This window comes from Plectropomus leopardus, chromosome 18 (genome assembly GCF_026936395.1).
Source record: "Plectropomus leopardus strain MGB_pleo_1.0 chromosome 18, ASM2693639v1, whole genome shotgun sequence".
NCBI lineage: Eukaryota > Metazoa > Chordata > Actinopteri > Perciformes > Serranidae > Plectropomus > Plectropomus leopardus.
Window position 1 is genome coordinate 13,969,174 of NC_142193.1, and position 72,089 is coordinate 14,041,262.

A 72,089-nucleotide genomic window follows, 5' to 3' on the forward strand; every position below is an offset into this window, starting at 1 on the left:
TTTCTTGGCTTTCATTCCCACTTTGCATACCATGACACGTCTCTACAAGCTATTCTATGTGGTTTTCAGCCATTTTTAGGAGCGGTCAAATTTTGAATTTTTTTCGCCATACTATACTATTGCCTTTTGTCCGATTTTGGATACACCAAAATATGAAGTTTTTTGGCTTTTTTTGGCTCTCATTCCTACTTTGCATACCATGACGTGTTTCTACAAGCTATTCTATGTGGTTTTCAGCCATTTTTAGGAGCGGTGAAATTTTGACTTTTTTCGCCATACTATACTATTGCCTTTTTGGCCAATTTTTTGACATGCTAAAATATGAGGTTTTTGGGCTTTTTTTGGCACTCATTCCTACATTGCATACCATGACGTGTTTCTACAAGCTATTCTATGTCGTTTTCAGCCATTTTTAGGAGCGGTGAAATTTTGACTTTTTTCGCCATACTATACTATTGCCTTTTTGGCCATTTTTTTGTCATGCTAAAATATGAGGTTTATTGTTTTTTTTGGCCTTTATTCTCACTTCGCATACCATGATGCGTTTCTACAAGTTATTCTTTATCGTTTTCAGCCATTTTTAGGAGCGGTCAAATTTTGATTTTTTTCGCCATACTATACTATTGCCTTTTTGGCCAAGTTTTGGACATGCTAAAATATGAGGTTTATTTGTTTTCTTGGCCTTTATTCCCACTTTGCATACCATGACGTGTTTCTACAAGCTATTCTATGTCATTTTCAGCCATTTTTAGGAGCGGTCAAATTTTGACTTTTTTCGCCATACTATACTATTGCCTTTTTGGCCAATTTTTGGACATGCTACAATATGAGATTTTTGGGCTTGTTTTGGCCCTCATTCCCACTTTGCATACCATGACGCATTTCTACAAGTTATTCTATGTCGTTTTCAGCCATTTTTAGGAGCGGTCAAATTTTGACTTTTTTCGCCATACTATACTATTGCCTTTTTGGCCATTTTTTTGTCATGCTAAAATATGAGGTTTATTTGTTTTTTTGGCCTTTATTCCCACTACGCATACCATGACGCGTCTCTACAAGCTATTCTATGTCGTTTTCAGCCATTTTTGGGAGCGGTGAAGTTTTGACTTTTTTCGCCATACTATACTATTGCCTTTTTGGCCAATTTTTGGACATGCTAAAATATGAGGTTTATTGATTTTCTTGGCTTTCATTCCCACTTTGCATACCATGACACGTCTCTACAAGCTATTCTATGTGGTTTTCAGCCATTTTCAGGAGCAGTCAAATTTTGAATTTTTTCGCCATACTATACTATTGCCTTTTTGTCCGATTTTTTGACATGCTAAAATATGAGGTTTTTGGGCTTTATTTGACCCTCATTCCTACATTGCATACGATGACGTGTTTCTACAAGCTATTCTATGTGGTTTTCAGCCATTTTTAGGAGCGGTCAAATTTTGACTTTTTTCGCCATACTATACTATTGCCTTTTTGTCCGATTTTTGGATACACTAAAATATGAAGTTTTTGGGCTTTTTTTGGCTCTCATTCCTACTTTGCATACCATGACGTGTTTCTACAAGCTATTCTATGTCGTTTTCAGCCATTTTTAGGAGCGGTCAAATTTTGACTTTTTTCGCCATACTATACTATTGCCTTTTTGGCCAATTTTTTGACATGCTAAAATATGAGGTTTTGGGGCTTTTTTTGACCCTCATTCCTACTTTGCATACCATGACGTGTTTCTACAAGCTATTCTATGTCGTTTTCAGCCATTTTTAGGAGCGGTGAAATTTTGACTTTTTTCGCCATACTATACTATTGCCTTTTTGGCCATTTTTTTGTCATGCTAAAATATGAGGTTTATTGTTTTTTTTTTACCTTTATTCTCACTTTGCATACCATGACGCGTTTCTACAAGTTATTCTATATCGTTTTCAGCCATTTTTAGGAGCGGTCAAATTTTGATTTTTTTCGCCATACTATACTATTGCCTTTTTGGCCAAGTTTTGGACATGCTAAAATATGAGGTTTATTTGTTTTCTTGGCCTTAATTCCCACTTTGCATACCATGACGCGTTTCTACAAGCTATTCTATGTCATTTTCAGCCATTTTTAGGAGCGGTCAAATTTTGACTTTTTTCGCCATACTATACTATTGCCTTTTTGGCCAATTTTTGGACATGCTAAAATATGAGGTTTATTGATTTTCTTGGCTTTCATTCCCACTTTGCATACCATGACACGTCTCTACAAGCTATTCTATGTGGTTTTCAGCCATTTTCAGGAGCAGTCAAATTTTGAATTTTTTCGCCATACTATACTATTGCCTTTTTGTCCGATTTTTGGATACACCAAAATATGAAGTTTTTGGGCTTTTTTTGGCTCTCATTCCTACTTTGCATACCATGACGTGTTTCTACAAGCTATTCTATGTGGTTTTCAGCCATTTTTAGGAGCGGTGAAATTTTGACTTTTTTCGCCATACTATACTATTGCCTTTTTGGCCATTTTTTTGTCATGCTAAAATATGAGGTTTATTGTTTTTTTTGGCCTTTATTCTCACTTTGCATACCATGATGCGTTTCTACAAATTATTCTTTATCGTTTTCAGCCATTTTTAGGAGCGGTCAAATTTTGATTTTTTTCACCATACTATACTATTGCCTTTTTGGCCAATTTTTTGACATGCTAAAATATGAGGTTTTTGGGCTTTATTTGACCCTCATTCCTACTTTGCATACCATGACGTGTTTCTACAAGCTATTCTATGTCGTTTTCAGCCATTTTTAGGAGCGGTGAAATTTTGACTTTTTTCGCCATACTATACTATTGCCTTTTTGGCCATTTTTTTGTCATGCTAAAATATGAGGTTTATTTGTTTTCTTGGCCTTTATTCCCACTTTGCATACCATGACGTGTTTCTACAAGCTATTCTATGTCATTTTCAGCCATTTTTAGGAGCGGTCAAATTTTGACTTTTTTCGCCATACTATACTATTGCCTTTTTGGCCAATTTTTGGACATGCTACAATATGAGATTTTTGGGCTTGTTTTGGCCCTCATTCCCACTTTGCATACCATGACGCATTTCTACAAGTTATTCTATGTCGTTTTCAGCCATTTTTAGGAGCGGTCAAATTTTGATTTTTTTCGCCATACTATACTATTGCCTTTTTGGCCATTTTTTTGTCATGCTAAAATATGAGGTTTATTTGTTTTTTTGGCCTTTATTCCCACTACGCATACCATGACGCGTCTCTACAAGCTATTCTATGTCGTTTTCAGCCATTTTTGGGAGCGGTGAAATTTTGACTTTTTTCGCCATACTATACTATTGCCTTTTTGGCCAATTTTTGGACATGCTAAAATATGAGGTTTTTTGATTTTCTTGGCTTTCATTCCCACTTTGCATACCATGACACGTCTCTACAAGCTATTCTATGTGGTTTTCAGCCATTTTCAGGAGCAGTCAAATTTTGAATTTTTTCGCCATACTATACTATTGCCTTTTTGTCCGATTTTTGGATACACCAAAATATGAAGTTTTTGGGCTTTTTTTGGCTCTCATTCCTACTTTGCATACCATGACGTGTTTCTACAAGCTATTCTATGTCGTTTTCAGCCATTTTTAGGAGCGGTGAAATTTTGACTTTTTTCGCCATACTATACTATTGCCTTTTTGGCCAATTTTTTTTGTCATGCTAAAATATGAGGTTTTGGGGGTTTTTTTGGCCTTTATTCCTACTTTGCATACCATGATGCGTCTCTACAAGCTATTCTATGTTATTTTCAGCCATTTTAGGAGCGGTCAAATTTTGACTTTTTCGCCATACTATACTATTGCCTTTTTGGCCAAGTTTTGGACATGCTACAATATGAGGTTAATTTGTTTTTTTGGCCTTTGTTCCTACTTTGCATACCATGACGCGTGTCTACAAGCTATTCTATGTCGTTTTCAGCCATTTTTAGGAGCGGTCAAATTTTGACTTTTTTCGCCATACTATACTATTGCCTTTTTAGCCAATTTTTTGACATGGTAAAATATGAGGTTTTTGGGCTTTTTTGGCTGTCATTTCCACTTTGCATACCATGATGCATCTCTACAAGCTATTCTATGTTGTTTTCAGCCATTTTTAGGAGCAGTCAAATTTTGACTTTTTTCGCCATACTATACTATTGCCTTTTTGTCCGATTTTTTTTGTCATGCTAAAATATGAGGTTTTGGGGCTTTTTTTGGCCCTCATTCCTACTTTGCATACCATGACGTGTTTCTACAAACTATTCTATGTCATTTTCAGCCATTTTTAGGAGCAGTGAAAGTTTGACTTTTTTCGCCATACTATACTATTGCCTTTTTGGCCAATTTTTGGACATGCTAAAATATGAGGTTTTTGGGCTTTTTTGGCCTTTATTCCCACTTTGCATACCATGACACGTCTCTACAAGCTATTCTATGTGGTTTTCAGCCATTTTTAGGAGCAGTCAAATTTTGAAATTTTTCGCCATACTATACTATTGCCTTTTGTCCGATTTTTGGACATGGTAAAATATGAGGTCTTTGGGCTTTTTTTGGTCTTTATTCCTACTTTGCACACCATGACGCGTGTCTACAAGCTATTCTATGTCGTTTTCAGCCATTTTTATGAGTGGTCAAATTTTGACTTTTTTCGCCATACTATACTATTGCCTTTTTGTCCGATTTTTTTTGTCATGCTAAAATATGAGGTTTTGGGGTTTTTTTGGCCTTTATTCCCACTTTGCACACCATGACGTGTTTCTACAAACTATTCTATGTCATTTTCAGCCATTTTTAGGAGCAGTGAAAGTTTGACTTTTTTCGCCATACTATACTATTGCCTTTTTGTCCGATTTTTGGATACGCTAAAATATGAAGTTTTGGGGCTTTTTTTGGCCTTTAGTTCTACTTTGCATTCCATGACCTGTTTCTACAAGCTTTTCTATGTCATTTTCAGCCTTTTTTTTTGGAGCATTTCAATTTTGACTTTTTTTGGCCATACTATAGTATTGCCCTTTTGGCTATTTTTCTGACATGCTACAAAATAAAGTTTTTGGCCTTTTTTGGCCTTCATTCCCACTTTGCATACCACGACGCTTCTTTATAAGCTATTCTATGTAATTTTTAGCCATTTTTAGGAGCGGTCAAATTTTGACTTGTCGCAATACTATACTATTGCCTTTTTGGCCAATTTTTGGACATGCTAAAATATGAGGTTTTGGGGCTTTTTTTGGCCCTCATTCCTACTTTGCATACCATGATGCGTCTCTACAAGCTATTCTATGTCATTTTCAGCCATTTTTAGGAGTGGTCAAATTTTGACTTTTTTCGCCATACTATACTATTGCCTTTTTGGCCAATTTTTGGACATGCTAAAATATGAGGTTTTGGGGCTTTTTTTGGCCTTTATTCCTACTTTGCATACCATGACGCGTCTCTACAAGCTATTCTATGTCGTTTTCAGCCATTTTTAGGAGCGGTGAAATTTTGACTTTTTTCGCCATACTATACTATTGCCTTTTTGTCCGATTTTTGGATATGCTAAAATATGAGGTTTTGGGGCTTTTTTTGGCCCTCATTCCTACTTTGCATACCATGACGTGTTTCTACAAGCTATTCTATGTCGTTTTCAGCCATTTTTAGGAGCGGTGAAATTTTGACTTTTTTCGCCATACTATACTATTGCCTTTTTGGCCATTTTTTTGTCATGCTAAAATATGAGGTTTATTTGTTTTTTTGGCCTTTATTCCCACTTTGCACACCATGACGTGTTTCTACAAGCTATTCTATGTCGTTTTCAGCCATTTTTAGGAGCGGTCAAATTTTGACTTTTTTCGCCATACTATACTATTGCCTTTTTGGCCAATTTTTGGACATGCTAAAATATGAGGTTTTGGGGCTTTTTTTGGCCCTCATTCCTACTTTGCATACCATGACGTGTTTCTACAAGCTATTCTATGTCATTTTCAGCCATTTTTAGGAGCGGTGAAATTTTGACTTTTTTCGCCATACTATACTATTGCCTTTTTGGCCAATTTTTGGACATGCTAAAATATGAGGTTTATTGTTTTTTTTGGCCCTCATTCCTACTTTGCATACCATGACGTGTTTCTACAAGCTATTCTATGTGGTTTTCAGCCATTTTTAGGAGCGGTGAAATTTTGACTTTTTTCGCCATACTATACTATTGCCTTTTTAGCCAATTTTTTGACATGCTAAAATATGAGGTTTATTTGTTTTTTTTGGCCTTTATTCCCACTTTGCACACCATGACGTGTCTCTACAAGCTGTTCTATGTGGTTTCCAGCCATTTTTAGGAGCGGTGAAATTTTGACTTTTTTCACCATACTATACTATTGCCTTTTTGGCCAATTTTTTGACATGCTAAAATATGAGGTTTATTGGTTTTCTTGGCCTTAATTCCCACTTTGCATACCATGACGTGTTTCTACAAGCTATTCTATGTCGTTTTCAGCCATTTTTAGGAGCGGTCAAATTTTGACTTTTTTCGCCATACTATACTATTGCCTTTTTGGCCAATTTTTGGACATGCTAAAATATGAGGTTTATTGGTTTTTTTGGCCTTTATTCCTACTTTGCATACCATGACGTGTTTCTACAAGCTATTCTATGTGGTTTTCAGCCATTTTTAGGAGCGGTGAAATTTTGACTTTTTTCGCCATACTATACTATTGCCTTTTTGTCCGATTTTTGGATATGCTAAAATATGAGGTTTTGGGGCTTTTTTTGGCCCTCATTCCTACTTTGCATACCATGACGCATCTCTACAAGCTATTCTGTGTTATTTCCAGCCATTTTTAGGAGCGGTCAAATTTTGACTTTTTTCGCCATACTATACTATTGCCTTTTTGGCCAAGTTTTGGACATGCTAAAATATGAGGTTTATTGGTTTTCTTGGCCTTAATTCCCACTTTGCATACCATAACGCGTTTCTACAAGTTATTCTATGTCGTTTTCAGCCATTTTTATGAGTGGTCAAATTTTGACTTTTTTCGCCATACTATACTATTGCCTTTTTGGCCAATTTTTGGACATGCTAAAATATGAGATTTTTGGGCTTGTTTTGGCCCTCATTCCCACTTTGCATACCATGACGTGTTTCTACAAGCTATTCTATGTCATTTTCAGCCATTTTTAGGAGTGGTCAAATTTTGACTTTTTTCGCCATACTATACTATTGCCTTTTTGTCCGATTTTTTTTGTCATGCTAAAATATGAGGTTTTGGGGTTTTTTTTGGCCTTTATTCCCACTTTGCACACCATGACGTGTTTCTACAAACTATTCTATGTCATTTTCAGCCATTTTTAGGAGCAGTGAAAGTTTGACTTTTTTCGCCATACTATACTATTGCCTTTTTGGCCAATTTTTGGACATGCTAAAATATGAGGTTTTGGGACTTTTTTTGGCCTTTATTCCTACTTTGCATACCATGACGCGTCTCTACAAGCTATTCTATGTCGTTTTCAGCCATTTTTAGGAGCGGTCAAGTTTTTAATTTTTTCACCATACTATACTTTTGCCGTTTTGTCAGATTTTTGGATATGCTAAAATATGAGGTTTTGGGGCTTTTTTTGGCCCTCATTCCTACTTTGCATACCATGACGTGTTTCTACAAGCTATTCTATGTCGTTTTCAGCCATTTTTAGGAGCGGTGAAATTTTGACTTTTTTCGCCATACTATACTATTGCCTTTTTGGCCATTTTTTTGTCATGCTAAAATATGAGGTTTATTTGTTTTTTTGGCCTTTATTCCTACTTTGCATACCATGACGCATCTCTACAAGCTATTCTATGTTATTTTCAGCCATTTTTAGGAGCGGTCAAATTTTGACTTTTTTCGCCATACTATACTATTGCCTTTTTGGCCAATTTTTGGACATGCTAAAATATGAGATTTTTGGGCTTGTTTTGGCCCTCATTCCCACTTTGCATACCATGACGTGTTTCTACAAGCTATTCTATGTCATTTTCAGCCATTTTTAGGAGTGGTCAAATTTTGACTTTTTTCGCCATACTATACTATTGCCTTTTTGGCCAATTTTTGGACATGCTAAAATATGAGGTTTATTGGTTTTTTTGGCCTTTATTCCTACTTTGCATACCATGACGCGTCTCTACAAGCTATTCTATGTCGTTTTCAGCCATTTTTAGGAGCGGTGAAATTTTGACTTTTTTCGCCATACTATACTATTGCCTTTTTGGCCGATTTTTGGATATGCTAAAATATGAGGTTTTGGGGCTTTTTTTGGCCCTCATTCCTACTTTGCATACCATGACGTGTTTCTACAAGCTATTCTATGTCGTTTTCAGCCATTTTTAGGAGCGGTGAAATTTTGACTTTTTTCGCCATACTATACTATTGCCTTTTTGGCCATTTTTTTGTCATGCTAAAATATGAGGTTTATTTGTTTTTTTGGCCTTTATTCCTACTTTGCATACCATGACGCATCTCTACAAGCTATTCTATGTTATTTTCAGCCATTTTTAGGAGCGGTCAAATTTTGACTTTTTTCGCCATACTATACTATTGCCTTTTTGGCCAATTTTTGGACATGCTAAAATATGAGATTTTTGGGCTTGTTTTGGCCCTCATTCCCACTTTGCATACCATGACGTGTTTCTACAAGCTATTCTATGTCATTTTCAGCCATTTTTAGGAGCGGTGAAATTTTGACTTTTTTCGCCATACTATACTATTGCCTTTTTGGCCAATTTTTGGACATGCTAAAATATGAGGTTTATTGATTTTCTTGGCTTTCATTCCCACTTTGCATACCATGACGTGTCTCTACAAGCTACTCTAAGTGGTTTTCAGCCATTTTTAGGAGTGGTCAAATTTTGACTTTTTTCGCCATACTATACTATTGCCTTTTTGGCCAATTTTTGGACATGCTATAATATGAGGTTTATTGATTGTCTTGGCCTTCATTCCCACTTTGCATACAATGACACGTCTCCTTAAGCTATGCTATGTGGTTTTCAGCCATTTTTAGGAGCGACCAAATTTTGACTTTTTTTGCAATACCATAGTCTTGTCTTTTTGGCCATTTTTTTGACATGCTAAACTATGAGGTTTTTGCGCCTTGTTGGCCTTCATTCCCACTTTGCATACCATGACGCGTCTCAACAAGTTATTCTATGTCGTTTTCAGCCATTTTTAGGAGCGGTGAAATTTTGACTTTTTTCACCATACTATACTATTGCCTTTTTTGCCAATTTTTGGACATGCTAAAATATGAGGTTTATTGATTTTCTTGGCTTTCATTCCCACTTTGCATACCATGACAGGTCTCTACAAGCTATTCTATGTGGTTTTCAGCCATTTTTAGGAGCGGTGAAATTTTGAATTTTTTCGCCATACTATACTATTGCCTTTTTGTCCAATTTTTGGACATGCTAAAATATGAGGTTTTGGGGCTTTTTTTGGCCCTCATTCCTACTTTGCATACCATGACGTGTTTCTACAAGCTATTCTATGTCGTTTTCAGCCATTTTTAGGAGCGGTGCAATTTTGACTTTTTTCGCCATACTATACTATTGCCTTTTTGGCCAATTTTTGGACATGCTAAAATATGAGGTTTTGGGGCTTTTTTGGCCTTTATTCCTACTTTGCATATCATGACGTGTCTCTACAAGGAATTCTATGTGGTTTTCAGCCATTTTTAGGAGCGGTCAAATTTTGACTTTTTTCGCCATACTATACTATTGCCTTTTTGGCCAAGTTTTGGACATGCTAAAATATGAGGTTTTTGGGCTTTTTTTGGCCTTTATTCCTACTTTGCATACCATGACGTGTTTCTACAAGCTATTCTATGTCGTTTTCAGCCATTTTTAGGAGCAGTGAAAGCTTGACTTTTTTCGCCATACTATACTATTGCCTTTTTGGCCATTTTTTTGTCATGCTAAAATCTGTGGTTTTGGGGCTGTTTTGGCCCTCATTCCTACTTTGCATACCATGACGCGTCTCTACAAGCTATCCTATGTCATTTTCAGCCATTTTTGGGAACGGTCAAATTTTGAATTTTTTTCGCCATACTATACTATTGCCTTTTTGTTTAAATTTTGAACATGCTAAAATATGAGGTTTTTGGGATTTTTTTTGGCCTTTATTCCTACTTTGCATACCATGACGCATCTCTACAAGCTATTCTATGTGGTTTTTAGCTATTTTTAGTAGCGGTCAAATTTTGAATTTTTTCGCCATACAATACTATTGCCTTTTTGTCCGATTTTTGGACATGCTAAAATATGAGATTTTTGGGCTTTTTTTGGCTCTCATTCCTACTTTACATACCATGACGTGTTTCTACAAGCTATTCTATGTTGTTTTCAGCCATTTTTAGGAGCGGTGAAATTTTGAATTTTTTCGCCATACTATACTATTGCCTTTTTGTCCAATTTTTGGATATGCTAAAATATGAGGTTTTGGGGCTTTTTTTGGCTCTCATTCCTACTCTGCATACCATGACGTGTTTCTACAAGCTATTCTATGTTGTTTTCAGTCATTTTCAGGAGCGGTGCAATTTTGACTTTTTTTTCGCCATACTATACTATTGCCTTTTTGGCCAAGTTTTGGACATGTTAAAATATGAGGTTTATTGGTTTTCTTGGCCTTAATTCCCACTTTACATACCATGACACATTTCTACAAGTTATTCTATGTAGTTTTCAGCCATTCTGAGGAACGGTCAAATTTTGACTTTTTTCGCCATACTATACTATTGCCTTTTTGGCCAATTTTGGACATGGTAAAATATGAGGTTTATTTGTTTTTTTGGCCTTTATTCCCACTTTGCATACCATGAAGCGTTTCTACAAGCTATTCTATGTTGTTTTCAGCCATTTTGAGGAACGGTCAAATTTTGACTTTTTTCGCCATACTATACTATTGCCTTTTTGGCCAATTTTGGACATGGTAAAATATGAGGTCTTTGGGCTTTTTTTGGTCTTTATTCCTACTTTGCATACCATGACGCGTCTCTACAAGCTATTCTGTGTCATCTTCAGCCATTTTTAGGAGCGGTCAAATTTTGACTTTTTTCGCCATACTATACTATTGCCTTTTTAGCCAATTTTTTGACATGGTAAAATATGAGGTTTATTTGTTTTTTTGGCCTTTATTCCCACTTTGCACACCATGACGCGTCTCTACAAGCTATTCTATGTGGTTTTCAGCCATTTTTAGGAGTGGTCAAATTTTGAATTTTTTCGCCATTCTATACTATTGCCTTTTTGTCCGATTTTTGGACATGCTAAAATATGAGGTTTTGGGGCTTTTTTTGGCCCTCATTCCTACTTTGCATACCATGACGTGTTTCTACAAGCTATTCTATGTGGTTTTCAGCCATTTTTAGGAGCGGTGAAATTTTGACTTTTTTCGCCATACTATACTATTGCCTTTTTGTCCAATTTTTGGACATGCTAAAATATGAGGTTTTTGGGCTTTTTTTTGGCCTTTATTCCTACTTTGCATACCATGACGCGTCTCTACAAGCTATTCTATGTGGTTTTCAGTCATTTTTCGAAGCGGTCAAATTTTGAATTTTTTTGCCATACTATACTATTGCCTTTTTTTTTCCTGATTTTTGGATATACTAAAATATGAGGTTTGGGGGCTTTTTTTGGCTCTAATTCCTACTTTGCATACCATGACTTGTTTCTACAAGCTATTCTATGTCGTTTTCAGCCATTTTTAGGAGCGGTCAAATTTTGACTTTTTTCGCCATACTATACTATTGCCTTTTTGGCCAAGTTTTGGACATGCTAAAATATGAGGTTTATTGGTTTTCTTGGCCTTAATTCCCATTTTGCATACCAGGACGCGTTTCTACAAGTTATTTTATGTGGGTTTCAGCCATTTTTAGGAGCGGTGAAATTTTGACTTTTTTCGCCATACTATACTATTGCCTTTTTGTCCGATTTTTGGATATGCTAAAATATGAGGTTTTGGGGCTTTTTTTGGCCCTCATTCCTACTTTGCATACCATGACGTGTTTCTACAAGCTATTCTATGTGGTTTTCAGCCATTTTTAGGAGCGGTCAAATTTTGACTTTTTTCGCCATACTATACTATTGCCTTTTTGGCCAATTTTTTGACATGGTAAAATATGAGGTTTTTGGGATTTTTTGTCCTTCATTTCCACTTTGCATACCATGACGCATCTCTACAAGCTATTCTATGTTATTTTCAGCCATTTTTAGGAGCAGTCAAATTTTGACTTTTTTCGCCATACTATACTATTGCCTTTTTTTCCCGATTTTTGGATATGCTAAAATATGAGGTTTTGGGGCTTTTTTTGGCCTTTATTCCCACTTTGCACACCATGACGTGTCTCTACAAGCTGTTCTATGTGGTTTTCAGTCATTTTTAGGAGCGGTCAAATTTTGAATTTTTTCGCCATACTATACTATTGCCTTTTTTTTTCCTGATTTTTGGATATACTAAAATATGAGGTTTGGGGGCTTTTTTTGGCTCTAATTCCTACTTTGCATACCATGACGTGTTTCTACAAGCTATTCTATGTGGTTTTCAGCCATTTTTAGGAGCGGTGAAATTTTGACTTTTTTCGCCATACTATACTATTGCCTTTTTGGCCAATTTTTGGACATGCTAAAATATGAGGTTTTTGGGCTTTTTTTGACCTTTGTTCCTACTTTGCATACCATGACGCGTGTCTACAAGCTATTCTGTGTCATTTTCAGCCATTTTTGGGAACGGTCAAATCTTGAATTTTTTTCGCCATACTATACTATTGCCTTTTTGGTCATTTTTTTGTGATGCTAAAATATGAGGTTTTTGGGATGTTTTGGCCTTCATTTCTACTTTGCATACCATGACGCGTCTCTACAAGCTATTCTATGTGGTTTTCAGCCATTTTTGGGAGCGGTCAAATGTTGAATTTTTTCGCCATGCTGTAGTATTGCCTTTTTGGCCAATTTTTGGACATGCTAAAATATGAGATTTTTGGGCGTTTTTTGGCCCTCATTCCTACTTTGCATACCAATGACGTGTTTCTACAAGCTATTCTATGTCGTTTTCAGCCATTTTTGGGAGCGGTCAAATTTTTAATTTTTTCGCCATACTATACTATTGCCTTTTTGGCCAATTTTTGGACATGCTAAAATATGAGGTTTATTGGTTTTCTTGGCCTTAATTCCCACTTTGCATACCAGGACGCGTTTCTACAAGTTATTCTATGTGGCTTTCAGCCATTTTTAGGACCGGTCAAATTTTGAATTTTTTCGCCATACTATACTATTGCCTTTTTGTCCGATTTTTGGACATGCTAAAATATGAGATTTTTGGGCTTTTTTTGGCCCTCATTCCTACTTTGCATACCATGACGTGTTTCTACAAGCTATTCTATGTGGTTTTCAGCCATTTTTAGGAGTGGTCAAATTTTGACTTTTTTCGCCATAGTATACTATTGCCTTTTTGGCCAATTTTTTGACATGGTAAAACATTGGGTTTTTGGGATTTTTTGTCCTTCATTTCCACTTTGCATACCATGACGCGTCTCTACAAGCTATTCTGTTTCATTTTCAGCCATTTTTGGGAACGGTCAAATCTTGAATTTTTTTCGCCATACTATACTATTGCCTTTTTGGTCAATTTTTTGTGATGCTAAAATATGAGGTTTTTGGGATGTTTTGGCCTTCATTTCCACTTTGCATACCATGACGCGTCTCTACAAGCTATTCTATGTGGTTTTCAGCCATTTTTAGGAGCGGTCAAATTTTGAATTTTTTCGCCATACTATACTATTGCCTTTTTGGCCAATTTTTGGACATGCTAAAATATGAGGTTTTTGGGATTTTTTTGGCCTTTATTTCTACTTTGCATACCAATGACGTGTTTCTACAAGCTATTCTATGTCGTTTTCAGTCATTTTCAGGAGCGGTGAAAGCTTGACTTTTTTCGCCATACTATACTATTGCCTTTTTGGCCATTTTTTTGTCATGCTAAAATATGAGGTTTATTTGTTTTTTTGGCCTTTATTCCCACTTTGCACACCATGACGCGTCTCTACAGGCTATTCTATGTGGTTTCCAGCCATTTTTAGGAGCGGTCAAATTTTGAATTTTTTCGCCATACTATACTATTGCCTTTTTGTTCAATTTTTTGACATGGTAAAATATGAGGCTTTTGGGCTTTTTGGGCCTTCATTCCCACTTTGCATACCATGACGCGTCTCTACAGGCAATTCTCCATCATTTTCAGTCATTTTAGGGGCAGTCAAATTTTGACTTTTTTCCAACATACTATACTATTGCCTTTTTTGTCCATATTTGACATGCTAAAATATGAGGTTTATTTGTTTTTTGGCCTTTTATTCCTACTTTGCATACCATGACGTGTTCTCTACAAGCTATTCTATGTGGTTTTCAGCCATTTTTAAAAGCAGTCAAAATTTGACTTTTTTCGACATACTATACTGTTGCCTTTTTGGCCATTTTTTGATATGCTAATATATGAGGTTTTAGGCCTTTTTTGGCCTTCATTCCAGCTTTGCATACCATGACGCGTCTCTACAAGGTATTGTATGTCATTTTCAGCCATTTGTAGGACCAGTCAAATTTTGACTTTTTTCGCCATACTATACTTTTGTTTTTTTGGCCACTTTTGGTTTTTTGGCCAACATGCTAAAATATGAGGCTTTTGGCCTTTTTTGGCCTTTAGTCCCACTTTGCATACCATGACGCGTCTCTACAAGTTATTCTATGTTGTTGTCAGTCATTTTTAGGAGCTATAGCTTCTATATTATTGCTCATTTTTTTGACATGCTAAATTATGAGGTTATTGGCCCTTTTTGACCTTATTTCCCACATTGTGTACTATGACGCACCTCTACAAGCTATTCTGAACCATTTTGAGCCATTTTTAGGAGCAGTTAAAATTCAACTTTTGTCATCATACTATACTATTGCCTTTTGTCCAATTTTGGACATGCTAAAATATGAGGTTTTGGGGTTTTTTGGCCCTTCATTCTACTTTGCATACCATGACGCGTCTCTACAAGCTATTCTACATTGTTTTTGAGCAGTTTTTAGGTGCAGTCAAAATGTGACTTTTTTCAACATACTATAGCATTGACCCGTCAGCCATTTTTTGACATGCTAAATTATGAGGTTTTTGGCCTGTTTTGGCCTTCATTCCCACTTTGTATAGTATAACACATCGCTGCAATGTATTTTATATCGTTTTTTGCCATTTTTAGGATTAGTCAAAATTTGACTTTTTTTGACATACCATACTACTGCCTTGTTGGCCATTTTTTTGACATGCTAAATTACAAAGTTTTTGGCCTAAATTCTCACTCTGTATACTATGATACATCTCTACAGGCTAATCGACATCGTTTTCAGCCATTTTTAGGAGCAGTCAAATATTGACTTTTTTCGATATACTATATTATAATCTTGTTGGACATTGTTTTGACATGCTAAATTATGAGATTTTTGGTCTTTTTTTTACCTTAATTCCCACTTTGAATACTATAACGCATTTCTACTATAACGTGTTACGTTTCCTAAAAACAGCTGCAAACCACATAGTTTAGCAAGTGGAGACATCATAGTATAGCATGTCAAAAAATGGACCAAAAAAGTCGTAGCATAGTATGTCCAAAATATGACATTTCCCAAAAACAGCTGAAAACTGCCTAAAATAGCATGCTGAAGCATGCCATAGCATAGAATGTTGCAAAAACGGCTCAACACATGATTATATAGCATGTCGAAAAAACTAACCTAAAATGGCGAAAAATGGCATGCCAAGACACGCCATCACATAGAAAGTTGCAAAAATGGCCAAAAACACCGTAACATAGCATGTTGGAAAAATGACCAAAAATGCCATACTATAGTATGGCAAAAAATGTCAAAATACGACATGTCCCAAAAACAGCCTGAGAACTGCCCAAAATAGCGTGCTGAGACATGCCATAGCATAGAATGTTGCAAGAACGTCCAAAAACATCATAATATAGCATACTGAAAAAAACAAAGAAAAACATCATAGTATAATATGTCGAAAAAATGTCAAAATAAGACATGTTGAAAAAACAGCTGAAAATCACAAAGCATGTGGAAAAAACGGCCAACAACATAATTTTGCATGTCGAAAAAAACACAGAAGACGTCATGGCATAGTATGTCCAAAAATGTCAAAATATGACATGTCCAACAAAACAGCTGAAAACCACATAAGGTAGCGTGCTGAGACACGTCATAGCATAGAATGTCGCAACAATGTCCCAACACACACACATTATAGCATTGCGAAAAAATGAACAATAATGCCATACTACAGCTGAAAAGTGCCAAAAGTGGACAGTGGCATGACATTAAGATGATCAAGTAATCTCAGATTTGTACTTATGGACAGTATTTGAATAAATGTACTTAATTACAGTTCAGCTGTTGTCACAGAGGGACGCACAGTAACAGTAATTTGTGGACTGTGAAAATTAGATGTTTTTCCCTCTCAAATTGTTTAGAGTGCTCCTGTCCACTCCTAAAAGTTTTGCTTACTTTACAGAAAAGCAAAAATAAGAGAAAATTTGTTCATATATTATTTCTTACATGAGGCCCAATGACTCTTACATTTTTATTAAAAATCTTTATAAAAAAAAATGACAAAAAAAAAAACAACTTCCATTCCATCTAAATTAAAAGTTAAAAAATAAAAGTCATTACAATCCTGCATCTGCAGAAAACAAGATGGAGCTTAATATTTTGTCCTTGAAAAACATTTTTCTTATGTTAATTTGTTAGGTCTGATGCATGTATTTATAAACATTTAAATTCAGATCTTATTAGAGAAAAGTAGATGGAGTACTATAAAATAATTTACTTTTATTTAATAATTTCATAACTATCTATCATCTTAAATCTACTCTAAATGAATAAAAATTATTACAGATGGAACTAGTGGTATATTCTGTCAGGACTTACAACAACTACAACTTATTTGTTTTTCAAACAGGATCCTGTGTTTCCCAATACTAGAAAAAAATCCAAAATAGCTTTTTTCATTAGTCACTTAGAAAAACCCCATAGATGAACAGGGTCCAGAAGAACTTATAATAGTAATGATAGTTCCGTTTCTTCTTTATACGACTGCAGTAGGAGTCAAGTGGGGAAGTTTCTCTTATTTAAGCATCACACTGCACAGCATAAATACGGGATGCGCGAATACAAGTCTGTTTCGAAAGTCATAAATCATCATATCTCCAAGTCAGAAGCCTGACATCAAGTAGAATCCGCTGTTTACTACTGTGAGGTAGTTTTTCCAACAATCACCTTAATGCTGGACACACACGACGGGAGCAGGTCATCCTGCTTCCAGCGTCCTGTCCTGTGGCACCTTCACAAACAGCTCAGCATTCAGGCCAGCATCAGCTGTAGGTCCTCCACCTCCAACTTCCACATCCGTCTGTGAAGAGCGGCGAGCTCGGAGAGGTCTGCCATCTTCACTGCACGGATGACTGGCTCTGGGGAGAAGGCCTGGATGACACCCATCACCATGACATATTTGCCTGTGAAAACAGCAGCAGGTGGCCAATTGTTCACTGAGAACAGATTCAAGGAAACAAAAATGGTTATATGGGGAGGTGTGGCTGTGTTTCAGACATTTATGTGTGGTCCTTTTTGGAGAGGATGACGTTCCTTCTTCAGGCACACAATTTGCAACTCAGAGAGCTGGCTGTGAAAGGCTTTCATGTAAATAAATCATATGATTTGAATGATCAAACAATAGCCATGTCCGTGGTCTTAACACTAAATAGTTATTACAAACCATACAGAATTGGCAGTAGTGGACGGTAAAAAACATTTCTTTGTATCAAACACAAAACCTTTATTTGACATGAAATGTAATACCTTTTAAATAGGTCAAGTAGTATATGTGAAAAAAATCAGGAACAAAAGTCACTGTGTATTAAGCCATACATTGCCATGGTATAGTATGTGAAAAATAAAGTTTTAAAAAAAAAGTCATGGTATAGTATTTTAAAAAATGTCATAGTTTAGTGTGTCAAAAGCATAATAAAGACACGGTATAGTATGTCGCAAAAAACACATTACAGAATGAAAGAAAGTCATTGTACACTGTCTCCAAATAAAAATAAAAAACAAAAAAGTCAGAGTATAGTATGTCATGAAAAAATTGTTTGGCACAATAAATGTCATGGTATAGTATGTAAAAAAAATCATAAAAAAGTCATAGTATAATATGTCACAAATACAGTCATATTTGGTATTTCAAGAAATGTTATATTATAGTCTGTCAAAAGAAATCATGTAAACTGTATAGTAAATTATGTCACAAGAAATGTCATTGCATAGTATGCCACAAAAAATACAGCATAGAAAAAAAAATTATGACAATGTCATTGTGTAGTAGATAAAACAAAAATGTCATGGTACATTATTAAAATAATGAACTTTATTTCTATAGTGCTTTTCTAAACGAGAGTTACAGAGTTGTCATAAAATAGTAGTATATAGTGTGTAAAAATGATTTTTATTTTTTAAAAAGTCATAGCATAGTATATAGTGTAGTGTGCCATAGTTCTGTATGTCAAAAAGAACATTATATTATAGTATGTCTGAAAAAAGTGATAGTATATTATGCCGCAAAACAAAATTAGCATAGTATAGTATATCACAAAAAAATGTCATAGTATAGTATGCTAAAAAAAGTCATAAAAAGTCATGGAATAGTATGTCACAAAAAAAGATGTCATAGTATAAAATGTCACAAAAACATATCAAAGTTTAATGTTTGTATAGTATATAGTAGTATATACAGGATGTACGTTTTTTTTTAAGAAGTAATTAGCACAGTATGTCACAAAAACTGTCATAGGATAGTAATGAATAATGCCATATTAAAGTAGGCCATAAAACGTGATAGTTTAGTATGTCACCAAAAACATATAATATTGGATGTCAAAAAATCCTGGTTGGTTGACTGCAATACGTACAATATTTCATTAATTAATTTTATCAGCGATCATCAAAATTAAACATCTATACAGATAATCCTCAAAAAGCTAGATATCGGCCTCGATAATCGCCGGGCAAATATCTGTCAACCTCTAATATACAAAATATAAACAATTAATCGTATAATATATCACAAAAAAAGGCCATAGTATGTCATTAAATCATTCAAAAGTCAGTGTTTTCTAAATCTGAGCCAGGATTGAAATCTTACAGTGATGCAAACACAACAAAGGGTGGCGCAACAGGAACTCAAATGGGACAAACTTAAACTTAGACTGTAAATATATAACAGACGTTAACTTTACCTTGAGACAAACACGGTTTCCCTTTGGGAATGTTGTTGACGCCCTGAACAACAAACGTCCCCGTCTCATCCATCAGCAGCACGGTGTTTCTGTCCAGCTGGACCTCCAGTACAGTTCCCTGCATCCACACCAGTGAGACCAGCAGAGAGCGGCCCCTGCCCAGCTTGATAACACATCCGTCCCCGCTGTCTACTGTCCCCCGGCTCTCTGCTGTCCTCAGCTGACCGGACAGCACTTTAATCGGCGGTGGACGTTTCCTCTCTGCGGCTGTTTGCACCGTTTTGTACATAACCGACCGCGATTGTCATTTATAAATGGATCAAGGCCTGAAATGTTTGTTTTGACCGCGTCCCGCCACTCACAGTACCGGAAGTTGTGAACCTATTTTGACGGAAGCAACACGTTCTGTTCCGGTCTGGAATCCTTCGAAGTAAAAGCATCACCTCAGCCTGTCAAATTCATAGTGATGTGCCCAATGTGCATTTTCTTTTTTATAATAACTCTTTGAAGCCTGGATCGACGTCAGTTTTCTTGCGCTGCGATCAGACGCCTTTCACAAGATATTTAACCGTTTAAAACCTGCGAAGTGGGATGATTTTTTTTCGAAAATGGGGGAAAAGGCAATGAGTGACTTAGCGAGAGATGTCCCACAAATTGCAAAATATTGGTAAAAGGTGACGAGAAAATGACCTAAAAAATGTATTTTATGAAAACATTATACTTGTTGAATATAATATAATATCATTTTCAAAAATGTAGGATTTTTCAGGATTTTTTTGTGAGGGGCTATTTTCTTGTTTCACTTTTCTTCTACTGCATTTTTCCCAGGTAATCTTCATGTTCATGATTAACTCATTTGTGGCTATTTTTTATGCCATGTCTTTTTAAGTTGCTCAATCCCTTCTCCAAGTTTTGAAAGAAATCAAACCAGTTTGCTCAGGTTTCAGGTTATTATTTATTTATTTAAACTCGAGAGTAATTGAGGGAGACCCTCACTTTCAATGGCACCGAGTGTACATAGCATTTCATTGACATGATAATACATGCATAATAAGTTGGGCATTTTGAATCTATCATTTAACCGTTTTACGGTACAAAGATCAGGCTTACAAACACATTTTTAAAAACTGTTAACTTCCTACTGGTTTGACCTGTCAGGTGATTTTTCCACTTTTGTTGTGTAGCCTATAACATGAAAGCTGAATGATCAGTTGTGTAATGTAACAAAGTAATAGTACTTTGTCACAGTACTTATGTTTTTTGATGGGTTTTTTTGAGTATCTGATCTCTACTTGAGTTTTTGTATTTCCGTATTCTTTCACTATTATTCCAATTCATTTCCAGAATAAAGTGTATACTTCTTCTCCACAACATTTTCCCTGAGCATTTTATTTCAGTTTATGTACTGCTACAAAACAGGGAAGGAACCGAGGAAGGGAGGAGGGGACAGATGGGCTAATGAAGAAATGGGAGGGAAGGAAAACCTGGATTTTGTTCTTTAAAACCTTTAAGTCATTAGAAAGACCCTGTTTTTCTTCAAGTGTAATGTGAGCACCATTTTTTGGTGGTGCAATTTATGGGGATGAATGACTCATTGTTAAAATATTGGTACTAAGCACAAACATCCTTTGACTTTGATGAATACTGCTTGACTGAGATAAATACTGCCCTGAAAATAACTAAATAGTCAAGTTGTGCTATTCATTAAAAAAGAAAACATTCACATTAAAATACAGGGGTGTTTATTCTTCTGTCATGCCGCCTTGAAATAATACATCAACTGACCCTGCAAATCATTAAAAATAATTGTGATTTGTCAATTTATTGTGTGAATGGTACTCATCCCAGTAATGACTGGAGAAATGCGGAGGTTTAAATTATTGGTCTAATGTGGGTTTTTCTAAAGCCAGTGTTGTTCCCTCCATTCAGATGTATTCTGCTGAATGAAACACTTTCTTGGATTGAATAAAACACTTTGTGGGGTACACTGTAACACAGTTCTATGGTCTGAGACCAAGATCAAGAATTTTGGCAATCATACTAAAAGCTGTGTTTAATAGCCAAACACCACACATCACAGCCAGGCTGTGAGGCCTTGTAAATACAGAGAAACCCTGCAGGAAAACATGCTGCATTCTGCAAGAGAACTGCAACTTGGGAGGTTAATTTTTCAGCAAGACAATAGCTCTTTAAAATGCCAACATTTAAGTCCAGACTTAAGTCTAATCTACAGTTGATAGGAGGACCTGATGCTCTTCACTCAAACAAATACAACTAGACGAGAGTTTGAGCCGTTTTGTAAAGAGTCTGGGAAAACCTGTGCTGCTCAAGTATGTAAAACTTTGGTTCCTAACAAAGTAGATCAAAAATACATGTAGTAATGTCAAGTCTGGGAGGTTACAGCGCTGAACACATAAAGGACAAACAACAATGCCGTAGTGAAATCATTTCATTAAATAAGTTTTATTTCTTTACGAATAACTGAAGAAAAGTGTTAGCAATTTCTGTACAATTGTTTCATCATTTTCCCTTGGATTTGCTGAAAACCTTGAATGATCAACAGGGCTGAGAAATTTTTATGCTGCCACATAGTGCACTTTTAACCTAAAAACAATATGATTAGTCCACAGGCATCCGTCCGTTTCGTTTTAAATGTATTCCAAGAAGTTCCTTTAAGCCTCGCTGTTGACTCCAGTTTCATTTTTCATTGGCTCCTCCTCTCAAACCCAGTTCAAAAAAAGAGGCACATTAGAAATACTGCCATTTTCCAAGGACTGTGTCTTTGATTGCATCGACAAACTGTGCAGGCACCCAGTAGACCCAATATTGAGACGCTTCTGTTGGACCCAACTGAAAAGCCTATGAAAGAAAAAATGGGAAGCAAGTTCAACCATTTAGCTGCATATCAATATGACATGTATGTATTAAATGACATTTAACAGTCTACAGTAAGTTCATCTGGAATGATTCCAGCATGTTTGCACCTTAAGGAGGCTTTTAAATGACTCGACATTTTTTTGTTTTTTTTAAGCTGCAGTAATTTTTTATACACCGTCCTAACTGCAATAATTGGTGCAATAAGTCAACTATAACAACCTTCTGTGCAAATATTTAAATGTGCAATATTTCTTCAACCCTTGACTGTAGGCTATATTTAACATGCTACACATATTTTATAGATTTTATATATTATTATATTATTTTTATTGTTCTTTTTACTTGTGTTGATATCTGCAGTACATTATAGCATCATACACATATTTTATACTTCTAACGTAACATACTGGTTTTATACATTGTGTTGTAAGATGAGGCACATAGTTTTATAATTTTCACACACTTTACACTGCACATTATACATATTTATAATTTTAAATATTCATATACTAGTGCTAATTGTTTCTTATTATTATTGTTTTATACTTGATATTTTTACAAACTCAGCATATTAGACAAATTTATAATTTTTAAGTATTCACATACAAGTGTAAATTCTTTTGTTACTGTATTTATATTTTAGATTTTTAATACTTTGTGCTGGTACTTATTACTACTTCCTATAATTTTCTATGCTTGGGATCACAGTGACTGTAACGAACCACAATTTGTCCCCGGAGATCAATAAAGTATTTCTGATTCTGCCTCAAAGACCTGATATTTATGTGTAAATGACTTCTCTTTAGCCCCATTAGTTAAAGTAAACAGGATGGATCACTTATATCAATGATTGGCTTGCTATTTTAGAGAAAAAAGAAGCTCTCTGCCTACTGACATTTAAATCCTCATCTCCTCTTCCATCTCTTCTTCATACATTATCAACTCTTCAGTGATGCAACAACATGCTTTGAGCAAGTAGCTGCCAGTTTGACTGTATCAAGACAGTTGAATTGTACAGGACTTAACTCCCACACGTTTTTACTGGCTACAAGGTACAATCTCTCCGATCTACATGTTCAGACAGTGGGCGGTGGTAGTACACCTCAACAACAAGGAAGCAAGAAAAAATAGAAATCCCCTTGAATTTTCACTCTGACAGTAGCTTAGATGTTATGATTTTATGAGCATTGCACTCAGTTTTTACTAAATGTAAATGTAACGAATGACTTTTTTTTGGTCTTGTTTACTTTCCGCTGATCAAAATATCAAGATCAAAAACACATAGGTTTTGTGGCTGAAAGATTCAACAACTGAGCATTACTGCATTCTCTTAAATTTACAATCTTTACATCAGTGCTGTTATGACACTTTATTTTGTTCTCTTAGAACAGGATCTTGATCTCCATGAGACGAACCGATTAAATTAAGTCACTTGTTCAGGGATTTCCATTTTGCAGAAAAATAGGAACACAAGAGCCTTCAGACAAAAAGGTCAATCTAGAGAAAGCGCTGACATTTCCCGCTCCACTGCAGAGCCCAAAACAGCAAACGATGACCCCCATCACTCCGATGCACACATACTACAGTGACTTCAGTGAACAGCTCAACCTGCACTGTTCACTCACAAAAACCTTTTATAGACAAAGCATAACCAAACTAAAACATGTAAAACCACAACAAACAAATCTGTTCTGTTCTTCAGCTGTTGCCTATAAATCTAATCACTGTGATGATGCGATAACAACGATCCCCTTTTTGTATACAAATGGATGTTGAATTCTATTGTAAAGACATCGGCAAACTTACAAATTTCTGTTGTAATTTTAAGCTATAACTGTAGAGTTTAAAATGCTGTAGTACAACCTATCCTTTGGCTAATGTCCGGTCGCAGGAGAATGAAGTTGATGAGATGCAACTGAGGCTCACTCAGCAATGGGAAGTCAGAGACTGCTCTGCGCACATCTTCACAGAGACATGGTTAACCCCTAACATCCTGGATCAAGCTATTGCACTGGATGGGCGGACCTTGTTCAGAGTGGAAGACTCTGATGGAAATTCGAAAAAAGTACTGCAGGAATTGTATGATGCCATCAGCAGTAACATGTCCAAGCAGCCGGGTGGAATTCTCATAGTAGCTGGTGATTTTAACCAACTCATCCTTCAACTCCAAAGATGTAGCAGGATCAAGGAAAAATTCTGATTTCTTTTTTTTCAAAACTGCTTAAAAAAATGACAAATAAATCTACCCTGTACCTATCACCTATCTGAAGTTTCTCCTGTGATTATTTTATGTACTGTCTTGCTTTGCTTGTGTCTTTGTTAAATGAAATCTACCCGGGTGGAAGCTGAACAATGTACTCCTGTGGACGGGGACCGCAGCACAAGTTTTAGCAATCTAAAAAAGGCCCCACCTCAAACAATCAATATCAGTTTAAGTGTGCGCTCTCTTAAGAATATTCTCTCAGGTTTAACTTACAAAGTAACCAATTGATGCAGCAATAGACCAGCAGCTAAAATGAAAGTTTTTCTCAACAGAGTCTGGTGTCTCTGAGATAATGGCCTGAGTTCCCTATTGAATAAGGCTGTCTGACGGCAAGGTAATGCGTGACAATATACGAAATATATCATACACTTGTACTGATTTTTTTAGGTGAGCCTATTTAAAACTTACCAATCAAGGCAGTGTTATCTCACCGCCATTTGATTTTAGGTACATGATGCAGGTTTTTTTTAAGTTATTGTAAACAAACATTGTGATTCTGCCTATACAATTACCATGAATTTCACCTACTTAATTTTGCTTTGTTCTAAGGACTAATGTGCACAGTTGCCGCAGGGCATTTTTGCATTTCAGCGTTTTGTAAGTCTGAAATGCAGGAAGCAGCAAGAACACTTACCATCATGTGATAGTCCTCATGGCCTTCGATGGGTTCAGACACTACGTTTTTAATGGAGCCCATTGGGACTTTCTCTGTTCTCTCTGTAGAGATAAACACACAAACATGAAGAGAATTTAATCATCAGCATCGTTGCGTTGTGGTGAATTTAGCAAACAATTAGGCCAGCTGTGATCTCACCCTTTGTTCCAATCCACAACTGATCCTGCTCCAGTTTGAATGTGAGTCTAACTTTTCCTCCGGATTTGTTATACATTCCGGATAAAGGCACTGTTGGTAATCGTTCCTGTTGGCAGGAAAAAGCAGTTAATTATTCGCATCTTTTATTAAACTCATATTATTAACAAACATCTGTGAAAACAGTGATTGACCTCATTCCATCTTATCTCACCTTTGTTCCTTTAATAGATGGCATTATGTCATCTGGTTTACCTTTGTCCAAAACTTTCCGGTGTTGCTGAAATAACGGTGTAGGTTTAATATCACAAAACACATATTTTACTCCATTCTGCAGAAATATCACTAATCTCACCTTTTGCCTGCATAAAGGCTCTTTCTTGTTTTCTTCAGCTTTAACTTCCTGCTGAATGACCTCTTTGGGTGTATTCACAGCTAATACATCATTTATTGTAGAGCCTACAACCATTATTTTTGCACCATTTGTAATCTTTATTTCACGTAGCGTCTTGTCCTCTGGAAGCAATCCTTTGTACATCACTTTCTGCATTGCAGGTGGAAGACCTATGAAGACATAGAAGAACATTTACTACTTGCGAATCACTCTAAATAACCACTATGACATTTAGTTAAAGTTTAAAAACTGCGTGTTTTTACCAGTAAGTGAATGGATCCTCTCTTTTAGTTTGGCTCCGGTGTTATCGACAGGAATTTTTAGATCATATTTATTCTTGTTCCAGATAATCTTCAAGTCCACCATCTCCAGCTCACCATCTGCGTCGTCCCCATTGCTAATACTAGAGTCCTGAGTTGTGGCGTCTCCTGCATCCGTGTGAGACGTACTTTCTGTTTCACCTTTTTCAGCATCCTCACCCAGTGGTTCAGCTTCTTTTGGCTTCGCCTCAGTTTCCATTATGACTTCACTTCCTGGAAGACCACGAAAACACTGATTTAGATCCATTCAATGAATTTTTATGTAGCTAGCTGCAAATTTTCAAGCTGTCAGAATAGTATAATCCACATTTTCCCACACTGATGCAAATATTCAGAAGTACACATGTGGCATGACATCCTATGTACTACAGAGATAGTCAGCATGCATGTATGTCCTGCAATAATGACATTACAACAAAGTAGAGTACATGAAGTCTATACAAGACTGATATTTGTATTTCTAGAAATCCTCTCTGTTCTTCTTTGTGTGGAGTAAACATAATGAAATTAAGCATGGTTTTCAATTTAGTTTGTGAAATTGAAACTGAATTGTATTCAGGTCTGTAATACTACAAAAATAGGCATATCAATGGAAAGGCCACTAATTACTTTACAGTAGCACAGAGGGAAAAAAAACACAACATGGTAACATAAAATACAGGCCTAAAAGGTGAAAGATCAAACTCAAGAATACTATGTCCTCTCCTCCGGCCAAGAATTTTTTTTCGTATTATATAGTTTCCTTGACTCTATCAACATACAATGTTTGGCGTAAACAGCAACAGCACACATAGTATAGTCCTATCATGGTAATGCTGAAATGTTATTTTGATCATACATTTTATATTTACAAATTATTATTTCTGTTATTTGCTAAATGTACAACAACTTTTCAGTTCCTCGCTTTCCATTAATCTGTTCCCTTACCTCTAATACAATTATTAACTAAATTGGTGCTTACAAGTGATCTCAATAGTGTTTTACCATCTACCTGAAATACCAACCTCCAATGACAGAATGAAAAATCACTACTCTTTAAAAAAAAATATATGTATGCATGTATGTATGTATATATATCAGCAGATATGCTTTTTACAAAGCAAATGCCACATATTAATGAGTCAAGCTAGAATAAATACTCAATACATCAGGAGACAAAATGTGTCTAGACCTAAATGACTTATGGGGGAAACCCAGCTCACCTTTTATTTCATTTTTACACATCACACACTAATCTCAAGTGATATAGTTGACACTGTCCATTTATAATTTTATTTTTGACTAGTAAGATTATCTGTACCAGTTTAAGAGATATTAAGTCGAATTTGAGGCATTAAATTAACTGTTGGTTTCTCATAGCTCGTTTGTTTACAATCCTAGTGGTTCTCTTTTGAAGTAAAAATAGATTAAAATAGATTTTTCACATGCATTTCCCCACACTTCCACGAAATTACTGGCTAGCTTGTGTAAATGAAACTATGAGTCGACAGTTACTAAGGTTAGTTTCGCTTTTTCTGCTCACCCCCTCTCTATCTCTCTCGTGTTTTTCTAGCTCTTTCCATTGCTCATTTTTTTCATATAGGAAGCAATTCTTACTTGTTTGTTGTGTGAGAGGATAAATAAATACAGCCTTTTCCTGAGTACAAACAGACATGGCTTTTGAAAGAAAATACGCAACGATACTCTCAAAACACTGGATTTTGTGATACGGCTGGCCTTACTGGTTACAAAATTGGTAACGTTAACGTAACAAACTTCGTCGTTACCATTCACAACCAAACCACATTTAATTAGCTCGCTAACAGCAAGAAATAACTAATTTACACCTAATACTGGTTAAATCTTCTAACAATAACTTTAGTCCTCCACAATTTCCCTAACGACAAATTTGTCTGCTGTTAGCAGTCGTAGACGTTAAGTTAGCTAACGTTAGCCACAACACTGGTGAACATTTAAAGAATATCGTAACGGAGACACGTAAATCTACACAGCATTGCATTAATAGCATCATATATTATCATGTCAATTACAATTACGGGTTACATGATTAACAGTGTTTAAGCTCAGTGTAAGGAAATGCTGCTGTATTTTCTCAATACCCACCATCCTGGGTCGCCATGATGATTGTGTACAATCTGTTGTAGGTTGAGGCAAAGAGTGTGCAGAGAGCAGGATGAAATCGGATATTCAGACAGAAAAAGTAGACTACAGCGAAAGTCGCGTTCAAGTGCACATTTACGTATGACAATAAAGCAAACAGAAGAAACTTAACCCATGTTTAAAAATGGCAAAACAAGTATAGCTTTACTTACCGTTACAACGTTAAAACACTTATTTCAAATGATCGTTGGACAGGACGACAGAGTGGAAATGCGCATGCGTTCTCAAAAATATCTGCAAACAAAGTTGTTTTTGAAGAAAGCGCTTGTAGCTGTGAATACGGCAATATTATATATGGATAGTGTGCACAAATCAATTTAGTCTGGTACAAAACAAAGACTTTCTTTTCAATTACTGAAAACACGAACTGCATGATGTAGCCACATACGGGATTTTTGGCAAACGCGGAAGTGCTCGGAAGATTTTTTTCTCGCTTTGCTAAGGTTCTTTGTTGTTGTAGCAGCCAGAGCAGACACCGAGAGGTGGCACTTTACTCAATGGCTATTGGTTAAGTTTTTCTTCTTATTCCACAATTTATGACGTGTAGGATTTAAAATTATGCATTATCGCCAACTATTGGATTCTATGAAACATGTCCAACTACGATGCCCCCCCCCCAAGCCTTGACGCAAACCTCCACCCAGTAAGAAAGTGTATGATGGACATGAAATGCCTCCAATAACTTACTACTTAACTAACTCTTTTCATTTAGGCTACTGGCTACTTAATTGTATGAATCTAAAAAATTTGCCCTGGCTATACTGCAAAATAGCTTGTGAATTTCACCAAGGCAATAATAGTATTATTTTAAATTTGTGTACAATAATACATCATAATTCATTTGCTGATTGTGTTTTGTTTTATTTAAGGGATACAATGTATAGATTTATACAGAAGTAGTCCCTCTTCATCATCACATATGACCCACCATCAGGAGATTCAGACTCTGTCTGTATTTTCTTATTTTCTGTCTTTGCGATGTTTATGGGCATGTACCTCCACAGCCCTCAGGGGTGGTCAGAGCTTTCAAAAGGTGGCAGCGGACATCACAGACACAGCACAGCAAAAAAAAAAAAAAAAAAAATATATATATATATATATATATATATATATATATATATATATATATATATATATATATATATATAGTGAGGCAAAGTGCCAAATAAACCGTGGGGCAAATATGGCTTGAGAAAGCATGGGTGGCCTGCCAACAGTTTTCACAATGAAAATGAACTGATTCTTACTAGCTATTATTTGCACTTATATATATATGCCAGGGTGCCAAGGAACAATCTCTGTGACCCCGAACAGAAATCCTGATGATCTCACTGTAAAATCTGAAAAGTTGATCTTAAAATAATCTTGGAAACCGATTGCCTTGAAAAAAAGAATATAAATGTAACTATAAATCATTTATGTATAATTTAGAATAGAATTTATGTTTAACTTGTGTTTACTATATATCAAAGTGTTTTGAAATTTAGCTGTAGCCTATTAGTTTTGTGAAGTGTTTGCATCTTAAAACAACAAGTGAAATTACGGTGTTCTTTCCAAGTGTTAACTTCAGTAAACTAAATCAATTTGACGTAATTTGTTAATGACAAAGAGGATTTTGCCAGTGATAAAGTTAGGAGATCTATCAGTTCTGTTTTCTTAACATGTTAAACAAATATACAGATATGACTATTATGCAACCAGCAGAAAACAGATCTGTAGCACACTATAGCTACGTGGTTTACTGAAGTTTCTAAAACTTAGAAAGAATGATTTAATTACATTAGTCACTTTTTAAGTTGCAACAACTTCACAAAAGTAAGTAAATATAACTAAATAGCAATCAGATATTAAGTTATTATGTAGACCTATTAGGATAAATAGTAAGGCCTATATTTAGGCTACTTACATTTTTCTAGGCAAACAGTTTCTTCGATATTTTAAAAGTAAATCAGCTTATCAGATTTTACAGTATAGAAACGCCTCTGGGTACACCTGACTTGTGACTTGTCTTTGCTGCCGCTCATTTTTATCAGATAAATATTATTGATGTTTGTTAATTAAATGCCCCCCTTGACCTCCTGTCATTTCGCAAAAATTGCCCCCTGGGAAACAAGTTGAGTTTCCCTCCACTAAAAGCTCACAAGCCTTCATTATCTCAGGGGATTTTCATGGGAGAATATTCCTCCTGGTTACCTCTGGAAGGCAGCAAAAGCTAAATGAGTGTAAATGACAGCAAATTACGCAAGAAGAAGAAGAAGAGGCAGGAGCGACTGAGGGAAAAACATGACGGAGCAGTCAAAGAACAAGGAAGACCGCAAAAACTTGCTTGTAATTAAAGTCACAAGTTGTCATGCGTACTTAGCATGATAGAAGGGAAGTGCCCTCATAACAGAGCCACAGTGTTACTGTCCGTACACTCTCCGTTAGTCCTCTGTCCCTATTCCTGCTGTTTGCGCATTAAACTGTAACTAAACAGTTAGGACGGTCAGCTTTAGTGGCGCGACTTTGTTCAAATGGATTTGTCCGAATAGTTTATAAATCCGCGTGGGAGTCTTTTCTAAAATTATAGTCCAAATGAGTCGATAGGAAAACAAACATTACCGGCGGCAATAAGTTAAAAATGTATTGTTAGGACGAGTAAAAAAACAACATCAACAAAAAAACAAAACATAACACCATGGCAGACATAAGGACCTTCAACGTTGTGATTTTGGGACTGGGTTTTTTGTTTATTTTCACCGCCTTCACCACCTGTGGGAACATTGAAGTAAGTTCAGCTCAATTACTTAGTTTTTACAAATATAAACCGCTTTGTACAGCCCACTGTGGTCCTATTCCACATTTGTTTGTCTTTTTTTTTAAATTTCGGACAGCCTGCAGATACTGCACTAATTTGTTTAGGCTATTTATTATTTATTTATTTATTTGAATGTATAAAACAGATTTCCTGTCACCATGTGGAAGTTATTTCAAACTGTAAGATAAATCATGCTGCTACTAACTTCTGTCACTGTTATGTGCAAAGGAAATATAAAACACTGGGCCTATATTATTATGTTTTTAATGTTCATTTTTTTTTTGCATTTGCATACTTTATCCCAAACAATTCCCAAGAACACAAGATGAAGTTTCTATGAAAGAATACTGAAAAAGTACATTATTTGGCTATGTGATCCATAAAATCAGAAAAACCGAAAGACCAGCTAAAATACACCCTGGCATTGGCATATAGATGATGTTGTACAACATTCCTGCAACAGTACTTTGAAATAGCCTAAAGACACCAAAGAGTGCAACTTAAAAGTCTGAATGAAAAAGTCTACAAACATTTTAAAGACAACCACTACACCCGAGCATGCAGTATATTGTGATAAGTAGGGGGCTTATATGTGAATGTACATTAATAAATAAATTAGAAATCCAGCTGCAGATATCTAATTTAGGAAACAGGCCAATCAGGGTTGTATGTCAGGCGCACCTCGTGTTCCTAATTTTCTTCAATGGTCTGTGAAAAAAAATCAAACCGAATGAGTGACTTGAGGACATACTTATGACTCTTTTTGTCTGGTCTAACCCAGTGGTTTCATTTTATTCTCAGCAAACTGTGGTGAAAAGCCTGCAGAATGATACTTTCTCTGGGAGTGGGTACCACAGGTAGGTCATGCATCCTGACATCCTCAACTCAGGATGAAGTCAACATGTTCATCTTAATAAACAAAGTGGAATAATACTTGTATTTGTCTCTGTTTTACAGTCTTGGAATCATCTATGGGGTCTTTTCATTCTCCAATTTACTTGCACCAACAGTCGTTGCAGTAATTGGACCAAAAATGACTATGTTCTTGAGTGGCATACTTTATAGGTAAACATTGCCATGGTAATTACATAGAGGATGGTAACAAAGATGATGAAACATGTTGCTCATTGCTGTTCTACACGCTTTCTGTTTAGTGGGTACATTGCTGTGTTTATCTTCCCTTCAACATGGTCCTTTTACTTGACCTCTGTACTGATCGGCATCGGAGCAGCCAGTAAGTTCCTCTACCAGATATAAAATTATTTGTATTGGGATACTATTGGGGCTGCACCTGATGATTATGTTCTTTGTCGGTTAATCTCATTATTACTTTTCAGAGTTATTGATTAGTTGTTTGGGAAGTAAAATGTGAGAAAATTGCAAGTGCCTTGTTTTGCCACAACCCAAAGATATTCAGATGATTGTCAGAGTGGTGAAGAGATGAAAAAAAATATTCACAGTTAAGAAGCTGATATCAGAGAACTTTGACTTTGATTTCTTTGTCTCCATTACACCTTTTGTACACACATTTTGTGTTCTTTATATTCTACTATATCTTTTATCATATATTATATATATATTATTCTGTTTAAAGTTACTTGTTTTATTCTTTCTCTATGTTAATTGTTTTGCGCCAAAACAGTCAAGTCCTTGTTTGTACTTGGCAATAAAGCCCGATTCTGGAAGAAAAAAAAAAAAAACTCAAACGGATTAATCGATTATTAAATTAGTAGAGTAACTATATAGTTGACAACTAATCTATTGATTGTTCCAGCTCTAGTTACAATAATGTTGAAGCTACTACTGTTTTGAAAATGTTAGCTAAGATGGTGATTTGTAAAGTTTAAAAAAGAAAAACTGGAGCAAATTATAGTCATCTAAGACAGCTTTATTTTAATTTTGGAACTGTGTTTCTGATTATTATTTATTACTGGTTAATATTTTCTTGATAAATCATTTTGTGTATAAATTGCCAGAAAATATTTAGAAAGCTTATTATTGTAATTGCCTAGAGCTATAGGTGATATCTACAACTGTCACGTTAACTCCAAACCCTGAAGACAACTAGATATGAAAAAGAAAAGCATCAAAATGTCACATTGTAGAAGCTGAAAGTGGGAAATGTTTGGCATTTTTGCTTGGAAAATTTTGAAAGCAATTAGTTAGTCGTTAAAACATGAATTTACTAATCATTTCAGCTCGAGCATACAGTTTGTTTTTTTTAAATCAGAATACACTGTTTTACTTTTTAAAAATTTGGCACACAATAAATCACATCCCATTTACAAGAAAATCACACATAAAAACTGGTAACTTGGTTCCCGTTGGTTCTTGCAGTCCATTCAAGCTCAGTTTTTGTGTTAAAATCCAAATAGTGTTTAATCATGCATACAGGGATTATCATGACTGGGATGTGCTGATGTGTATAAACAATAGATCCTAAATTAGGCCTTAAATGGGTTAGGAGTCGTCTCTGTAAATAGTGCGCAGCACTTTGAGCTTGTTCAAAGATGTCAAAGAAAACACAGAGAGTGTAGCCCTTTACAGAGCCTTTACTAGAAAAATGAAGAAAAACGATTTGAGGCTGTTTTTTTTAATGTGGCTTCAAATCATTGCAGTGTGATGAATTTTCATCTTGTCCCAGGGCTACTGTGCGGTTCGACGCATTACTTAGCAACACAGAAAGATAATTTTTCACTTTGTGTGGGCAATTAATTGACTGGTTAATTCCCCCCAACCCCCCTCAAATGACCTCTTTTCCTCATTTTTCTACAGTGCTCTGGACCGCTCAAGGACACTTTCTGGTGGAGAACTCGGAGGCTTCCACCATCAACAGGAACACAGGGATGTTCTGGGCTCTACTACAGTGCAGGTAGACATACTGACACACTGAAGTCTTTCAAGCCATTCAGTGGTAGAAAGATGCAAACCTGTGCCATTACCTCTACACATTACTTAATTTAAAACTCCAGTGTGTAGGATTTAGAGGGATATATTGGCAATAATATAATATAATATAATATACACTGATTGCGTGACATGTAGGAGAATAAATATGTTGGCAGTATTCCAAGGATGGATTTGTAAATTAAGTTATACCAATGCAAAAGTCTACATATGGATAATGATTACCAGTTGACCAGGGAGTATAAAGTGCAATAGTGAGTGAGGGGTTCACAGCAAGTTATGGATCTTAGTGCTCTGTGATAGACAGTGTCCAACATCTGAAGAGAGCTGGCAGAGGCATCCCTGTAAACAATGTCACCATAATCAAGAAGAGGTTAAGTAGCAGCAACAAACTGTTTCCTGGCGTTAAATAAAAAACACGATTTGTTCCTAAAGAAGTACCCTATTTTTAATTTCAGTTTATTTAAATTTGGCAACAAATGTCTGTTAAGACAGTTAGGTGTCTCAGATTTCTTTGATACAGGAATGGATTTGACAATTACAGTGTATAATCACCCAAAATTAAGAACTGTTGTGTTTCTGTTCTTAAGAAAAACTGATATCACAGGGAGCAAGTTCTTGTTCATGTTGCACCGCCACGTTTTTACAGTCACCTACAACGGGTTAAGCAAAGACTGTTTTTAGACAAGACCACTTGCGTTTTTTTAGCAGCCACCATAGTTAGCCCCTTTTTCGGGATGAGCAGTGTTGGAAAAACACAGATGTTTTTTTAAGGTGAAACCGCTTTATTCAGTGTTTTTAATAGTTTTAATCAACGGGTAAGAGACCTTTGTGGATAATTTTTGGTCCAGATAACAACATCCTGAATGTCTTGATTTTAGGTTATCAGGGAAAACAGGTGAGCACACTTGAGCAGAGCTCGCAGCCCATTAGAGAAACACTGTTTTGTGACGTGAAACTGCTTTATTCAGTGTTTTTACTGGTTTTAATCACTGGGTGTGTTCGTTTTGGAGAGAAAGTGACATCTAGAGATAAATTCAGCTCCCAGTGAAAACCTCCTGAACAGTGGAGAATTTCTAAATGCAAGAAGTTTCAGCTGATGCAATCCTCACCACGAGACGCCACTAAATCTCCTTTATCTTACACATTGCTCCTTTAAACCACATTGCATTTTAATACTTGGATTATTCTCTGAAAAGTAGCTACTATATCCTTGAGTTCATTAAATATTCATTTTTATTTGAGAGTCTAAAAATCCTCCTAATTTGTTTCCTAAACCAACCCGAGGTTGCTATTAAAGTGGCCTGCATTATATTATCTCTCCTCATTGCATTCAGTGCTTAAAACACATCACCATGTCTGTTTGTTTGATGCAGCTATTCCAGTTGATCAAAGATATAGTTACACTCCAGCAGCCAAAATACTGTCAGGTCTGTATTTTTAGCCTGACAGGATATTACTGTATGCTTTATTTTAGAATATATTTAATAAATCATGTTACAATTTGTCATATCTGTCAGAGTCATTAGTTTTTTTTATGCAAAAAAATAAAATAAATAAAAACAGCCTGTTAAAACAGAGTTCTGCAGGTGAGAGTTTTGGCCTTTTCATCTCTTGTATTCATCCCACTGCTCCTGCACGCTAGCTTGGACAACTAATTTGTATTTGTTAAAATATGCAAATTGAATTAGTATAATAATTACATTGGCTGTCACCTGCTCCAAAGCTCACAATAGGGCAATGCTAATCTGACTCTGCAGTGGTGATCCCTGCCACAGTAAACTTATGAATCAGTTCTTCACAGCCTGCAGACACACACACACACACACACACACACACACACACACACACACACACACACACACGTACACACACGTACACACAGAATGCAGTTACTGTTATCTTTTATGAATAACCCCTGTTATCCCTCGCTGAGGCTTTGGGACGGACTAATTGCTCATCTACATTTTTCAGTTTAGGTGATATGTAATTAAAGACGGAAATAGATCACAGCATTTTATAGGACTGCCCTGTTCACCATGGAAGGCAAATACACAGCCTAAAATAAAAATGAAAGAAGCATCCTCAAAGGCAGAAATGCAGATTATTGTTTTTAGAAAGTCAGTGTTTGATCCAAAAAAAAAAAGTCCAGTCCTTCTTGCTTGCTTTTCTGTCTGCCAGACCTGATTTATCAGGTGACATTTGAGATAGCAGTGTAATGCCAGTGATTAAAAAAAAAATAATAACACTGATTGTCCTAATGGAATCATTTTAATTAAAAAGTCAACATTTTAAGCTGTGAAAGCTGCAGAGTCCTACACCAGAGATTTGATTGACATAAAACTTGCTGCACAATTTGCTCTGATTATGACAAACTTTTGAGAGAAGATTTATCTTGTCCCTGATTTGTCCAAATGGTGAGTGCATCATTTGTGGGGAACAAAATGTACTTTGTACTTTGTAGCTTTGTCCTCAAGTTTTAAGGTAGCAGCTCTTCTGGACTTTCAATCATATTAGAAAATCTGCATTGTTAAAGGCATACTTTACTGATTTTATATATATATATTTTTTATCATAACAATGTGGGTAATATGTGTAAAGGAACTATGTAAACTTCCCTCCATCTCACCAGCACCCAGATCTCCCTGCTCATCTCACCTCAAATCTTGTTATTTAGCAGATTTTTGAGGGCTCTTGGGCTGTTGCTCAAACTATAGATTGCACTTCCACATTTTCATAGACAGAGTAAAGAACTGAATTGAGAGAGTGTTGCCCCCCCCCCCCTCAAAAGCTGACCAAACTCTGACCAAATGGTAAAACTAGGCAGTGCTGATTAAAATATAAACAAAGATTATGTTACAATATTGCCTATTTCTCACCTAAAATGTTCCCAGAAACATATTTCAGTACATTGTTTGGCTGTTATACTAGAATTTGTGAACAGGAAGTGGGTCCCATACTGCTTTCTGAATTGAAAAAAAACGGGGGCTGAAAATACTGAGATCAAATGGTAAATCTAAGCAGCTTTCATTAAATATGAACCAAGATTCTGTCTCTGCGTCGCCTATTTCTTGCTAAAATGTCTTGAAAGACACATTTCGGTGCACCGTATGACTGCTATGAGAGAATTTGTGAACAGGAAGTACACACCATACTGTTTCCTGTTTTGTAAAAACAGACGCCGAAAATACTGAGATCAAACGGTAAAACTAAGCACTGACGATCAAATATCGACCCAGATTCTGTTCTTGCGTTGCCTATTTCTCACCCTAAATTTTTTCAGAAACATATTTAATCTCACCATTTAACTGTAATTCAAGGTCATTTGTGTCCACCCGACCACCTTATTGTTTGCTGTGTCAAAACTGTGGCGCAGTGCATTCTGGTAGTTGTAGGTTGTTTTCCTCTTGAGCAAAAGTGAATGCCAAAGTCCTTTTTCTCTGTTTTCGCTGGTCGTGTAGCACCAATTTCAAAAGCATTTGTGTCTTCCTGCTGCATTGACTATTGACTGCCTGGTTTAATGAAAAGAACATCGTTCCAGCAGTAAAATACTTCTTTAAAGTTCTCAAATTAATTGGAAATCTGACTATCAGCAATTTCATGACATGGAGCACATTCTGTCTGCTGATGAAGATCATGTAATATGATATGATATGATTGACCTCTGTCATTAACTCACTTGATTTTCCCATTTTATCTTTTTTACAGCATGGTGTTTGGCAATCTTTACATTTATTTTGACTGGAATGGAAAAACAGAGATATCAGGTAAGGTTAAACCTGAATGAGTACTGTTGTGACTATAATAGCAAAATGCAGCATGATGATGAAAGCAGAATACCAAGAGGATTATATGAGCTACTGGTTATTCTGAATATGCTCCTAGCTTAATGTTGTTAATATATCTTGTGTGTTTTAATTAAGCGGTTTATTTTAATCTTCCTCTTTCAGACAGCAGCAGGAAAAACATTTTTCTGTCCCTGTTGGTCACCTCCGTAGTCGGCACACTCAGCTTTCTGGTGTTGAGAAAGAGTCATCATGAAGAGGAGATGCTCTCTGAAGAGGAAGGGCAGTCGCTGCTCTCAACTCGTATGATGTAAATGAATATCCTTTAGATAATTACACCTTTTTCACTGCAGTCAAAATCACTCAGAATGTATAAAAATGTCTGAACCACTGCCGGAAAAGGACAAAGAGGGTACGAACCTCAAGTGATGAATAAAAAGTGAATGGTAGGCTGTAATTTATACAACATATACAGATATAGTGGAGTAAATATGTTGAAATTAGTTATCCATTTATAAGCTATAAAGTAAACCACCTAAAACATATTTTTCCTCAAATTACCCACATTGAATTTTTGCAAGGGTTTTCCAAGATGACTTAGCACTACAGTTCTGCAGGGGCTGTAAATCACTCTTCTCCTTCACAAAAATGACCGACCGTTTTTCTACAGATCATTGCAATTTTGACGTCAAGCCTAATCATCGCACTTTATACAAGTAGAGTGCAATCAGGCAGATTTGGGGCAGCTGGGATGGAGAGTTTCTCTTTGAGAGTGACTCGGTTAAAGACCCCAAATTCTCCAGGCACAGCCCTTAACATTATTTCAGCTTTTATGGCTTGAATCTGGACAAAGTTTAACTCAAAATCACTAGATAGACAAAAATATGAAAAACATAGCTGGCATCAAAGACAGGTGTAAGTCACAGAAAAAGAACATGCCCAAAACAAGCCCAGATGTGAGGGTATGTGTAGTTTGTATATGTTAAGACTGAGAAAATCAGCTTTGAGAAAAACACGATGAGACTGAAATTAGTAGAAATTTAGTTAGTGTGCTAATTTTAAACAAAATGTGTTCTCTATGTCTGTCTGTGTCTGTCTTGCGGCAGCAGTTTGTGTTTAGAAGCTGTTATGATTATCTCCAGCTATTTGATCCTTGCTTATTGGCGGAGTTTGAGTGTGTGCATGATTCCAACAGCAAAACAAAGAATCCTATAGGGAGCCATCATTTATTGAGAAAAACACTTTTTTTTTGTAGTGTGTTGGAATTTTCAGAAATCCTCGTGATGTTCATGCAGCCAAAGTGTCTTTGATTTGTAAATCAGTTTCACCTGTTTGTCACTTGGAGGAAGTTTTATCATCATTTGTGTGTGCTATTTATTTCTCCTTATTCATTTCAACTTTGTCAGAGCTAAAATTCATTTACTGTATGTTGTTTAGGTATAAGCACAGAGCAAACACTGCCATGCAGGATGCCAAATCGGATTTCAGTAAGTTTTATTATTTAATTATGTATATACCTAGTGTGTATATATATATATATATATATATATAAATATATATATATATATATATATATATATATATATATACTCAACACACCTAATGTTGTAACAAGATTAACAGAGTGTGCCCCAAATCCATACTACATACTCATATTAAGCAGGAAGAATGTATCATCCTGGAAAAATGACAAATTGAAGTTTACTCCTACCAAACAGTACACATAGTAAACCAAATCGATTTTTTACTGTGCTGTTGATACACACTATCCTCCCATGATGCAATACACAGAGGACACTGAGGAGCTGCTTACAGGGAAAAATGTGAATTGTGGGAAACTGTGGGTACTCTAGACTTGGAGACAACACCAGAAAGGTCCTGGTAAACTAAAACTTCGTTTCAAATAACAGATAACAGAGCATTTTTATATCTATCTGTATTTTTGATTGTATTGTCTCCTTTTAGTATAAAATGGGAAGTATGACGATTTTCTTAAATAGGCTACTACCTGCTGAAATGATAAACTATGACAGTTAGTTTTTTATACATAACAACTACTGTTTAGAAGAGCATGTAGTATGGATTTGAGACAGTATGGATGAGTAAACATTTCACTGGATAAATGAAGACTTTTACCTGCAGGTGGCACTAAACAAAAAGTTTAAGATCACCAAAGTCAGTAGGATTCTTCCTTGGGGGACCATGAATGTCTTTTGCCTTATATGAGCAATAAATGCCAACTCGTTGCACTCCGTTTCGTTATGTGTGGCGATACTGACAAGACAAAGACTAAGGACAGCCTCAATAGTAGCATCTATCTAGCCTATAGCAGACTGTTGTTATTACTCCTTACTGGTTCCGGCATGGCTTGAAGACAGCTTGATAACAGCATTAGTCCAGTCTGTGGTGCTGATTGGCTAATCGAGTCTCCCAGTGGCGTTCATTGGAAGCTTTTTAGTTTGACTGAGAAAGTGCTGTTTCCTTGCACAATGCCAGGTGAGTCATTAAATTCAGACTTTGTGGAATCAGGTCTGGACCCAGGCAAGAATGTTTGTATAAAGACTATTGTTGAGATACAGTATTTCAGCTGCGAGCATGGCTAAAACTGTAAATGCAATAGATGTTATACTCTTTTTACTTTACTGTGTAAATCTTTATAATCTGAGATTTTTCATATTCAATATAAAATGATAGGAAATGCACTATAAGACATAACAGAAATATTATTTTCTTTTTGTGCTCCCAATAACCTTTAGTCCTCCACACTCTCTCTTTTGGTCTGAAACTAGCAGGCAGTTGTGTTTTTCTTCAAGTGAAAATTCCTTTCATATGGATAAAAATCTCTTAGCATTACAAGAGAGTATGCAGTAACTACCTGTTTCAGATTATATCGTTTTTGTCAACAGGAAACTGTGCTGCACTTGCACCTGCCTTCGGTGCAGCCTGAAGTTGTTTGGATGATGAGATTACTCTTTGTCTTTGGTGTATCTTGTGTGCATGTAGACTTGTGTACACCTGCCTCAAAGGTATCAGGGTTTATCGAAGATGCACACTGATTCATGTCAAGAGAGGGCATCCAGGCATATATAAACAAAACTAGTGGGATTTCTTCTGTTTAAAATCTGAACCGCCTGGGTGAAATTCTCTGTTGGGTGTTCCTCCACCTGCATTTATATTTAGATGTGGCTTTTTGGCTCGTTGAGACAGAATATTTTGCCGTCTTTTATCGACATTGAACTTGAATTGTTTGGGGCAATGTCTGCATTTTTTTTAAATTAGAAAAGGTATTAAAAAGGTATTTAAGTTTTATGAATATATTTATTTGCAATTCAAATCCCTACATTGTGTGTCCTCCTGTATAGAAACCATCCTGCAACTCCTTAAGACTAAAACTATACTGCTTCTGAGTCCCTGCATGGCGTACAGTGGTAAGTCACATGGAGAATGTATTAATATAATACGTATCTAAACGTCCAGAGAAGGCTCGCAGCTACAGTGTTCCCTCCTTTTTCTGCAGGCCTGGAGCTATCTTTCTACAGTGGAGTGTATGGGACATGTATTGGAGCAACTACACACTTTGGAGAAGCAGCTAAAGGCTTGATTGGGATCTCTGGGATTGTGGTAGGCATAGGAGAAATTGTGGGTAAGTTAATATTCCTCCGTTGTATCTCGTTCAGGTGTTTTGAAGTCACTGGAGGCCACTGGATTTATAAATATGTTGTTTCTCATCAGGTGGAGGCTTATTTGGATTGTTGTTTAAGAACAATCGCTTCAGACGGACGTCTGTGGTGTTTTTGGGAATGGTTGTCCATTTCGTTGCTGTCTATTTGATCTTTCTCAACATGCCTGATGATGCCCCTGTCGTCTTTAATACCACCACCCAAAGTAAACCGTATCTAACTCCAAGGTAGGTAATTATTCTTACAATTTAACAGTACAGAAGAGTGAACATGTCACAGTCCTGTTTTGTTTTAATAATCTATTTTTTCTCTCTTAGTATATCCATTGCCCTGCTGTGTAGCTTCTTACTTGGACTTGGTGACAGTTGTTTCAACACACAGCTCTACAGCATATTAGGCTGTGTTTATGCTGAACAAAGCACGCCTGCCTTTGCCATCTTTAAATTCATCCAGGTAATCCCGAGTTGCCAATTCCCAGGCATTGTTAGCAGAGCCGAGCAAAGCCGGGTTAAAATGTTTTCTTGTCAAGTATGAAATGAATTCACCTGCAGGCCTATTAAAAAGGAAAGGAACAAGACCCACATGCGCCTCTTAATCTTCCCTTTGTCTTTGCTGCAAAATTGGTCTCTAACAAGAAATAAACCCTAGAAATTGTGGTATTTTAAGTTCAACTCAAATTAAATTGCATTTTTTTTCTGTTAAAGCATACATATTTGCTCTGAAAATCCCTTGCCCCTGAGTTCTCTTAGATAATTAGAAACCAATAGGGAGAAATTTATATTTTATATTTTTTGGCCCTGTAGTTCTGCTTTTATTTGACAGAAAAATGATCAGTCTCGATGCATGAAAACCTTATTTCAGTAAAGCCGATTGAATGTTTTATAAACCAGAAACTTATTTTTTAATATATATAAATATATATACATACACACACATATATACATATACATATATATGTATATGTGTGTGTGTGTATATATATATATATATATATAACCTACTACCTATTTGTTAAAAAAAACAACATATTGATACTATTTTTGACTACAAAGAGGGATGACTAAATGTGATTTCAGTTGCACTTTAAAATATTAAACTATTACTACTATTATATACTATTATATACTATACTATTAAAACTATTTTGAACATAACAGTAATTTACATGTATGTACTATGTAATATGTAAGAAAAAAGAGTTGTTAAATAACAATAAGCATGTGGCTACATGGGTCTAATAAAAGAAGTTGCCATTTGTTGATAGTTCTTTTCTTCTTATGCATAAATCAAATTAACTGTACGAAACAAAGTTCCGTCATGAAACTTGTCCACTAACCTATGAACTTTTTAATCGACGACCGTGGCTTTTATCAGCTGAACTGTTGCTAGCAGATTTGATCTATTAAAAATCTTTTATCCTCTGTCAGTCTGTCTTTGCAGCGGTGGCATTCTTCTACAGCGGTTACCTCCTGTTGAAGTGGCAGCTCCTGCTGATGGTCATCCTGGGCTTCACTGGAACGCTGTGCTTCTTCGTGGTGGAGAGGATGCAGAACATCTCTGTGGATTTACAAGAATATTAGAAAGGAGACATGCATGATTGTTTTGGGAGAGAATCTATGACCACCTGAGAAAAAAAAAAACAATCCTGTATCTATTATTTTACGAGGGTTTATTTTAAAGGGGAACACCACCTAGATTATTAATTCCAATATTTCATTTACATGGCCTTGGCAAGTTGAGCTAGTCTCTCTCAAAGCCAGAAACCAGAGAAAAAGTTTCAACCTTGTGATGTTATAGGGTATAAGGTCTGGAGCTGCTCCATAGACAATGGATGGGAGCCTGATTTTGTGGACCCACATAATGTTTTTCTTTTTTTTTTTTCAAATATCTGAATGAGTTTCTTTGTAGTGTTCCAACTCTGAAACATAAAACGTACCCATATACTCAGAGCATTCTCCTGGGTGCTTGCAGTGTCATCTAAAAAACCCTGTGACATCACAAATTGATTTTTTACCACTCTCGTTTTTGGATTCAGGATAGAGTTGTTTGTGTAAGGCTACTTATGTTTTTGGACTGTCCTAGACTATGGTAATAACATTAATTTTGAAATAGGTGAAGTTTCCCTTTAAGATCTATTTTTCTTGAAAATGCACTGAAGGTCATATGCATTTGGATAACATTGACACTCAAAATAGTTTCAATTGTATCCACTACTGAAGTCCAGTTGCCTTAAGAAAAGATTTGAATAGCATAATATGGTTATAGATTAGCCTGGATTGTACCTTGAACATGTTCTGTTCTTATTCAAACTAAACAGTATCAATGTTAATTATTAACATAATTTCTTCACTGCACTGCTGCACTGTTGGTATGACTGTAGCATATAAAGAAAAATAACCACTCACCTTATCTCATGCTTATTTGCATTGCTTCCAGCTCAGGTTTGTTATTAAAGACTGTGTCATGTTGTTGAAAATATTTTATGTATCTAAAACTGTTACTCTTGAAGCTGTTTATAGTTTGTCATCATGATTGACAGTTTGATAAACATAGATGAGAGAAAATAATGCAACATTTTTTCCTGCCATGTTTCAGAAAAACCTTAACTAATTGATTCCTGACAATCAATCTTAATCTTTTTTTTTTGTAAATTTTGCATGTTGTTAGTGTTTTACCCCAGATTTTGTGAATCCGTTATGAATAAAGTTTTATGCTTTTTGCATTTTCTGTGATTTAATTGAATCTGTATTATGTAGTATTTGGTATTAAACACATAGTTCCAAAGTAGAACATAGTCAAGGCAACTGAAAACAACTGTTTTCAGTTGCCTTGTTTTGATCTGTAAATTAATATTAATGCAGAGAAATATTTACATATAGGTTTTGTTTACTGATAAAGTTGCCTCGACAAATTGGGGGCCCACACTTGAATGTTTCACCACTGAACTAAGTTGCAAAACAATTTAAATTTTCATTCAGAAGGGAAACACCTGAAACCGTTCCATTTTACTTCAACCTGTGTTTCGGATTTAAGTGGTTTGGGGGTTTACCCACCACAACATAGTTAATGTACATCCAGTTTATTGTACCACAAAACAAGATAAATCTACTGCTTTTAATCCTGATTTGCCAGATTTATTTGAAAATCCATGAGGCCATTAATCAAAAGACGAGCAGGAGGAGAGGTGGAAGAGGAAGGGTTATAGGCGCAGAGGTCCCACATTACTTCACTGGTAATTGAGTATTGATTACATTACACTGAGAGTAAGCAGTTTTGTGTGATCTTAAGTCAATTGTGCCACAAACTTGACAACAACGAAGCACTGATGGGCTAAGTGAAGAACACAGAGTTTACTCTCAGAATTAAACTCTGGCAGGGTTCATATTATTAGTTTAGGGAGACGGCCTCTGAAGGAAGGTAACTAGTTTTGGATAAGCCTATTACCTGAACAAGGGCATGTTAAACGCATCAGCTATTAAGTAATCCGCAATGTTTCTCAGTTGAAAATCATAACAAGCACTGTCATAGGAGCTGCTGTGATAAGTAAATCTATAATTAAAATGCATTTATGAGCACATATTTATCATATTTACAAACACTTACAGAAAACAGTGATTCCATTTTCAATCACAAAGCAACTCCTAGTCAAGTTAGACAATTTAAAGCAATACCTTGCTCCACCAAATGATCATTGGCATATCAGTTATTCATTCCATGTTATGTTGAATGCGTAAAGAAAACTCTTTAATTTGCATGCCTCCACAATGAATAAAAATGTTTAAAAAACGGATAAAATTGTTGATGAATTTAAGTCACAGGGAGGCCACATTTATCAAAAGCAAAACTATATCAAAATCTCAGTTTACAAACTTTCATGCAACCTGTGCAATATGATCCAAGTCTCATTTATTAAGTGACATGCTCAGTACTGAACCAAATGCTCAGATGAAACAAGTTTCTATTGTGGATGATGTCATTTTATGAGTACAAGAGAATCGTCTGCATAAAATGTGTCAATATCCATCATCACAATGAAGGAAAATACTCATTTCGGTAACTGTGCTCAGTCTCTTACACTTAAGATCAAAAGTTGTCTAAAGCAAAGCTCTAGGACTGTTCTGAAAATAGTTCTTTAATAATAAATGAAGCAACTTATAATCAACCAATATCAATTTCAGGCTTAAAACAACAAGTTCCGCTTAGGTCAAACCCACTCCAGGTTTACTTACTTTAATTTTAACCCTGCACCCTTGATTATGGATGCAGATACAGATTATTTTGTTTGAACAGGTACAGATAATGGCGTACTTGCTCACCCCCACTCAATACTTCCCAAACATGCATTTTCGCAAAAACGTAAAACAATTCCACACATACAGTCTCAGGCAGGGACAAGTAGTGCACTTTTGCTGTCTATGCAGGAGTGTTTTAATTATGTTGTGGAAACACTTACAGTATGACAGTATTTGAAAGTCACTATGTATGACAATAGTAATTGTATGAATGTATGATCCATCTAAGCTCATAGTTTAGGTACTTCCAAAATCCTTCACTGTCTGCATGCAGGCATTTGAGGAGGCTCCAAAGTGTCCAAAGGTTAAAATACTGTAAAATCAAGACCTTGTAGATTTTCAGACTCAGTGCCAGACACAGCTGTACGATGTGTGACATACACTTTATCAGGCTGAATCATTAGTCTGTTATTCTAAGTTTCTGGTACCATGAGTTTCTCGGATCTCATTTGTGTTGTCAATAAACCTATTCATGTAAAATCCACTGTGGCTCATTAAGTTTATTTTATTATTCATCAAAATGAAGACTGACCGAAGAGTGACCATATGTTTGGGAAGTACTGGAAGCACTGAACATACCACTGGATAAACGAGACTTGGATTATACAGCAGGGGTTGTGTGAGAATTTGTAAACGGATGTTCGATATAGTTTTGCTTTAGTTAAGTGCGGCACTCCTTTAGTTATATTCATCAAGAATGTTCGCCCTTTTTGGATTCATCATTCACCACAGAGGCTTGCGAGAAGAACACTCATCATCCCGATCTCACACACACATAAACTCGTAATCACAGTATTTGCTGGACCTGTTTTTGCCATTTCCTGCATAGTTTGAGCCTGTGTCGTACTTCTTTTTTTTTTTTTTTATAGTTTATCTGTTTTGTGTTATTGTTTTCTCAATAGTTTTTATTTTGTTGTTTGTCTGTCGTTTTTGTCTATTTATATGTTGCTGCGCTCATCTTTACATAGTCTGTTATTTAAGTATTACACAATATAAAATACAAAAAAATTCCTGAATTCAAAGAAAACACTAGAAAAGTAAATGATACACAAATTATCATATGGGTGGTTAAGTATTCCTTTAAACCTAATTTATGTTTTACACTTGCAGCAAACTGCATGCTTGTTTTAGTCACATTATCATAGTTTGTACTTTCTTTGTTCATACTCAAAATTCTCTTTTTTTTTCAAAATCAGAAAAAAATGTTATTTGATTACATTTTCTTGGATTATTATGTTCCCAAACATCTCTTCACATTTCTTCTTACAAGTATTCTGCCTTGCATAGCCTTGATTTCCCAGAACACTGCTTGAGCTGCAAATTTGGTCGAAAAGCAGATCAAATGTGTACATCAGTGCTGATGTAGTTAATTGTGTCACATCCTCACATACTTCATGGTTCTAATTAGAGGGTTCGATTGAAATGGACCTACGGGATACATGACTGGGGCTTGTCAGACGTCTGAAATGTGAGATGAAGTGCTGCTGTCTTTGTAGTCAGGTGTTGTGTTTTTGGAGCTCGACAAGATTTGTACTGTCAGCGTACTTAACCAGTGAGACAGTTTTAATTTCAAAGTCTGTCTGTTCCCAGGGGATTAATTCATTTCATTTATTAATTTTCATCTGTGACCTGCTTGATTGCCTCCGACTGTCAGTTTAACCAGAGAACCATGTTTATTACCACAACGTTGTACCTGTAGCTCACTCGGTTATTAAATTTGAAGACTTGCCTCATTTCCATGAATTATGGAAATCACACATCTGAGGATAGTTGTAGGAATAAGGTTGAGAACACAATTAAATATGCCAATTTGAAAAGAGAAACATATCCTATCAAATTAGATGACTAACAACCCTCCATAATTATATGCAGGATGAAATGAGCACAAACAGTTTTAACTGCTCATTTGCTTTGTTTTTTTTTCTAGCATAGCTTTGCACACAATAGATGTTGTTGCAATAATCAGCAGCACAATTAAACTAATCATTCAGCAGTGTGTGTTCATTGTTCATGGATCAAGGGTTTGTGTGATCAGCGTTTGTCCTAAGATTTATGAGAATTAGCCTTGGGTTAGTTAAAAACACCAAGCTGATTTCCTTACGCAGAATCAGAAAACCAAGCTAAGCTTAAATTTTACTCTACAAAAATAACTCTTTATTATGGATCTGCAGTCATGACCACCAGAAGCTGACAGAGAAGCTGAGCTCTAAGGAACGGACATAATGCCAGTGTCGAACAGGTATGAACAGCAAGTCTCCCGGCTGCAACACACATTCCAGATAGGGAGCCTTGGCAAACTCCGGGAAGCGCTCTGTGTCTGGATTCTCCACCTCCACCTGTGTGGAAGGAGTCAGAAATTGGAAATGCTGCATATATTTGCAGGCTCCACATGTACTATCTCTGAGGACTGTCAATCGTACCTGACTGGTATTGTGAAGGAGTTGTGATTGATGAGGGTACAGCTTGTCTGTGTCCTCGGGGGAATATAGGCGAATGTATTTGCTTCCCACAACCTGATGTATATACAGGGGGAAAAATCCCACGAGGTAAACAAACTGCGATCATGTGACAGGTCTTTGACACTAACTAGATTCATAAAATAGCCTTGATATCGTCACCTGAGCCAGGAAGTTCTGCTGAGGGTCTTGGTGAAGAGGAGACACTGTACCTCTGGGCCCAAACCACGCGTTCACAGTAATGTCATCTTCATCTCCTTCGCCCAGGCAGCAATAATCAGGAAGGCGGATGTCTTCCTTCAGTTCTGGTATCTAAGGTAACATCAAACAAACAAAATCACATCAGGTGGGTATTTACAGGACTACTTCACCTCCCAGACAAGCATTTGTATTGTTATTACTCATCCATGTAACACTGAATCCAGGAAGAGAACTTTGAAAACCTTTTTAAAATTATTTAGTTTTATTTTTTGCATGGCTTCACAGTGAATGAAGAATCCTAAAATGGACAAAATTCTTATAGGGGTCATGGGGGTCCATACTTAACAACAGAAAAACTCCATAAAAAAATCTGTTCACAAACACACACAACTCATGCAGTATGATCCAACACTCAGGTATCCATCTGCAGTATACTCCATACTTTCCAAACACATGCATTTTCACTAAAACCTTACTGTTTAAAAACACCTCTGCATACACGCTATTCCTGTTGTTCCTGAGACTGTGCTAAATTATACTACATCGAATTTTTCAAAGTCAGACTAACACATCTAGATAATGCGATTAGAAGTCGATTTGCCCTGTCATGTAAACACCTTCGTCGGACTGTAACTGGATTAGGCACATTGTGCGTGCTTCTAGTTGCCAGACTCCCGCGGTGGGTAGGGATATGGACTTTTCGTTATATATGAGAGGGGAATGGGTGCTGCAAAATGGGTCAGGCACTGAGAAGGAACTTGTGTTTTTAATTGTGGCTTAGGTGAGGCACAAACAACTTAAAAAGGCACTTTAAAAACTTTAAAAGGTACCCCAGCCTGGGGCTGCCAGGCTGTCATGGATGAGAGTGGAAGACAGACTGGCATGCAGCCTGATCCAGTCCATAAGAAATATCTGTGCCTTAAGAAAACCTACACACCCATATTCACAGCTAACACACACTTCTGATAGACAGCATCGTGACACCAGACATGCCTGCACGGGAAGCTTTCCATTACCATAACCTAAGACCGATGCTTTAAAGAAAACTGTAATGTACAGAGCTCTGTCAGCCTGGAATAAACTACCACGATACTTTACCCAGGTTACCAGTAGGGTAAGGTTTAAAAAGAAAATAAGTATAGCAATTATTAAACAAAGAAATCAGTTGCAATTGCATATATTACTATGTGCCTAGTTTATGGGCTTTACTGGTTTACTCTGAAGATGTGCTAATGTGGTGACACTATTAATGCAAGATAGCTGCTGCTGTCTCTTGCTTTTGTTTTATTTAATTTTGTTGATGTTATAAATTATTTATGATGTAATGATTTAATGTCTTGTCTTATTTTTGCATTTTGTGTGGGAAAAAAAATCAGTTTCTAGATACATAATATTTAACATACGTCTAGGAGATTACAGGTGATTCCTGAGGGATGAGGATGCAATCTGAAACATCTGAGTTCGGCCTCATTCTGATCTATCAAACAGCCCAAAATACCCAGCTCTTAGCCTGACAAGGTGCCCTTTTCATAAAGTCTAATCAAGACAATTTATTGACCTGTATGGTAAAATTGGGACTAGAAAGTCAATACTGTTCAAAGCAACGTGGTGTGAGGTTTACAGCTGGAAATGAGGAGAATTCAATTCTTCATGGAGCCAAAAAATAAAGCTGAATAATCAATTGGAAAGCTGACAAAATTAATAATCATTTCCATAATCATGCAGTCAGAAAAGATGATACAATACCTGATCAAAAAGCTGGTGTTGAGCAAGATAGCCCAAACCTTTTGCTCCGTCCTGGGTGATTTTGGTCCGCGGAGCAAATTAAAACCAAAATACTGCATTAGAAATCACGTATAGATTTTTCTTTGCTCATGTTAATGATGCAGCACGGCAGCAAAACTTGATGAGGATGCACTTACTTTATTAAAAATGTATCGATCAATGAATTCATTGACCGTAAGCAGTGTCTGTGACCATTCCTCATCCGTGTACCTGGATCCCACTTCAACAGGAACAGTACGACAGCCAGCAACAGACCTCAAGTACTCTATGCTTTGCGGGAGGGAGAAAATGAATGAATTAAACAGTACTGTAATACAACAGCACACAATGGTCATTCAGGATTCTAGCAATGCTCAAAAACATGTCATGTGTGCACTTCTGGATGTCCTCCTCCACCACCAGAGCTGATGCCAGGAGCCGTATGTCAGATGTCAGAGTGAATAGTCAGCTGTCAGGAGTCGGCAAAGAGAGGGAGGACAGTGAAGGATAATCTTAAAAAGGAGAGGCAGTTCTATCAGACTCTGGTGTCAGACATTAGAGTCAGGAATTGGGAGTGTTGTGACAGGTAAACCAACCCAAATTCAGTTTATGTTCTTCACACATTTTAGGGCAATTAAGACTGACATGACACATCATAGTACCAGGTCACCAACTGATTGCACGCTACATGTCAGTGGTGCTTCGGTGCCAGAGTGCTGCAGGTTTTCTGTCCTCTCAGCTCTGTAAAGTGCACTCAGCTAGCATCACAAGTGTAAATCAGTCTGATAACAATGTAGTGTTTAACCATGATGGACCAACAGGTGTATATGCTATTACTAATAATGTGGGTGGTATTCTAAATGAAAATGTACATATTTAAACTAATCTATAATTTTCTGTCAAACCTTTAATAGAGAGTTAGGCTGAATGAGTTCAACATTATGAAAATGGCTTCATAACTGGGAAAATGACTAACAGTGATGTCATCTACACACAAAAAATGGCACTCTTAAATTGAACAAGAACACACACTAAAACAAAACAAACCTCCAGGGGTGTTCGTTGAGGGCGGGCCAGTGCTCAATGACTCCCTCTAAAATCACTGGTTTGAGGGGGAGCAGGTAGTTTGTGTTGAAGCTCTCCAGTGAAGGACACTTTATCCTGGGAACTGACAACTCTTCTTTGATTGCAGGAACTTTTTGATTGCGTGGGCACTCGATCTTTATCCTCTGTTAATGATGCCAAAGCAACAAGGGTTAGTCAAGTCTTTATTTCAGTTCTAAAATAAAGAACTTGAAGGGAAAAAACAACAACAAAAACATCACTGAAGTAATTTTGTAAGCTTAAGGGCCATAGATTTTTCAGCTTTTTAAGGTTTGGCGTATTTTCTTTGTCTTATAATATCATTCAGTTTTAGACTGTAAAAAAGACTGCAAAACAAGGATCTTCATGGTGATTTCTCGTTACACTTAACTGACCAATTAATTGATTAACTAGGAAAATAACTGGCAAATTAAAGAAGCTGTTGGCTGCAGTCCCATTCTGGAGTGGAAATAGACATAATTATGTAAGGTAATTGAATATATTTGATAAATCTGGGTGAATAACAATGTAATCCAGAAAATCCTGCCAACTTTGCTCTAAACTCTCCATCTCGAGTTCGACGGCATCTAAACAAAGTGATCTGACATTTGAGCGTTTGTTGCACTTGATCTTCAGTGACATTTAATGTAGTGCCAGAAAATGAAGGGCGACAAAGGAAATACTTCCCTTAAACTTCCGAAAAGCTTATTCTAAAATGTCCTGATCGGTTACTGATTGTCACAAGCTTTAAAGCACTGAGAATCAAGGTTGTGGCTGTGCCACATAAAACCGCTTCTCTAAAGCTTAGGGAAGCACGACCTAACTATGTCATTCTCCGTGGCTAAGACAACTCAGCCTTAAGTTAGTGGTCACCTAAATGAAACCAGCAGAAAGCATTTTATTTAATGACAATCACTTATGAGTTCCTTCCTTTTTGTTTTTTTAATTAGATAGATAAGAAAATACTTTAGCTTTTGGTAAAATTTAGGCCTTTTGAATTCTAGAAAAACAATATTTTAAAGTTGTATTAAACTAAAATCTTACAGAAACATCAAAGCATTATCCCCGTTTCAAGACTTTTGATGGTGCTTCTGATGTACCTAATAACTTGCAAAAAACTAAAGTGACAACATCACATAAAATAATGTGTGTTTTAAATAAAGACCACTAACCTTGACTTGGGCATGTTCACTTTCTTCTTCTTCTTTAGAGGATTTCCTGACTTCATCCTGCAGAATCCGAACAATGACCTGAAGTATGTTATCCATGATGGCTGCACCCATGAGCAAACCCATGTCACAAGTCCTCACCGCCTGCAGGACCTCATCTGCTGAAGCATCTTTATGACACAGAGCCGCCACTTTGAAGAGGCATCCATACGAATAAACACGTCTCCATTCTTTGTCCACATGGCGCCATGTTCCTGTGTTGAGTTTCTCCCATGAATAGTCCAAAATGATCTGAGCATTAAGCATTCTGCTGGTGCTTGTAGTGTCGCTGTACAGCTGCCGCGTGGACCGTTTCAGCATTTCCACCACACTTGACTCCACTTTGTCGCTGAACTGCAGTGGAAACTGTTCCTCATTATGCGGCAGAACAGCAGAGATCTTTGACCACAGCGTGGCCATTGATGAGAGGGTCTTTATTTATTCTGTGTGGACAGACAGTGGAGGTGAGTTAGGGCAGCACTTGTTCAGACTGAATCCTTAATGATGATGCACAGCTTTATTTACATGTTCACTGTTTGGAAGTTACTTAAAAACTCACTGGAGGCAAAGGTTGTCAGTTAATCACTTGTTCTGAGCTCAGGTGGTCATGGGTCCACAATTAGCTAAAACTGCCCGACATCATTTCACACATACACGAGGGGGACACTTGCTTTTTCTGTCACTGAGAGCTTCTGTGCTGCAATGAAACAGATGTACACACCTAATTTCAAAACTGGCAACCACAAAACACAGGTGAGGACATCATGAGCCAGAATTGCGAGTATGACACATGCACGGTGATGCCGCTCTGTCACATGGTATCTGTAACCGCCAATTCTGTCTACATGCAACTCCATCCATGTTTGGATGCTCTGTGAAGCTGGAAATGAAGCCAAAGTACAAGGCAGCCAACTCTGAGCACCTGATCCATTTGAGTATAGAATGAAGCCTTGTGAACTTTGAGGCAGGCCGAGCAGTATCCAAATGAATGGTTGCATTTAATATGCCGCATACCTGAGGTAATCACCAATGACAGGACAGTTATGACCAAGCAGAGCCCTCAAACAGGAGTCACACCAGTCTGCACAGTCACATCAGCTGAAACAACTGTGCAACGTTTGACTTCATGCACATTTTGCAAATATAAAACAAGAAGAAATTCCATTTATTCAGGGGAATTACAGTCCTACTGTCAAATATTATTATGGAAGTCATTAAGGGTGATGGGCAGAGTGATCCGTCACTGAAAGTTCACCTTTAGTTCAACTGTGGGAGGAAATAACTAAGACATTGGACTCTAGTGTCATTTTTACAAAACATCATTTTTAGAATGGATAGTGTATCCACTCTGTTCATTATGTTTAGTCTTCAATCTCAGTTAAAAAAAAGAATAAAGAGATGCTCTTAAGGACCTGATGTCAGCTTTGTTGTTGCAAGGCTGAATCACATAAAGTCCATCTTCACTTTTGCACACTTATTTCCACATTTTTTCTTTTTTATTGCTCCTTTTAATCTTTTAGGCATTTTGTTTGTTTGTTTGTTTGTACTCTGTACATATGTTATTATTATTTTTTATTTTATTCTATTTAATTTTATTCTATGTTAAGTGCCTATATATATATATATATATATATATATATATATATATATATATATATATATATATACACATATGCATGATTTTGCCCTTCACTCCACTCAAAAATGACTTTTTGTATATCAGGTTTAGTCAAGCTGTGTAACCTTGAATTTGTGAAAAAAACTTTTTTTTTCTTGCATGCTTCCAAAGTAAACGGCAAATAACTTGATTTACTAACGACCAACTTCAAAAACAGCACAATTGCAACTTCATCAAAACATCTATTTAAAACTCAGCTCATGCAGTGTAATCCAAGCCTCATTTATTCAGTCGTATGCTCAGTACTTCTTGCTTTTTTGCTTAAAAACCTTCCTATTTATTCTATCCTGTCCTAGAACATATATAAATAGGACCTATTCTATTTATTTATTTATGATATGGTCCCCAGTCAATCAAAAAATCAATACAGTTCTATTCTTCGCTTTCTGTGGAGGCATGTGAGGAAAGTTTTCTTCATAAATTACAGATAATGACTAACTGACTAACAAATGGTCATTTTGTGTATTTAGTATCCCTTCAAACACCTGGAATGGGAAGATTTGGCTAAATGCATTAAGTTTGATCCTGCTTTCCTTGGCAAATACAAAAAAAAAAAAAAATAAAATAAAATAAAATAGTCATGGCTAAATATAAACCATTAAATTCTTTATGTTTATGCAAAACTATGTCATTTCTTCTCACGTTTTCTTTTTCTGACGTCTCATGGACAGACTGCTGGTAAAGCGTCTCAGAAGTAGTCGGAAATGACAACAACCACAGCTCCAATGTAACGTTATTGTGCAACCTGAGGAACATGTTAAATGTGGCATTTAGAGCCAGCAGTTGGAAACGAAGCAAAATTTGCTGAAGTTAAATAAAGTAACAGGTGCAAACGCGTGTTAATTTGCAAGGTACCTTTAGACAAATTCAAAACCAGAGAGCATGTGCAGGAAAACCGAAGCATTATTTTAAAAGTGCCAGCTAAAGCTCAGTCGAATACGGTAAATGGTTTATCTACCTGATATCACGAAATTTACACCGTTAATCCAATATTATCTCTGAATCAAAAGACTTAATTCAGCAAAAAAAATTGCCTCCACGAAAACAGCTTTAATGCCGGTGTGACAACAAAAACACACCGGATTGGAACGCCGATAGCACAGAACATTAGTTCCGCGCTACGTTCAAGTTGTCCAAAACAGGAATAAAAAGCTTCTCACATGCTGCAAAAATGCGTGAGCTCAGAGTTATTACCTTTTGAGCAATTATTAGCATGCCGACGTTTTTTTTTAAAATTTTTATTTACTTTTGTGGCATAACGTGATATGCATTCACTTTGTGCTCCAGTAGAGGGTGGTAACCTCTGCGCATACATGATGAATTATATAGAAGACCAGTGGTGGGTGAAGTAGCCTTCCTGAAAGCCATACTTGAATAAAAGTTCAATTAATGTAATTCTTGTAATTATTATTCTATACCAATTCTCTCATTAACCATTCAGACTGGTCTCTATACTTTGTACATTTTTACCTGCATTTTTATGTTTTGTTTATCACCAACTGTCTTTTGATTATCTAGTCTTGCTATGTTTTTGCTTTTGTGTTGCATTTTTATTGTGAAACACTTTGAGCTGCATCCTTGTATAAAAAAATAAAGTTTATTATTCATTATTATAAGAACACATTTCTCACCAGAAAATGACACCTATTAGAATATTACTTAAGTAAAAGTATTAAAGTGTCTGATGTTTAGGCTACTGTACTTAAGTATCAAATAATATAGGTGTGCTTAAGTAAAGTAAAAGTACAAGTAAATGCTGTCAATGAAAAAGCTAGAGGTCAGAATTTTGAGAATTTTTAAGTTTAGTTCTCAGTAGCATACACCACCACCTTAAAAATGGAGCTTACATTACTCTTACACTTTTTTTTTTTTTACAACTTAAAGGATTTTGATAACAAAATCCAGTTTGTCTTTCCCTCCCATTCCTTTTTGTCCCATTTTTCTGTCGGTCCTTTCCTTCCCTTTTTGTAGTAGGTTGCTAAGATGGGGAAATGTCGTGTAAAAGTGAATGTTGACAGAAATATAAAAATTCAAATAAAGCACAGGTATTCCCAAAAAATACTTAAGTACTGTAGCATAGTACTATTACTTTGTTGCATTGCACTACCTGTCAACACACACACACACACACACACACACACACACACACACACACACACACACACACACACAGAGTACATGCATGTGTTTGTCATATGTTGCCAGTATCATATTGTGCACGCACCCGCCTACACTCTGCTCCTACACTGTCACATCTGTCCACAACCTCTCAGCCTCATAGCTGCACTCGCATCTCTCTTTCTTTTTCAGATTATAAACCAACTGTAGTAAAATCAGTCAATTAAAATAAAACAGCGCTCCTGCAACAACACGGCCTGATTTACATACACAAAAGCCACATTAAATAAATAATAAATCTGTTTATCAACAGGTGAACAACAGACTCCAGTTATTATGCGACAACAATTTTTACATCATAATAAATAATGGTTACACAAATATTTGTTTCCCTCTTCTTTTCATTGCTCCTGCTACTCAGAATGTTTTATGTAAATACAGTTATTCCTAGAAGGCTGATTGATATGTATCTCCTCACGCGGAGCTAAAACAATAATTGGGTTTGTCTTTGATGTCACACAGAGATATTTGAGTTTTTCGTATATTCAATTGCTTTTGTGGGGGGAGTGGGGGAGAAACCTGAACAAATATGATAGGAAACCCTTAGGCTGGGGCAGGAAAATCTAGAATCTATAAACACAAGGCACCATTATCAAATGTCAAACACTCTATGAAATTCAAATAATCTCAGTGCAAACCGCCGAGCCGTCCCTGTATGTAAAGCAGATGGAGACAAGAGAGAGACAGCCCGCCTTTACGGGAATCACAGGGGATTTTCAAATGTTTCATGCATTTCTGTTCATTCTTGCTGTGTAAACAGCAGAATTCTCGTGGCTCAAGCTATTGTTCACTTACTCGCATGGAGGTGAGAAATTGCTGTAGAGGCCAAAACTGCAGAGTGTTGCTTTTTTCCTTCTCTTTTAAGCCTTTACTATTGCTTTTGGAATAAAGGGAAAGCAAGAAAAAAAGGTAATTACAAAAGGAATGTAAAGGAATAAAGGAAAGGATTGAGAGGAGACAAAATCTGTTTGATTGGCTGATCTGCACAGAAAAAATAAACATAAAAACAGAATAACAATCAATTTAAATTGAATTTGGGGCAAAATGCATCTGGGCCAACTCACGTTGCAGCTAAAAAAAAGTCTGTTAATAAACATATTGGAAGGTAGTGGGACCTGGCTTTAGCTGGTCAAACACAATGTGTTCATTATCGTGCAGGATGCTTTGGGAGACAAACTCTCACCATGATGTGAAAGCTGTGTTGTGTTTCTCTGCTTGTGTGAGCGGTGGGGGTAGTCCCAGCAGGAGAGACCGATGTATTATTCAGATGTGTCTGACTCTGTGGTTGTAAGACGGTGTGGGGCTACACTGAAGGTCAGAGGCCCAGCGATGTTATTCCTCCCAGTGCTGTCAGCGCTGACTTCATGTGCAGGTCGTCCTCCCAACTCTCCATCGGCAGGGGTCAGTGACCTTTCCAATGTTTATGGGGAAGGGGATTGCGATCGCTCTATCCGATCCTCCCAGGGCCTCGTTAGCTGGTGTCGCTCTGAAGATATTGAAAGATTTCATTTTAAAATGCTGTGTGCAATTTTTTTCTTCTTTCACATTTTTATTTATTTGGGCAACTCAAAAGTTAGCATCACTCTGGTTCCCTTGACAAAAAGCCAATGGGATTTTCCATTGGATTTTGGATTATTGCAGAATATAAGATCTTCGGTGAACAAAAGGATACTTACATGTTTTTATTTTCCAACAAGATAATGCAAAGGCTGCAAAGACTGATGACGTTCTTTATTTAGCTACTTGTAATTTGTAAGCAAGCAACTTTTTTACAGCAAAATAAAGGCGTCAGAATTTACAAGCAGGGTATTAAATAACAAATTTCATGCCGTAGTAAAGAGTGTGACAGTCTCTTGTGTTAACCACAGACCTTTTTTTCAGGCTCCAAACTAAAAACCCATTCAAAAACCCCACTGACTTCTAGACAAGGGAACCAGGAGTGCTAAAATGTTCATTTCTGGGATTTAGGACTCATTCATAGATAACTATATTTTAAGAATTTAAATTCTGATGATGCATCCTTTCCAATGGCACTATTTTGTGAAGTGTTTTGGTGATTTCAAGAATCAAGCAGAGGTTTTCTAAACACCTTTAATCTGCTCTGACAAACTGACAGTTTTTTTTTGTTTGTTTCAAGATGGTTGTTCACATCTTTCTTAAAAAAAAATCCACCTAAATGAGAGGCTTTGTATCTTAAAGAAATAGTTTGACATTTTAGGAAATATTCTGATTTGCTGTCCTACCAAGAGTTAGATAATCACAACTCTTAGACCAAGTTAGCTTAGCTTAGCATATATACTGTAAGCATATATACTGGGGTTGCCTGAATTGGTGAGGAGGATTGTAGTGATATGAAAGCTCCATGGCATTTACTGAACGGACCATGTGGTGAGACTGTTTTCGCTGACTGCTGGTCAAGAATGAACGTTAAATCCCAGCATTCAACCCACTCTGACCCTCTGAGAAAATCAGTATTTTTGTTTATTCCTAATTGGGCTGTACTTTTTTGTTCTCCCTGATGTGTTAATACTTAAATCCCCCTGAATCAGTTGACAGTTAATCTTCACTATAACCATGAGTGCTATGTGTTTGTTTTTGATCATCAGTGAATTGATTGTGTTTCCTAAAAGTCTCCTCAAAGTGAATTAAATTTACTTTGAAGTGAACAGTTTTAATTTTATGCCTATACAAATACAACTCTGTCTTGATCCATTGTTTGGAGTCTCAACTGTGCCTGAGTTTGTGCAGTAAACAATTCATTTGGTTTGTATTATCACGATTCCCTTTGAACCCAGGACGGTCTCAGCGATGCTATAACAGAACCTCCGAGCAGCAGCAGCAGCAGCAGCAGCATCAGCAGCAGCTTCTGGTTTGCCAGCAGCCAAACAGGGCAGCAGGGCAGCATGGACCGTGACTGTTAGCAACGTATTCCCAGGGGCCTGCGAAGTCTGAACCACCAGGGCACCACAGGAGGGATGTAATCACCACCATTACGCTCCAGGTGCTGCTGAAATAAAAGATGGAAACAAGCCTCCGGTGGTGTTGCCATGGATCAGAATCCAATTAAACACTGTTTAGCTCGACACAAACTGCCAGTCGTAGCCTGTTGACTCATGAAATTAATGTATTGTCGTGGCACAAAGAAACTGTTGCAACAGAGAGTGCAGCATGACCCGAGGCAGGACCCATTCAAACCACTGCAGCTTCATTCTTGGCGGATGTAAATTTCATTAGGCAATTGAAGTGTCAGAGAGACAACACTGCATCTGCAACAGTATTGGAGTTAGGCTGTATGTGGGGCAGGGGCAAAGAAATTAAAAAGGGCACCAGCTGCATGTGAAAGGGCGCTAACATATAAAGTTATAGCATGTAGGTCAACCTGTATGGCACTGAATTACATTTTCTCAATTGTAAGGCCACCGTAGAAGGCCCCTCATCTTATTTTCTCAACTGGAAGGGCACCCTAGAGGGTATTTTATCATGTTGTATCTTCCATAGGGGCATCCAAGAGAGCACCTTTGCTGCATTTCTTTGGTCATCAAGGTACCACTAGTGATCTGTAATTCCACAATCTGGTTATTTTCTTGTCACAGCTCAGTTTTCAAGGTCATCTGTTTGCTTAAGCTTGTATACAAACACGTCTGCACCTCCAAATGCAGTGTCACATTTATCCCCAAGGCAATTTATGCATACATAAAAGCTAGTGGAGGTTAAGGGTTGCTACATTCCTTGGGAACCTGGTAATGGGTATTTGGAAATGCCCTGAAGAGGTAACAAATGAGAGGTGTAAAGTTAAATGTCCTGTGAAATCATCAGGAGATCTGAAACAAGCTGCCTTTACAGCCTCAGGGAGGCTTCCACAGACAATTATCTTGGGCACACCCAGCCCCCAGCTCGGCGTGACTACAGGTCAGCTGTTGCAGGTCTGCTCACTTACAGATGTTGCTGGTGAGTCGGTGTCAGGGATGACGAAGCCGTCCCCCGGGTCACTGCGAAGACACGGGCTCGCCAGCTTGGCGTTCTCCATAGAGCGGCGTTAGCGAAGCGCTCTCGCCTGCTCGCTCCAAGCAGGTGTTCAGTTCCAGTGGCTTAATGTGGGACGCCAGAGTGCAGGCAGTCCGTCAAAACCACTTTGGATCAAATTAATGCAACCAGGTGTGCCCCTGCAGTTGGGGCTCAGGTGACACCTGCTACTTCCCTTTAATTAGAGCCCAAACAGCTGTTTCAGGATAGACAGAGAGGGAGAGGGTCCCCGGGTTAGTCTGTTGACTCAGTCACCGCTTGATACTGGTCACATTTGATTATTTCTGCAAGTTTTGGATAATGCTGATACATAAATCAATACCTGGCAGCGAGGCACTGTGCGCTTTCACCCTTTAGTGGCGAATAAAAAAGTAATAATGACATTGAATGTGTATGCCTGCTTGAATAATCAACGCTCCCTCAGAGCATGGATAAGAAGAGCATGGCACTTCGGGCCAAAAAAGACTCACTTCTGACAAATATGACTCACTTGCTAAGCAAGGTGAAGATAAAAGTGAAGGCAGTCTTCACCTCGTTATTCTAGTACTGTGAAGAATCTTCAGGGGGCTGCGAGCTCTGAGGGTACTTTAGGTAGCTTTGATCTTTCTTGGATGCAGTAATATGCATAGTGTAGATGAAGAGAAAGGGGATCCATCTTGAAATATGATTTCCCCTTGGTTCTTTAACAAGGCTAAAAAGAGGTGGGTGGTCAGCTCCAGGGGCTCCATGAGGAAATTCTAAGCTCCTGACAAGGTGTGAATGTGGAGCCCATACTTACAACTGTTGGATCTGAGCAAAATTATATTACTCCAAATGCTTGACAAGCCCCTGCAGCTGGGGATCCTGGATATCATTACTAAAATTGCATGCCCCCCTAACAGTCTGTAAGTCACACGGTGGAGGATGCATCCCTTAAACATAGATCAAATCTGTCTATACACAGTATGCATGAGTGCTACACATCTGTGGTGTAGGAAAAAAATAATTTATGACTCTGGTTTCATGATTAATCTCTCTTCATACATATTCAAACATACACTGTGTGCATTTTTAATGATGTCATATCAGTGCACACTCATTCAGGGATCTGAATTAACGTGTTGAATCAAAAGAGAACTTTTTCTAAATGGCAAAAAGATGTTTTGCTCCACAGACACTCATTCTCTCCATCTCGAAACAGTTCAAAGGTCAGTCTCACACGAGAGGTCCATTTACCAGCAGAGAGCAGTGTTGTGGCAGCAAAGTCCTCCCCCATCATGACTTAATAACTTAGTATGCAAAGAGGAAGCAGAGATAGTCACGCATCTCATGCTTTCTTTGTTGACAGTGTTTTGACTCCAAAAGCTTTTCATCAGGTCAGATTTATGAATGACATCCCTAAAATTACACAGAGAGGCTGAAAAACAGAGATTAAGACTTCAAAATCCTGTCAAGAAACACAACATTATTATTATTAGCTATGTGCACTACAGACTAACTGACAGGATTTACTGTACTTTTTCCTATATATAGGACGATTACTTCGGGTAAATAAATAGGTGTGTCTGATCCAGAACACAAAATGGCCAAAAGATAACTTCCTAAACTGAAAAACGTACATAGATTATAGGTTTCAGTCTCTTTTTCTTGTTTCATATTTGTTGAATTTAAAGCTGGAAGATTAAAACAAGAGATTACAATAAAAAAAAAAGAGATGTAAAACCTATTTTGCAGCTATTACAGGTACAAAAAAGGATCCTTTATTCTTGTCTTTGTTCTGCACAGGCTCACAAAGGTGACAGAAGACCAGAGAGACACCCAGAATTGAAAATGAACATGCTCAAAAACAACACACTCCGATGAATACACCTGAGTCAAAAATGCCTTTTGGCGGTTGTGAACAAATAAAAGCGGTGGGTGTCTGACCTTGGCACACGTTACCAGCTTCGAACTGGGTCAGCAGTCACCTCTACTTGTGAAAAGGAGTCTATTCTTCATTTGTGCGCAAGTCGAAATCTAAAGCGCCGGCTGAATGCATCCGCAGAGCTGTATGTCGGTGTATGGGAGGGTAAATGTTCGCACTTGTTTGCAGTGGAAGGAGGAAGATGGTTTATTTTCATGGCACCTGTGACCTGCCACTGTTTCCGTCACAAACAACTGCCTTGGCGAATAAAGAGGAAGAGAGAAGGATGTATCGTGACAGAGTCTTTCTTTTTTTCTTTGTAGCCCAACAGTCTTTGGGGGGACAAATGCAGAGCGCTGCCAAAGTTTCATCGCATGGTATTGATTTAGGAATCCTCAGGAGCTGATTGATGATTTCCACTCTGGACTCTGAACAATGAGCTTTCACTGGCTCCTGCTTCACTTCTGCATGTGTGACACAGATGCTCCATATGGCAGGGAGAGCCATCAAAAGTTCCATTGTTTTTAATGACAGTCATTATCATTTCAAACCCCCTTCAAAACTGCACAGATATACATTACCTTCCTTGCATTGTATCAAAAGTGCTTTGCATGAACTGAAGCCAAAACATGAATGAAGCAGTGCAGTCCTTCAACCACCAATACACAGACACATCTCTGAGCATGTCCACAGGCTCTTAGCACATCCAGCTGTCAAATGGGTTCTGATCCATCATCCAAATTCTGTGTTCACATTTTGACACTTTGACCTCTCAGAAAAAAAAAAAAATGTTAATATGTTTGAATGAGCTGAATGTTCATGTTTTTTGAGCTGGAATTAACAAAAATGAATTTTAATATCCACACAATTCTACTGTGTAAAATGTGTGGGCTTGAGTGTGTTTATGCCACCCTTTATGATGTGTTTTTTTTGTCTTATTGAGGGATATTTCAACAAGATTGCCAGTCTTTTGTGCACTCATTTTTACCACCCAATACAACAGACTTTTACAAATTTCCTATTACAGATTTTTCATCTCCTTGTTGCTCCTCATCAAAAAACAAATTGTGATCTATTCCCAAGTCCTGCTACCTAAAAAAAAAAAAAAACAAAGCTGCATTACTGGTAACCTTGGAAACTGCAGTCTTGTTTGAAATGGCTGTTGCAAGGGTCCTTCAAAATTTCAGATTATTCAACCATCAACAACTTTCATGCAATATGTCGTAAATCAACTTTAATGTGCTCCTGTCTCGTTGGTGAAAATGAGAAACTGTGAACACCTTTAATGAAACGTTTATGAAAAAATTGAATACATTGTTGCATAATGTGTTTTGTTTTTTTTTAAAATCAGCTAAAACAGGAATCAATAAACATCTAAACTCACAGCTGAACTGGCTGAAGGACTGCTGTCATCTATAAGCTTCTTATATTTCCTTTGAAATCAAAAACCCAACCAATTTATTAGTCTCTTCTGTCTGCTTCAGAGAAGATTTGCCTTGGGGGAGATTTGTATTGCACTGCCTGTGGGCCTCACAGTTTCTTTCATGTTAACTTGATTGTGTTTTTGACATTGACAATCGAAAAACCTATCCCAGAACTTAACTGATTCAGCAGCATGGTTTCAAAAAAATCAATTCAGTACTAAGACACTGATGATCAGGATGATTTTCCTCACCAAAAGTGTAATTTTATCAACATTATTCACAACACACCTTTATTTGCAGCAAAGCAAAGAGGTTTTAGTAGTTATGCTATAATCAATAACACACTTTGTGGACTTAATCCATCAAAAACAGATGAAATGTGAGTGGGAAGACCCTTTGATTCTCTGTCTGGCCACAGAAAACATTTCCAGATGCCATATTTTCTGCTGTTAAAACACTGAGATGAATCCTTTACTTGTAGGATGTGGAAGATTACGCTTCAGGCAAACTTGGCAAGTCTCACAAGTTTGTATTTGAGCTCGGATAGACTAGAGTCTATCTGGTATCACTGGTGTAACGAACTCAAGCCTCTCCCCTGATATGCCCCGCTAATCTTGATGCTAATTCGAAGTACAACATAGAAATATTGTGATTCGTTATGGTAATATTGTAGCAGAAAGTAGTCTGTGTGAAATCATGAGAATAATTCAAGCTGTTCACCTCAAGTCATCTGTCAGTGCAGTCAGTGAATCTTCAAAACAGAGAATAAATGCACACTTGTATTTGCACACAGTGATACATAGATGCATTCCATGCATTCTTACACTACATAAAAATAAACACTATAGAGAATACAATCAATATCATATATGATGTTACAATGTTGGATTTTCATGCTAAATGTGGTCAGTGTTTCATATAATGAGATAAACTTATGTGAAAGTAAGCCTTGTTAGCAAAAACCTCAGGAGTCAGATGGTTCTGAATAATCTATTTCCAACATTTTTTATACTCTTAAGACAAGCTGATGTCAACTCGTGACAGATTTTTTTCTTTTTTATATTGTCATTTGCTTTAGGCACAGCACTGCAAGTTTTTTCATTACGTAGCCTACACTGCTAAATGTCGATACATGCTAATGTCAGGAAAATCTGAAATCTTGATTGCAGATATTGCTAATTTTCAGATCATATTCCTGCTGGAACATATCAGTTTGTAAGAATTTTGGCTTAGAAGCTTTTATTGGTCATTTTTCATAGAAGGACCCACTTTCCTCCGTTAGTCATTTTTACGGCAGCAATGATGGTGCAGAGATGCTGAGATACAGAAGACCCAGACATGCTGACCAATCAGTGCAGACTGGGCTTTCCTGGAGAAGGGCTTATTGAGAGAAGCACTAAAATGAAATGTCTCAGAGGGTGAATACAGGTGTTCAAGCACTGACAGCAAGAGGAAAATAACTTGTTTTTAGCAACCCAAAATACAAGTATGAACCTGAAAATAAACATAACAGGTGTCCTTTAAAGAAAACTAATACACAGAGATTTCACCTTTAATATCAGAACCAAGTCTTACAATAAGGAATTGCCCCTAAATTACAACTGTGCAAAAATGTATTTTATTCGAATTCCCCTGAGACACTCGCAAAATTAAATTTGGAGACCTTCCAATTCTGCTTGGTTTCAGCTGGAAGTGATGCGCTCAGTTCTGGGAGAAAATATAAACAGCAGACGCTGCTGCTGCGCAAACAGAAGAATGATGCACATCTGAAAAAAACATACCAACATAACAAAACATGCTGTATCTCCCTATGCTCCATTCATAAGGAAAAAGGTCTGTATTATTCTGCATGTTTTCCTGTAGTTTCAATTAATTATCAAATGCATGGATGTTTTGCTATACATCCACTACAAGACTACAAGACAGATAGATATTTATTTGTCCTCTCAGAAATTAATTGTGTGCCATACACCAGTCATCAGATAAATAAACACACAACTATAATAACAGCAACACCAGAAAACAAAAACATCAACACATTATCCCTTTGAGTGGAGTGACATCACCTTTCTTGTGCTGCTTTCAGACACCCCTCACAAGCATTTAGAGCCAATTGTTTTATGTTCATATACATAGTGTTCTGTGTTACACACTGACTTCTGCATCTGTTCAGTGACTGGTTTTGTGGATATTGCAACATGGCTGTGTGCACTGCTGTTTTATAGTCAAGAACTCATCCTCTGAGCTGACATCATTATACTTGCCTCTAAAGATGTAAATCTTCAGAAAAACACTAATGACTTTATATTATCTCAAAAAAAACCAAAACAGAACAAAAAACTATGCGACCCCTGAAACAAAGATTTACTCATTTAAAAAATAGGTAAAACTGAAAGAGTTGGGCTTTGTAGTTTTCAAACTTTACCCAAACAGGAGTAATACTTGCTAGTATTGTTGTGCTTTGGTTTTTGGGAGAATTTGCAGCAGCTTTTGGAGGTAATCACAACCATTAAGAAAAATTATGATATCTGGAAAATATAAACTAAACTTTCAAGTACAAGTAATGATACATGTATACATAGAAAGAGTATATGAAGCAAATTTCTTGGTGTGATTCCTGATCACAAAATCTGCTAGAATCCACATATAAGCAATGTGAGAGCAAAGTTGGCGAAGTGCATTGCAGTTTTGGGAAACACAACACATTCTGGATCAAAATCATTATACGCTCTGTACTGACCACTGGTATTACTGTATCTAAGTTACTATGTGGAGGTATGGGGTAGTACCTACAAAAGCACCCTACAGCCATTATGCATACTACAAACAAGAGCCATAAGGATGTTATAAAAAACAACAACAAAAAAACACTCTATCCCATGGTTTATAAAATCACAAACCTTGAAATATATGGATGTAGTAAGATTAAAGAAAGCAAAAAAAAAAAAGCTTCCAAGCAATATATATATGTTCCCAGAGAGCGAGGGCAGTTATAATTTCAGAGGAGAGCATAATTAAAAAAAACTTGTGTTTGTACAACAATGAAAAGTATGTGCATATCAATCTGAGGGGTGAATTTGTGGAATGGTTTGGAGCAGGAGCTTAAAAAAGGTACAAACAAAGATGTATGAAAAACCTTTCTAAAGAGGTATATTAATGAGGAGTTGGGTTAACTAATAAGATTTTGTTGATTATAGAGGCACCTGTGGACAAGGGTTGGTGGTGTTACCACCATTAAAGCCACAGGATTTGGTGTCAAAATACAATTGTCTGAGATCCCATTTTTACATATTCAAAATAAAGATTAATTCATCCATCCCCTTTGATCAATTTGCCCTGAAACAAAATTTTCTTCCATTACTCTCACTATGTTCCTCAGTTCTGCTCACTGTCCTGTCTATACTAAATCCACCCTTTACAAAAATATTTTGGATGAAAGACACAAACTCAGGATTAATCTACACAACATAGTGCACCTCCTCAGTCCACAGATCTGATGACATGTTTTTCAGTCTCTCCCTCAATTTATAAGCTCTGCATTGTTGCCACACATTTCATTTTTTTCCCAGAGTACAGTACACAGGGGCATGATTACCTCTCTACCTGTGTGATGGAGACATTCCCTCCATGACTTGGGGTCCCTTCATGCTTTCATTACAACACAACCATACATCTTTCCTGTATCTTGATGGTGTTCGGGGAGCGCTGCAACCATCTGGGGAAGCATACAGACATACAACACTGTATCATTTGTGGCAACCTATCAACACCAGCCTCACCTTTTTAATTCTGATTTAGAGGGAGAAGCGAGCAGTTGGGCGAAGGTGCTGATGATACAATCCCCTTCACGTCGAGCCTACGGAGCAAAATAGACCATGGAGACCAACTCTACTCCAACAGACACATGAATCATCTTTGACAAGGCTCCTCCTCCTGCAGTGTTGCCGCCATGAATTATCTACCTCTGTAAAGGCCTTGATCAATTAGTCAATCTCTCAACTGCGGCCCTCAATTAACAAGGTGATTCCCAATGCTGCTGGCTCCCAACATGTTGTGCATTACTTGACGCTGCCAATTAAAGCAGTGCTCCGCCACAGCTCTCAGAGGCGATACGGGTAAGTATACTGAGGGATTCATCTATAACCACTCTGTGCCTGTGAAGCTGAAAATGAGGGGGTAGAAAGCATCTCTCTTAGATTGATGTGCTCAGGGATGCTGTTAGAGAATTGATTTTGTTATAAATTCAGAGAGAAGGTGCCAATCACCTGTGTTGGCAGCCAAAAACACCCAGTCTGAACAGAATTTGAAACGAAAGCAGGGGTAAAAGGAGATGTCTGCGGGTTCAAATAGAATACAGATTGGCAATGGGATGTGAGGGCCCCCAGTGCTCCAGAGCAACATACCACTACCCTAAGTCCACTCCAATAGACCGTTGCATGTGTCAAGGGGACTCTGGTGCGTGAGGCTTGCTGTAATTGGAGCAATCTGTTCCCTTGGCCTGGAGCTGCTGAGGCTGTTACATGTTTGAAGTCATAACCCTGGCAAGATGTCCTCCATTTCCCACTGCTGGTGAGCTGTGCTGCTGCCTGTTCGAGAAGCTCCAACCTCTGCATGCTCTTCACTGCACCTAAATGTCCTTTGACATTTGAACTTATGAATTGCCAGACTGCTGCCATCATGTTGGCATACTTGGTTTATCCCAATTCCCATATCTGTGATCAGAAAGATAATTTCAAGAAAGTACCCCGGGTGCCTCAGAGCTTGAATCCACCGTGTGTATTTAGTTGCCTTTGAATGTATTATTTTCGAATACTAAACCTAATGTGATGGTTTCTGAATGGTTAATCTTTGAGCAGGCACTTTGAGTTGCTATTGAGAATAAACATTTTACCGATAAATGTTTCAAACTTAATGGGATATTTTGGGAAATACCATTCCTTGCATTCTTGCCAACACTTAGATTAGGACTGAGATAAAAATTGGTGATACGCTCATTTTTGTACAGTAAGCTTAAGGCTACATTCAACAGCTTGTCTGGCTCTTTAAAAAAATGGCAAAATCTCAACAAGTCCTCCAACCTATACGACCACAGAAGTTGTTTGTTCCTACCCTCTAATACCACCACAGGAGCATTTCTTAAAGTAGCGACCTCTGGGCTCGGGTAAAATAAATATGCTTGTTAATAACATAACGTAACGCATGTCATGTGACACGTCATCACATGAATGTACTTGTTAAAATACCATTGACTTTTTGTTTAAAACTAACAGTGGTCTGCTGGTTCAAAGTCCTGTTTGTTTGACCCATCCATCTATCCCGACCACCTGCTTATGAAGACTTTCTAACTCTTTGTACTACATCACTTGACTTTCTCCTTTGGCTAAACTAACTAGCTGCTAATGGTAGCGTCATTGTTACCACAAAGATATGAGAGTCATATCAATTTTCTCTCTGCAAGAATGTATTTCCTAAAAGGCAGAATTGATCTTTCAATAAAATCTGAAGAAGTCCAGATTGTTGCTTCAATTTTTTCAAACAATGTGCAGTTATTATGACCAACAGTGATGCCCAATGAAGGATAAAATTTATCATAAGCAGGCAGCATTGGACAGAATAATTTGTTTCATTTCATTGTACTGTTATGAATCAGAATATATGCCCATATTTTGGTAAAATCAAACTTTGTGCTGCTACCATGTCTGCAAATCAGTCTCCCATTCACTGGCCATGAAAGAGCTCCATAATTTGCCTCTCGATGCTCTTAAGTGAATCAAACAACAAACAATACATTGGCCGTTTTCAGGCTTGTCTCATCTGCATACTGTAGGTGTCATTTGTTTGACTTCGCTTCACTCAGCACAGCAGTGAAAATGCAAGAGAGGATATGAAGGGAAAATGTCCAGCAGGTCTCAGGTGATCTCCACAGAAGTGCTAACCCATGTAATAGAACAACTGTGTTCTCTCTCAGCTCGAGAGCACAACACATGAATGGCCACTCAAATCCTCGCATTAATATTGGAGTTGATAGACTCCCATCAAAGCTGCTGGGCCAGATGCATTACATTTCCTGGCTCATTGAAATCGCTTTTTTCCCCACCTCATTCTTTTTCAAATTAGACATGCTTTGTTGGAGGAGTGTCTTCCTCACAAGAGAGATGAGGGCTGAAGATCTTTTCCAGAGCAGACTACTGAAACAATCCTGCTTACACTGAGATACATCTGCTTTTATCTTAAGTGGTTGTAATTCTTTGAAAAGATGCAAATGTAATTTGAGGTAATGGCTAGTTCTGGCACCCCATTCTGCTCCTTTGGATAAACAAGCAAGAATAATTTCAGCTGGGGATATTCGTCTTATCTGTGTCTGATGCAGTGATCCATAGGGTGCCTGAACAAATCAACTTAATTTTCTAATTGCATCAAAATCTTTGGCTTTTAAACCTTCAATTTGTCATGCTGTGGTGCTGTTTGACATATTGGAACACTTAAACTTCCGTCTGTATTGCTGAATCCAGAGCAGGTGGCATCCGTAGGGCTTCATGTGAGTCCATCTCAATCATTTTGTACATGTATTCCCATGTTCCTTGAATTGTACCTGACAGCCTGCATAATTGCATGACTCCTGTGGGTCATGCAGGTCCTGATAAAGGAATGTCAGGAAAGGGTTTTCTTCTTTTTTTCGAGCTGCTGATGTTTTTTTAATCAAAAGGGAATATAACAGGTGATGAGAATAATTAAATGTAATTAGCACAATGCTGCTTTGAGCTACATGTATAGCCTTGCCCTAAATTATCCATATGGTCCAAAGCCTGCTATGCACTAATGTCACATCATCATATACATTCTCTTTTTATTATTGCAACAGGTAATATAATGTTAGGACAGGTCAAAGAAAGTGCAAATATCTTTTGCATGAACTCAGGCTGTTAAGTTTGTAGTGTCATAGATACTGCAGTATACTGCAAGAAAATAAGCTAAAAAAAGAAAAAATGAAAATGGTCCCCTTTTCCCACTAAAATCCGCACGCATACACAGTTTTTTTAAACACAGGAAAACCCACTAAAAATAGGCGGTAGACTTTCAACGCAAGTAGACAAGAGCTGTGCACACGGCTCTGCAGCAGATCAGGATGTCTTTCTTTGTGTGTGTGAGTTTTCTTATAGGTATTTTATGCTTGACACCATGGGCATGCTGGACAACACGTGAATAAACAGTAAAACTGCGTGGAGGCCAGTGAAAGTGTTTTATGATGGCTACTTCTTTTTCTTATATGTCTTATTCAGACTCTGTTTTAAACTTGGTGCAGACAAATTTGGAATGATAGTTGAGTGAGATGTATGGTAATTGTGGTATCATTGTATCACGCTAGCAAAAGATTAGTGCGAAACACCTGTGTATTGTATTTCCATTTCTGTTGATGGAAGCTGATTTGAGCTGGAAACAAAAAATACCTGTGCCTACTGCAGAGTCATTTGATGCCAGAATGAATGCTGATTGTAACCTTTCTTGTGTTTTAGTAATCAGGTTTCATTATGTCCACTTCAGCTTCACCCACACTCCACCTTTTTGCCTATTGTTTAATTAGCTAGGAGTCAGGTTGAGTCAGCCATCGCCAAGATGGTGAAAGCTGGGATCCTCCCACTTCATCACCCTACTTTTTCTGTGAGATTTGTGTCCAAATGAATGTCTTATGCTATGTTGTTGTCATGACAGGGAACAAAAGTTAAGCCATTTTCTTTTGTTTTCAGTTATGTGACAGAATAGCATGGCTATTTTTATGCACAAGATACACCCCTAAGATACTAAACACAAAGTGAATAAATACCACATTTCCATACGCTAAACTGCTTTGCCTCGAGTTCTCATTTTCTCTCATTTACTGTATATATTACCTCCAGCTGTGTATGATAACAGCATTGATTATACAGTGGAACATTAACATCCAGATAACATTTGAGTGTAATTCTGCTGCTCCAGAGCCATGCTGAACTATTTTTTACTTGCTAAAATTCAAAGCATATAATGTGGTTTATGTTATGAAACACACTCTATACATATGTAATGTGAAAAACACTGAAGCAATGACTGTGCATCACCAAACAAGTGTAAAAATTGAGGATTATTATATTGATGAGTACCTGCTTACTGGAATCTCAATTCCCTTTAACTGTATGTTTTACACTTTTTTTTGGTTTTTTGGATCTCACACAACATCTCCAACTTATCGATAAACTTTGATCAATCAATTAGGGCTGCACAAGCATGTAAGGTGGTCTGGAATACAACATGAAGTCTAAAACTTGGTAAACTGATTGGTTTCTGTTTTGAATAAAGTTACTACTGAAACATCTGAGATCATGAAATTTGTATTTAATGTTCAGTACCCAGCCCAGCCACCAGATGAAACTGTTGGCATTGTGCATTTCTGCAAGCCGTTACATTTGTATGTTTTATATGTATCACATAAGCGTTCGTACAATGATGTATACATAGGCTGACTTTAAACTCATAGGCAGGTGGATGGGATGGTGGATGGTAGGTCACCCAGGCAATATAGCTGCCAAGCTGCA

General features: G+C 37.0%; 4 protein-coding genes across 7 annotated transcripts; 1 reads left to right on the forward strand and 3 right to left on the reverse strand.

The window, feature by feature from the left end:
• Positions 1-16,618: 16,618 nt before the first annotated feature.
• On the reverse strand, positions 16,619-19,745 carry rmi2 (RecQ mediated genome instability 2). The gene is made up of 2 exons (XM_042505705.2): positions 19,340-19,745; positions 16,619-17,563 (listed from the first exon to the last, which is right to left on the reverse strand). Exons 1-2 carry the CDS (start codon positions 19,626-19,628, stop codon positions 17,412-17,414), a joined length of 441 nt encoding a protein of 146 aa, XP_042361639.2. The 5' UTR covers positions 19,629-19,745; the 3' UTR covers positions 16,619-17,411.
• A 2,038-nt stretch (positions 19,746-21,783) lies between these two features.
• Positions 21,784-28,459, reverse strand: ubfd1 (ubiquitin family domain containing 1). Of its 2 annotated transcripts, none has more exons than XM_042505103.2 (7): positions 28,317-28,459; positions 25,948-26,217; positions 25,646-25,854; positions 25,505-25,570; positions 25,294-25,399; positions 25,114-25,196; positions 21,784-22,198 (listed from the first exon to the last, which is right to left on the reverse strand). In XM_042505103.2, the coding sequence occupies exons 2-7, from the start codon at positions 26,201-26,203 to the stop codon at positions 22,088-22,090; spliced, it is 831 nt and encodes a 276-aa protein (XP_042361037.1). In that variant the 5' UTR covers positions 26,204-26,217; positions 28,317-28,459; the 3' UTR covers positions 21,784-22,087. The 2 variants fall into 2 exon arrangements, with proteins under 2 accessions (XP_042361037.1, XP_042361038.1); XM_042505104.2 differs by lacking the exon at positions 28,317-28,459 and adding an exon at positions 28,108-28,263.
• A 1,944-nt stretch (positions 28,460-30,403) lies between these two features.
• On the forward strand, positions 30,404-44,055 carry LOC121956990 (UNC93-like protein MFSD11). Its single transcript, XM_042505449.2, has 13 exons — positions 30,404-30,931; positions 31,763-31,818; positions 31,919-32,026; positions 32,116-32,195; positions 33,737-33,833; positions 37,577-37,635; positions 37,819-37,963; positions 39,091-39,140; positions 41,016-41,081; positions 41,171-41,296; positions 41,386-41,560; positions 41,651-41,786; positions 42,761-44,055. Exons 1-13 carry the CDS (start codon positions 30,842-30,844, stop codon positions 42,911-42,913), a joined length of 1,341 nt encoding a protein of 446 aa, XP_042361383.2. The 5' UTR covers positions 30,404-30,841; the 3' UTR covers positions 42,914-44,055.
• A 2,629-nt stretch (positions 44,056-46,684) lies between these two features.
• kdm8 (lysine (K)-specific demethylase 8) lies at positions 46,685-55,101 on the reverse strand. 3 transcript variants are annotated; one of them, XM_042505270.2, is made up of 9 exons: positions 54,974-55,095; positions 52,897-53,034; positions 52,302-52,780; positions 51,094-51,275; positions 50,205-50,337; positions 50,029-50,079; positions 48,244-48,393; positions 48,046-48,138; positions 46,685-47,961 (listed from the first exon to the last, which is right to left on the reverse strand). In XM_042505270.2, exons 3-9 carry the CDS (start codon positions 52,755-52,757, stop codon positions 47,797-47,799), a joined length of 1,230 nt encoding a protein of 409 aa, XP_042361204.1. In that variant the 5' UTR covers positions 52,758-52,780; positions 52,897-53,034; positions 54,974-55,095; the 3' UTR covers positions 46,685-47,796. The 3 variants fall into 3 exon arrangements, with proteins under 3 accessions (XP_042361204.1, XP_042361205.1, XP_042361206.1); XM_042505271.2 differs by lacking the exon at positions 52,897-53,034 and having other exon boundaries at positions 54,974-55,101; XM_042505272.2 differs by lacking the exon at positions 52,897-53,034 and having other exon boundaries at positions 54,871-55,040.
• Between the last annotated feature and the right edge of the window lie 16,988 nt (positions 55,102-72,089).

Excerpts from the sequence above, each read along its gene's own strand:
- LOC121956990 (XM_042505449.2), top strand. The coding sequence starts at position 30,842 with ATGGCAGACATAAGGACCTTCAACGTTGTGATTTTGGGACTGGGTTTT. Across the intron at positions 30,932-31,762 it reads CCACCTGTGGGAACATTGAA|CAAACTGTGGTGAAAAGCCT; the intron begins GTAAGTTCAGCT and ends TTTTATTCTCAG. Across the intron at positions 32,196-33,736 it reads GATCGGCATCGGAGCAGCCA|TGCTCTGGACCGCTCAAGGA; the intron begins GTAAGTTCCTCT and ends ATTTTTCTACAG.
- ubfd1 (XM_042505104.2), bottom strand. Across the intron at positions 25,855-25,947 it reads GAGGATCCATTCACTTACTG|GTCTTCCACCTGCAATGCAG; the intron begins GTAAAAACACGC and ends ATGTCTTCATAG. Across the intron at positions 25,197-25,293 it reads GTTGTGGATTGGAACAAAGG|AGAGAACAGAGAAAGTCCCA; the intron begins GTGAGATCACAG and ends TTATCTCTACAG.
- kdm8 (XM_042505271.2), bottom strand. The coding sequence starts at position 52,757 with ATGGCCACGCTGTGGTCAAAGATCTCTGCTGTTCTGCCGCATAATGAG. Across the intron at positions 50,338-51,093 it reads CTCAACGAACACCCCTGGAG|CATAGAGTACTTGAGGTCTG; the intron begins GTTTGTTTTGTT and ends CCTCCCGCAAAG. Across the intron at positions 48,139-48,243 it reads AGCAGAACTTCCTGGCTCAG|GTTGTGGGAAGCAAATACAT; the intron begins GTGACGATATCA and ends TATATACATCAG.
- rmi2 (XM_042505705.2), bottom strand. The coding sequence starts at position 19,628 with ATGTACAAAACGGTGCAAACAGCCGCAGAGAGGAAACGTCCACCGCCG. Across the intron at positions 17,564-19,339 it reads GAAACCGTGTTTGTCTCAAG|GCAAATATGTCATGGTGATG; the intron begins GTAAAGTTAACG and ends CTGTTTTCACAG.